Source organism: Lactuca serriola, chromosome 1 (assembly GCF_051521515.1).
Source record: "Lactuca serriola cultivar US96UC23 chromosome 1, Lser_US96UC23_V15, whole genome shotgun sequence".
Lineage (NCBI taxonomy): Eukaryota > Viridiplantae > Streptophyta > Magnoliopsida > Asterales > Asteraceae > Lactuca > Lactuca serriola.
The window spans coordinates 63,814,153-63,886,241 of record NC_136408.1 but is presented as its reverse complement, the minus strand read 5'-3'; the positions used below and the strand labels follow the sequence as shown (position 1 = coordinate 63,886,241).

Below are 72,089 nucleotides of genomic sequence, written 5' to 3'. Positions count from 1 at the left end.
CTTAGAACCATTTAGGGTGCCGGTTAACCACACACGCTCCACTAACGTCTTCGCAAAGGTACAAAGTGTAATTTCATGGAATTGCATCAATTCACTTTTGCCTAAAGTAACTAAGATTGGGAATTTGCAAAAGCATTTAGTTACTTTTGTACTTCATTATACTTATAATGGAATGTTTTTGTCCTGTCCTACCCATTCGGCTAACGACCCTCCACTAGTCAAGAGTGCGGTGGGTAAGAGTGGATACCCATTCAATCGCCATTTTATAGGCAATTTCCTTAAACACCCCTTATAGACTAGCTTCGTGAATGAGGCCTACTAACGGTAAGACTGACTTTTACTCATACATATATATTAGACTTTTAATGTTATATATAGTATAGGGTGTATTTTACACTTTTAAAATACTAGGTGGTCAAATTTAATAATTATACTTTTAATTTAATTAAATTGTAAACCAAAACTTTATGGGTTTATTAAGTCTCTTTTAATTATACACTTTAATTAATTAATAAAACCATAAGGGTGTGAGTTGAACTTTTCAAAAAAATACTAGGGTTTTAGAATTTAACATTTCTAAATTAAACTATTAATCAACTTTTAAATTCCAAAACTTGAGGGCAAGTTTTGAAACATTTCAAAACATTAGGGTTTAACTTATTTAAATTTCAAAACAAAAACTTTTAAGTTCAAATTTAAACTATAAAACCTAAAGGTATTAATTTGAAACTTTTCCAAACTTTATCAAGAATATTCTAGATCACATAATTCAAATAAGGCAATTTACAATTAATTGGTGGTTATCTAATTAGATCTAGTTCAAATTCTTCCAAGATAATGATCAAATAATTCAAATAATTTAACATTTATCAAATAAGGTAACAATCATCTAATTAGATGACCAAAATCTTTTATTTTGACAAAGATAATCATAAGGAATCAATAAAATTCGAATATTATTAATTTTAAACAATTATGGAAATTATCCTAAGTCAAAATAGGTAAAAATCCCGAAAATCCGCCTGTCTGACAGCTAAACTCGCCGAGTCCCCTTATGGACTCGCCGAGTTCACCCTACTCGACGAGTCCACATTGGAACTCGACAAGTTTGTCAGGAAGATGGCCAAAAACTCGATCTTGCAACATGAATGAATGTACTAGGCATCAATACAATAGAAACCAATCAAGGCTTTGATACCACTGATGGGTTTTATCCACAAGAACATCCTATGTGCTCATGCAAACCCTAATGCTTGGATCTAGGTTTCTCTATTGTACATGCAATTCATCCAAGACTTTAAACCCTAGATCTAGCATACAATTAATCATATTAACATAAGAATGTGTTTTAGATCTTACCTTAATTGTTATGTAGAAATAACAATCTCAAATCCTCCTTGTAATGACTTTAGAAAGCTTAGAGTCACAAGTGTCACTCCTCTAATGGTTCACAAACACCAAGAGCAAGAGGATGAAGAATAAGGAGAGAGGAGGCTGCCCAAAACGTGTGGAAACCCTAAGGAATAAGTTCACCACGTTTTTGAGTCTCAAGGGTCCTTTAAATAGTGAGGCTATTAGGGTTATCTAACAAGGAAACCCTAATTTGGATGCTTAGGCCCTAAGCAACCCATGGAGTCCCTCCTTAGAGGCCTAGGACGATTTCTAATAGGTTTCCCCATAGAATTCGTCCACCCTCTAATATGGAGTCCATTAGCCCAATATTCAACTATCACATAATTAACAGTTCTAGTCCCTTAAGTTTAATTAATGTCTTTTAGCCACAAACTTAATTCTTATTAATTATTGACTAATATTAATTAAACAATATGATTTCTCCTTTAATATATTATTCTCATAATATATCAATAAATCATAATTAATCCTTTCTCTCCATAATTCATCCTATCAAGTTGCTTTGGTGAAGGCAACCCAAAAGGACCATCCACCATCGGATCAAGTACATACCAAAATAGTTATGGACTTAGACACTAATCCAACAAATCCGCCATCACGAACTTTCACCAGTCCTTCGCTCCCAAGCGAAGCTGGTTCAACGCGAACCGTACTCTCAGATGCTTCGGACATGAACACGTGTAGAAGCATCCCTCAATTTCATAGATCCATCTCATCATGGCTATTGGATCCTGAGTCTCATCAAACTCTGGTGGCTTTGTGTTGCTAAACTCTCGATACAGCAATGAGTCACCCCCCTATGGCCTGGCAGCAGCGACGGCTGTGGTGGCCGCAGAAACATCAACATCAGTAAGAGCAGTGTACCGCTCATCAAAAGTCTCGATCAACATGGTCTTGATAGACCCAAACATCTCCGGTATCTCAGCTCGAATGGCCGTAGCCACCTCCTCATGAATCATCTTGCGGATCTCCTCGTCGCTGACACCGCTGCTCTCTGGAGTGTGGCGCATACCCACCATGATGTCTCTCTAAAACAAAACACAAAAATCAGAGACCCGCTCGAGTATCCTCGCACTCGATCACTCAACCCTACTTATTCCTAAGTACCCTAAGGATTCTTACCTCGACTGCTCACTGATCCGGTGTTTCCGGTAGTACGAGCCTTACACTACCTTATGTAACGCATCATCATTCACTCCAAGTCCTCCTCCTAGGATCCCAGATCACAATTACTCTATATTCCGCTACTCACAGGCTACTCTCATGTAGGCCACTCATAAGCTCCTCACTACAACCTACCCGCTCTCAAAGTATCTCATAGCAGTAGTAATCTACTAGGCTAAGGCATCACAATCAGGCCACTCTAGTCCTAGATATGAATACCTATCCTACTCTAGCATGCATAACATATCACATAATATCTATTAACACATAACATAAGGGTATTTTGGGAAATCACCGTTCGGGCGCTGGCTGATCGTACACATTGCTCCCTTCTGCTTTTCTCAAAGTCTTTTAATCCTTTAGAAAAATTGTTTCTTTTTATGAAAAACTTTCTCAAATCCTCAGTTTGAGTTCAGATACGCCCGAAGGTGCATCCGAATCCCTCAAACCAAGGCTCTGATACCAACTTGTAACGACGTGAAATTTAAAACAATTTTTCATTTTTCAATCAACATAAAACTCATACAATATTTTTCAAATATCATATTCGTTAAATACCATCATAAAAAAACATATCCCAAGATCACAAAATACAATCCTCTGTCAGTACGTACGGATCATGCCAACGCCTTCCCACGATCCTCGTTAGTACCTGAAACACAAAACACATAGCACATAACACTGTAAGCATAAATGCTTAGTGAGTTCCCCAAAATACCACATATAACACATATTATCCACTCGAGGCTATAACTCTGTTTGACCCTCTGGTCAATGTATCTCAGTGGGACCCTCCAGTCCCGTAACTCTGTGGACCCTCTGGTCCTAACTATGTGGACCCTTTGGTCCTAACTCTGTGGACCCTCTGGTCCTAACTCTGTGAACTCTGAATCATACATGGCACAAATCACATAGAAATCACATCATATAGATAGCATACAAATTACTCGGTCACATAACTCTAATTATCACTCTAGGTAAAGTATAGTGAGAAGACTCACCTCGAATGAAGTCGGATAAATCCTCGTGCTCGAATACCTTGACCTAGTCACCTCCTATCAACAGGATAACATCTCTAATCAAAATCTTCTCATGTTCTCATCTCGGATAATGGGTAGAAGACCATTCTACCCCTCTTTGATCTCTCTTGAATCAGCTTGACCAAAACCCCAAGGTCAACTTGTAACACCCCGATTCTCGGGTATTGTTAATATGAGTTTTTGGATTAGGCCCTACTCGACAAGTTGGTTTACCTACTCTTCGAGTAGCAGTGATAAGGATCGCGGGTTAAGTGACCTACTAGACGAGTCCATATTGGGATTCGGCGAGTAGGAGCTGGCAAGTGAAACCCTAATTCTCGGGGTTTGCACCCCTATTTAAAGGGATCTTAGCCTCCCTTGGACCTCCTTACAGTTCCAAAGAACCCTTGAGAGCCTTATTCGTGTGTGTGTGCCTTGTGTGTGTGTGTTTGAAGCTTGAAAGAGAGTTCTTGGAGGGATAAGATTTGGAGGAGAAGGAGATTGAAGCAATTGGAGTGTGGGAATCAACACTCATCTCAGATATCAACTTCAAAAGGTACCCAAACCGTCATTCTCCTTATAAATCTCCTTTATTGGGTGAGTTTTAGGGTTTTCATGGAATATCAAGTTGGTATGATGAGCTATGGGCTAGATCTGAAGTTGTAACTTCAGATCTGGACTCTCTTTGGATCCTAGAAGCATAAAGTTGCAGCTTTAGTCGTGATTGAGGTCCCCTTTGTGCATAAAGACCCATCAATAGCTTAGATTTGCCATTTTTAGCCTTTAAAGCCATGCATGCACGTAAAGTTTGCAACTTTACGTGATAAGCATTCCCTAGAAGCTTGGATCTGTGATTTGGAGCCGCTGCATGGCTCAAAATGGATCTGTATGGAAAGAGGACTGAATGGACTCGGCGAGTCGCATGAATATGGCCATTGAACTCGACGAGTTGGTTGAACAACTCGGAAAGTCCGATGAATATTGTCATGAGACTCGACGAGTTGAAGAACAACTCAGCGAGTCAGATGAGTTTTAACCAAGAATATGTTCACGGGTATATCCGTCGAGTCGCAGGGAGGGAACTCGACGGGTGGCCTTAAGGTCTTATCGGGATTTGAAGGAACTCGACGAGTCACCTCGATGACTCGACAAGTTGGATTGTGCTTCAAGTGACTCGGCGAGTAGCTGGGTGTACTCGGCGAGTTGAGGTCAACATGGACTGTTGACCTTGACTGAGGACTTTGACCTTGATCAGGGGTTGACTATTGGGTTATGGAGTACCTTATAATGTTAAAGACTTATGCATATATTGAACTATGGTTATAGGTGGTGGGGCCTGTGTCGAGTGATCCGAGAGTTGGAGTTTACCTTCCGAATCGACATCTACGAGGTGAGTTATCCTCACTATATTGATAGGGTCTATGGCACCAAGGTCGTCCCTTTACTTGTTATTGTTATGGTATGTTGCATGTGGTTATGATTTGTTAGTTCGGAATCGAGGTAGACAGTATGTTATACTTTTATGATCCGTAGGGATTGGTGTGTTAGTGACCTGCTAGGTCGGTACTCTAGTTACAGGAGAATTCTATGATTGTGATCAGTGAGATAGATATGTTTGATGTTTGTATATACCAGTATATGATAGCTATGCGCACATGGTTATTTGTTGCTGGTTGGGTTGAGGCGGTCCTGCTTTGTGCTGAAGGCCAACATACCTTATGACCGGTTCGGGGAGACTGTAGGCCCACGTGGCGGACCAGTCATGCCAAAGGCTCGGGATAGATCCAGACAGATTGTAGGCCCGGTAGGGCGGTCCAGTCAGGCTGATGGCCCAGTATGCATGTGGATTGATTGATTATTACTGTTATGGTATTGTCAGTGTGGTGTTGGCATTTTGGGGGTAGCTCACTAAGCCCTCGGGCTTACAGTTTTTAGTTTACTGTTTCAGGTACCTCAGGAGATCGTGGAAAGGCGAAGGCGTGACCGTATCGCTCCTCATCCTTATGTTATGATTTTTGGGACACTCTGATGGAAAAATGATTTGAAAACATTTTGTAAACAACGCTATGTAGTTTTATTTATGATTGAAAAAGTTTAAATTTGGTGTGAATTTTATGGATGTTACACAACTGAAGTCAACTCTAGTCAACGATCAAACTTTGACCAGACTCGTCAAGTGCACATGGGTGACTCGGCGAGTCCAAGCGTGTCCTCTGAATCCTTCTAAGGTCTCACTCGACTCGTCGAGTAAACCTTCCACTCGACGGGTTACCACTGGTCATGAATCGCGGGGCAACCCCGACTCGACTCGTCGAGTTCCCTTATGGACTCGGCGAGTTCCTTCCATGGCAACACTCAAATGACTTTCTGAGGTCAGATCTATTTCTCTAACCTGTATATATGACCTTACCATACTCAATAATCACGTAAAGGACCAATCTTTACTCTCATGCAACGTCCATAATGCTTCTTTTGGTGAAATAGCTTCTAAAATGGCAACCTAGGTTTATATCTACAATGGAACAACATAAAGCAGGATGGTTGGGACTCTCTGGACCCCCTAAGATCCAGATCTAAGAGTTATTCCACCTTGGGACCTCATAAGCTTTGAATCCAAGCTAAAGAAGGAGTAAGAAAACCCTAGACTCAAGTAGATCACCATAAACACGAGATTGAGCATAGATCTATACCTCCAGTAGCCTCTTATGATAAAATGGTAGCAGATCTGAGCTCCTTAACCCGTCTAGCTTTCCCTCCTTCCTTCTTTCTTGAAAAATCACACTAAAGATGATGAAAATGGCTTCCCCCCCTCTCTCTCTCTCTCTCCTTCTCACTATTCTCTCTGGTTCTCTGGTGCTCTCAAGGGGGAAGGTGGCCGTAAATGAGGGCCATAAGACCCTTTAAATAGGGCACAGGGCCGAGGATTTGGGGTTTTTGGCCACAACGCGGAGTCGTCGAGTCGACTCCCCGACTCATCAAGTCCCTTCATTAAATCTAGTCAAAAAATTGTGATCCTACTCGACGAGTCTAGGCGTCAACTCGTCAAGTCCCTCTTCTTGACTAAAATAAATAATTAAAATATGATACCTGGAATTTCGGATGTTACAACATATAGTATTGTGTATGTTTCTTTACGTGCTAGTATGATTATATGATATAGTTTGTATGTATATAGCGGGCAAGGCCTAGAGACAGACGGGGACTGGAAGAAACAGATCTGTAGACCGAACGGAGATCGATGCCAGGCGGGGCCTGATGTCGGGCGGGCCCTGAGGAATATGTGTTATGTGTATGGTATGTGGTAGTATGGAGAACTCACTAAGCTTCGTGCTTACGGTTTTCTGTTTTGGTTTCAGGTACCTCCAGTTGCAGAGAGAGGAGCTTGGGATGAATGTATCGCATACACCATGATGTTAGCCTGGGATGTTTACTCTGATGTATTAATTTGGAAACTCTGATAATAATGTTTTGAAATACTTTGACTCATGTTTTGATCGAATGGTTTGATTACTATGGTTTTGTTTAATGGTTTAAAACGAAATTTTGGGTCATGATTTTTGGGATGTTATAAGACTGGAAAGAATGTCTTGTCAGTTCAGATCACATCAAAAATATGTATCCTTTAGACATCAATATGATCATCGGAAAGCCTCAACTTTGTCATCTCTCAAAGGCCGTTCCTGACATAAGTTGGATATGGTATCGGAGGCTCCCTCATCTCAATTTTCGATGCATGAATGATATGGTTTCTGGTGAAATGGTTCCGGGTCTGTCACTTGTCAAAGAAAGGTTATCCTGTGATTATTGAAAAGTCCATTTCGGAACCACTAGAACTTCTTCACATTGATCTATGTGAAGCATCTGCAGTAGAAAGTTTACATCACAAAAAGTATATTCTTGTGATTGTTTATGACTACACAAGATTTACTTGGGTTTTCTTCCTTAGATTAAGTCTGAAACAACCTCTGAACTCATAAATTTCATCAAAGGAATTGAACTGCTTGTCAAACTTCCTGTTCTAAGAATCCGAAATGAAAAAGGATCCAAGTTCAAAAATGCCACCATTGAGAAGTTTCTTCTGAACAAAGGCATTGATCAAAATTTCTCTGCTCCCTACACTCCTCAACAAAATGATGTGGTTGAAAGGATAAATCGAACCCTTGTTGAAGCCGCTCGATCGATGTTGAACTTTACAAACCTTCCTCTCTATCTTTGGGCCAAAATCGTCTCTACTTCCAGCTTCACTCAAAATTGAAGCATCATCAATCGTCGTCTCAACATGACCCCATATGAAGCAATGAATGGTCGAAAGCTAAGTATCTCATTCTTACACGTTTTTGGATATAGATGCTTTATAAAAAACAATAGTGATCAACTCACCAAGTTTCAACCAAAATCCAATGAAGCCATCTTTATGGGATACTCAACTAAGTCTAAAGCTTACAAAGTTCTGAATCGTAGAATTAGTGTAATTGAAGAAAGTTTTGACATCACTTTTGATGATAATTTTATTCGGAACTCAAATCCTACTCATGTTATAACAAACATCCTAGAGTCCGATGTTCCACCTCCTAACTCTCTGAATCCTCAAATTATCTATGAAGTTGATTTCGGAAGTCTATTCAAACCATTAGAAACTGCTCTTGATTCAGAATTTTGAGCAAAACCTTCCTCTACTGACGCTCCAGATTCTCAACATGTCTCTGGTCTGACCCGAACCTTTCCTCCATTTGATTCCAATGCATTTCAACCTTTTCAGGTTGAAGGGGAGAATAGAAATCCAACCCTCGAATCAAATGTTGAAGGATTTCAAGAAGCAACAGATCAATTCGTTGAATTTGATCCCATTCCGAACAACAATGAAGACGATGCCAATTTTTTTGACTTTCCGAACGATGATGATGTTGACATATCTGGTTCAGAAGTTCAGGGGGAGCAGTGCTCATCCTCAAATTCAAACTGTTCAGGGGGAGTAAAACAACCCTATTGTTGATATTGGTGTTGGATTAGTGTCTAAGTCCATAACTATTTTGGTATGTACTTGACCCGATGGTGCATGGTCCGTTTGGGTTGCCTTCACCAAAGCAACTTGATAGGATGAATTATGGAGAGAAAGGATTAAATATTATTTATTAATATATTATGAGAATAATATATTAAAGGAGAAATCATATTGTTTAATTAATATTAGTCAATATTTAATAAGAATTAAGTTTGTGACTAAAAGAGATTAATTAAACTTAAGGGTCTGGAATTGTAATTATAAGATAATTGCAATTGGGCTATGGATTGCCTTATATTATAAGGTGGACGAATTCTATGGGGAAACCCATTAGAAATCGTCCAAGGCCTTTAAGGAAAGGATTCCAGGGGTTGCTTAGGGCTTAAGCATCCAAATTAGGGTTTCCTTGTTAGATAACCCTAATAGTCTCACTATATATAGTGCCCTTATGCCTCAAAAACGTGGACAAGCTTCTTTCTAGGGTTTTCACTTGTTTTGGGCAGCCTCCTTCTCTTCTCTTCTTCATCCTCTTGCTCTTGGTGTTTGTGAACCATTAGAGGAGTGACATTTGTGACTCTAAGCTTTCTAAAGTCATTACAAGAAGGAATTGTGATTGTTATTGCTACATAACAATCAAGGTAATATCTTAAACCCATTCTTATGTTAATATGATTACTTATATGCTAGAATTAGGGTTTATAGTCTTGGATAAATTGCATGTACAATAGAGAAACCTAGATCCAAGCATTAGGGTTTGTATGAGCACATAGGATGTTCTTATAGCCAAAACCCATCAGTGGTATCAGAGCCTTGATTGGTTTCTATTGTATTGATGCCTTGTATGTTGAAAAAATTCGAATTTTGTGGTTCTGCATGATGGACTCGGTGAGTCCCACTGTGGACTCGGCGAGTTGCCCCCTACTCGGCGAGTCCATGGGGGTACTCGGCGAGTTCGAGCGTCAGATGGAGCTATTTTCGGGATTTCTTGTTGTTTATCTTTAAGATACTTGCCTTTATCATATTAGATCAATATAAATCCGATTTTGTGATATATATGAGTATATTCTTGATCTAATTGAAGATATTTATCAATTAATAAAATATTTGTTTCCTTATGTGATAATTGATTAATTATTTTGATTAAATTGGTAAATTGTTTTGCAAGAAATCATTAAATAAATCAAATATGGATAATTATGTGATTAAATGTTACTTTAGATTATTTGTTATTTGATCCCCTAGTATTTTGAAAGGTTTCAAAACTTGCCCTCAAGTTTTGGAATTTAAATTTTGATTAAAAGTTTAATTTTGATGTATATTTAAATTCTAAACCTAAATGTTTTGAAATGTTTCAAAACTTGCCCTCAAGTTTTGGAATTTAAAAGTTGATTAAAGTTTAATTTAGGAATGTTAAATTCTAAAACCCTAGTATTGTTTTTGAAAAGTTCAAATCACACCCTTATGGTTTTATTAATTAATTAAGGTGTATAATTAAAAGAGGTTTAATAAATCCTTAAAAGTTTAGGTTTACAATTTAATTGAATTAAAAGTATAATTGTTAAATTTGACCTCCTAGTATTTAAAAAAAGTGTAAAATACACCATATACTATATATAACATTAAAAGTCTAACATTATATATATATATATATATATATATATATATATATATATATATATATATATATATATATGAGTAAAAGTCAGTCTTACCGTTAGTAGGCCTCATTCACGAAGCTGGTCTATAAGGGGTGTTTAAGGAAATTGCCTATAAAATGGCGATTGAATGGGTATCCACTCTTACCCACCGCACTCTTGACTAGTGGAGGGTTGTTAGCCGAACGGGTAGGATAGGACAAAAACCTTCCATTATAAGTATAATGAAGTACAAAAGTAACTAAACGTTTTTCAAATTCCCAATCTTAGTTACTTAGGCAAAAGTGAATTGATGCAATTCCATGAAATTACAATTTGTGCCCTTGCGAAGACGTTAGTGGAGCGTGTGTGGTTTACCGGCACACTAAATGGTTCTAAGCAATGGTAGCAAAGGGTGACTCAATGTTTGTCATAGTTCGGTGGAGCGTGTGTGGTTTATCGGCACATCGAATAGGTGACTGTAACATGTGAGGGCACCATGTAAGTTTGCATGGTTATTCACACCCGCTTTGTGATCCTCGGCATCCCAGTCACAAACTAGAGGGGCATATCGAGATTTAAACATGCCATTGAAATGTTCAATGAATCTCATAGGATCTAGGAGTTTTCATAGATTTAAAACTTAAATTTCTTTTTCGTTTTTCATGGTGGAAATTAGTGAATCGTCATTCACTTACCTTCAAATATTCTGCAACTAGATTACGGCATCCCTTTTCTAGGTTGTAGCGTATTGTGTTGGGTCCTAGCCTTAATATCTCATTTGGGTGATTTACTAAGGACTCAATCAATCAACTAACTTGAATTCGTTTCTCCCGTTTTGTAGATGTCAAAGTTTGACAACTATGGTCTTCCCAAATCCCGTGGAACAAGCATTCCGCATGAAGATGATATTCCACGATTCGATCGAGGAACAAGAGATCATGCTTCTCTTCCTCCACCTCCTCCAATTATTCTCCCTAACCCACAAATTCGAAGGCTTGAAAAGTTCAAGCTCACTCAAGCCCTTTTGGTAAGTAAACATAAAGAAGGAAAGTCGGTGTGTGCACACGTCCTAGGGATGAAGTCACACATTGATAGGTTAAGAATATTGGGATCCGTTGTCTGTGAGGAGATGGCTATTGACTAGGTTCTTCAGTCACTTCCTAACTCGTATAGTGAGTTCGTAAGAGAGTACTATATGATGAACCACGACGTGACCCTTATAGATCTCACCTATATGCTTATTGCTGCTGAATCAGCAATGGTTTGGCGCAATAGAAAAGCAAAGTTGATTGGTGAATCTGCCTTCAAGACCTGTGTGGATATAGACAATGGCAACGAAAGGCATGCTATGATCGAAAAGTTTGATCATAAGAGAAAGGCAATGTCTGAACTAGTTCCATGTCCTGTTCCAAAAGAGTCAATTTGCTTTTATTGCCAAGAGAAGGGGCATTGGAGACGAAGCTGCCCTATTTACCTAAGAGATCTAAGAGATGGGAGAGTCAAAACGTATGGCTTTGCTTTAGGTAAAATCCATTGACTAACTCTTTTAAGCTTCATTCTAGATTCTTAATACATAATGTGATAAGATTACAATTGATGTTTTGTAGGATCGAAGAAAAGAAAGAAAGCTTAAGGGAAGAAGTGAGCAGAATCTAACCGTTAAGAAATGGATTTCAATCGCATTACTTGAAGATTAGATTCTCGAGCTGCTACTTAGAGTTAGAATTAGATTGCTAAGAAAGATGTATTAGCATAGTTTTTTCAATGAATTGCATTGTAAGGACAAATTTTTCCGCAATAAAATAAATTTTTATTTTTATATTATTTATTTATCCTTGCAATGGCATATATGAAAAATTGATGTTTGAATGTTTCTAATATTAGCAATAATGGATTTCATTCTTAATTATGTTGTTTGTGGAAATGTCGAGAATTTACCAAATAGGGAGAGTTTCTCATCGCCCAAGTTTCAATTGGACAGAAACTTGGAATCATACAACTTGGTTGCATGATGAATGAGAAATTTCATATTTGGAAATTAGACTAATTCATTGACAAAGTGTCAAGTGAAGGACTAGGAGATCGAGTACACAAGGTTGTGTATTGATCAAGTCCACCACAAGAGTAACAAAGATATTCGTCATGATTTACTAAGGTTAAGTAAATATGATTATACTTATGAGATTAAGTGTAATTCTCAGTTGATTGAAAGAGTTTCAATAAATAGCAAAATGAATAAAGAAGAATCAAGTAGGCAGAAAGATAAAAGTTTCTCTATTCTAAGAAAATGGGAGAATACCTTTTATTATGTTTTATGATAGGTCTTAATGATTAAGAACCATATCTCAATTGATCCTCTAAGTGAGTCTTAGTACAATTGTATGTCTAAGAAGAGGAATCAAGAATTGAAGAAATGGTAAAATCAAGAAGTCAATCATACTTCGTTCCAAAAACAAGTGTTAGAGTTAAGATTGTGAAATTGAGTGATAAGTATTAAGAAGGTTTATAACATTCATCAAATGTGGAAAGTTGTGATGTCTTGGATAAGACAAAGACCAACTAGGACCAATTTATGAAGTGTTTTGATAAAAACTACACTAACTCTTGAATATTTGTTTGTCAAGAAATGTTTATTGACAAGAGAATCTTATATGTCAAGGAGTCAGTGGGAGTCTTAATGGTGTTGAAAGGTTTCAAGAACAAATCAAAATAAACATTATCGATCATCACTAGCACACGAGTTGAGGTTTACAACCTATCATGTTGACACTATTTTGTTTCTGTGCCATTCCAATTGAGTAAATTATGCATGTGAGTTCTATGAGTTCTCATTTGAATGCATAAAAGGCAAGGACCTTGATCAATGGAAAGTACATTGATAGGAAAGGGTGAGCTGCTTAACTACTTGGAAGACATGGTGGGCAGTTGTGTTACCATAAGGCAAGAAGTCAAGATTAAGAAAGTTCGGTCCATATGAGTTTGAATTTGTCGTAAACTTTGGTTTTGACAAATTCACATGGATAGGACCACATACACCATTAAAATCTAAGTGTCATAAGATTCCCTCCTTCATGAAAGTGACTGTGAGGAAATGATTTCACTAAGAAAGATTTTAAGAAGATAGTGATTGTGAAATTGAATTCTCGAATTCGATTATGGTTACGGTATCCCTTTCCATGATTCGAATTGTGAGATTTGGCAATTAGTCTGAATTGTTTAGACACACATATGAGCTATCTAAAGGAAAGGTGTATAAGCTTAGATAAAGGATTATCAAAGCATTAGGTATTAGAAACATGAGCTTAAAAAATTCAATAAGTATTGATTTTCTAGAAGTTAAGCTGGATTCTGAATACATGTCAAAGCTAGTGGGAGCATAAGTGTTATGTTTATAATAATAATCATGATAGTGGGAGCATAAATGTTATGATTGTATGATTATTATGGAAAGTATTGCAAGTTAGCAATATTAATTATAGAAAACAATAGTTATACTTTGCAAAGTTGCAAGAGTTGAAAAGTTGTTTTGTTATAATTAAGGGAGAGAATATTATGCTTCATTTCAAATCTAAAGGTTTAGGTTGTGGAATGTTAATAAATTTAGTCAAGGATACAAAGTGTATTTTCAAATTTCGATCATGATTATGGCATTCCTCTTCATAGTTCGAATTTTGAGAACGTAGCACATAGAATATTATGGCAGAAGATTGACAAAGTATCAAATCTTTATGTAAGACATTATGCATCGTGTCCCATACGCTTAGGGTTTAGGATCGATTGCAAATGCTATAATATTTAACCATTCTAAAATTTTCCAAATGTCTAGCGCATTTAGAGGGAAGAAGGACAAGAATCGGTTTTGACTAAGATAATTAAGCAACTATCAAAGGACAATCCAAAGTTCGCCGATGATTGGTCACTTGTGAGTAGTTGGAAGTATAGTATTGAATGGACCATATCGACATTATTATGAATAGATAAGATTCTATTAAGAATGAGTTGTCATATGGAAAATATGGAAACGTGTCCATATTGGGAATTGAATATTGAAAAATCTATGTCTAGATTAGAAACTTTTATGCAAAAGGATGTTCAAAGGAATGTACTTTGAGTGAGAGACATCGTATCTAAGGAATTGTATTGTAACAATCTCCGATAGAGGACTTTGTAATATCATTGGCAATAGTCTTTGTGACTTTTGTGCTACGACATCACGAAAGGATCATTGCATAAAATGTTAGAATCCAACATATTCTATAAGTGGCAAGAATTTGATATTCTTTCACTTATGAAAAAAGGATTTGGAGTTGTGAAATGAGTATGATTGGAAATGTGTTCATTTGATCTATTTCACAAAGTAAGAACCATAGGTAAACATTGTGTGCATGATAAGAGCATGGGACAAGTGTAATAATTCAAGTAAGAAGTTGATTATCCGAAACAACAAATAATGAGTAATTGATATGGTGATAAATAAAAGGTGTTTTATTTATACTCAAAGGTTTGAGGCCATATGGGATTAGTATTATTCTTGTGTTTCACTTTGCATGTTTTGACTTCCTGAATAATTTAATTGGTTTAGAACAGTCAAATTATTCGAACGGGCCACAGTCATTCATATGTCGGAAGTAGGTATGAATAAAGACTGTCGTGAATTGGTGTGTGGATTGTCTAAAGAGCATTAGACATAAGCAAATGTTTGCTGCAACGTTCATGAGTGCTTATGAATATGATTTGAGCATTGGATTAAACCCACGCGCACTTGGATCACTCCATGAATTGTATCACGAGTGATTGGTGAGACGATAACATCTTATATTCTTGAAACCGAGATGTGTGAGTTGTATCTTGCAAATCGGTTGCACATTGATAATATGTAAACGCACCCGTAACTTTGTGTTATAAAACATATTGTTGTGTGTGATTCGGTGAGTAAGTGCAAGCGAGCATTGAATCAAAGTTTATCCGTTCCTTTTATCCAAAGTAGGGTAAAAGCGATATCTTTGAGCCCCTCAATGATTTAGTGATGACAAACATAAATGCTCAGCTGGGCTAGGGCTAATTTGATTTGTTCAATTAGTCAGTCGTCATAAATCGGAAGTCGAGAGATAGTACAGAGAGAATGATTAGAAATCATATCATACGATATCTAGAATGGAGGAATATATGATCCCTTATCTAAAGGACACGCGTATCTGATAGAATCAGAGTTGACAGCGGCTTTAGAAAGCTACGATTGCAAATCAGGATCTGAAGTCATACGCATAATAGTTATTAGACTTATCCAAGTGGGAGACTGTTGGATTAGTGTCTAAGTCCATAATTATTTTGGTATGTACTTGACCCGATGGTGCATGGTCCTTTTGGGTTGCCTTCACCAAAGCAACTTGATAGGATGAATTATGGAGAGAAAGGATTAAATATGATTTATTAATATATTATGAGAATAATATATTAAAGGAAAAATCATATTGTTTAATTAATATTAGTCAAGAATTAATAAGAATTAAGTTTGTGACTAAAAGAGATTAATTAAACTTAAGGAACTGAAATTGTAATTATAAGATAATTGCAATTGGGCTATGGATTGCCTTATATTATAAGGTGGACGAATTCTATGGGAAAACCCATTAGAAATCGTCCCAAGGCCTTTAAGGAAATGAGTCCATGGGTTGCTTAGGGCTTAAGCATCCAAATTAGGGTTTCCTTGTTAGATAACCCTAATAGCCTCACTATATATAGTGCCCTTATGCCTCAAAAACGTGGACAAGCTTCTTTCTAGGGTTTCCACATGTTTTGGGCAGCCTCCTTCTCTTCTCTTCTTCATCCTCTTGCTCTTGGTGTTTGTGAACCATTAGATGAGTGACATTTGTGACTCTAAGCTTTCTAAAGTCATTACAAGAAGGAATTGTGATTGTTATTGCTACATAACAATCAAGGTAATATCTTAAACCCATTCTTATGTTAATATGATTACTTATATGCTAGAATTAGGGTTTATAGTCTTGGATAAATTGCATGTACAATAGAGAAACCTAGATCCAAGCATTAGGGTTTGTATGAGCACATAGGATGTTCTTATAGCCAAAACCCATCAATTGGATCATCCGATGCACAAGAACTTCCGAGATTGCATATCTGGACAAAGGATCATCCTACGAATCAAGTTATTGGAAATATTAATGCTAGAGTTCAAAGTCGCTCTGCTGCCAACATTCAAAATAAGTGTCACTTGTCGGCATTCATATCAATGGTTGAACCCAAATCCATCAAAGAAGCCTTAGAATATTCTGATTGGATTATAGCCATGCAAGAAGATCTGGTTGAATTTGATAGAAATGTGTCGAACCTTGTCCCTCCTCCTCAGGATCACCCTATTGTTGGTACAAGACGGGTCTTCCGAAACAAACTCGGGGACGTTGAAGTCATAATTAGAAACAAAGCAAGATTGGTAGCCAAAGAATTTACTCAGATCGAAGGACTCGATTATGACGAAACCTTTGCCCCTGTAGCTCATCTTGAAGTTATCCAAATCTTTTTCACTTATGTTGCTCACAAAGGCTTCAAAGTTTACCAAATGGACATCAAGATTGCCTTTCTCAATTAGGAACTTGACTCTGAAGTGTATCTTCAACAACCTCCTAGGTTTGTAAATCTTCGTATCCGAACTACTGTAACTTCAAAAGGATATTTATGGCCTCAAGCAAGCTCCACGCGCTTGGTATGAGACACTCATTGATTTTATGAAGCGTTGCAGTTTTCAAAGAAGTATTATTGATCCAACATTATTCTAGATATTGAATAGAAACCATCTCATGTTAGTCCAAATATATGTCGACGAAATCATTTTTGGATCAACGGATCCAATAATGGTTGTTGATTTTGCAAAGTTAATGGTTAGTCGATTCTAGATGAGTATGAATTGTGAATTGAGCTTCTTCCTCAGACTACAAGTTAAACATACCAACAGAGGAATCTTCATTCATCAAGATAAATACATTTCCAAACTTCTGAAGAAATATTCTATGGACACTTGTGCCTCTACAAAGGTTCCAATGGGTTTTGGACACAAGATCTTCTCGAACCCATCAGGTATTGCTATTGATCAGAAGAAGTATAGAGGAACGATTGGATCACTACTTTACCTCACTGCAAGTCATCCGGACATCATGTTCTCTACATGTCTGTGTGCTAGATTCCAGGTTAATCCGAAGATGTCTCATCTTTTGGTAGTCAAGAAAATATTCCGATATCTCAAAGGAACTAAGCACCTCGGAATTTGGTACTCTGCAAATGAAAGTTTCCTTCATCAAGCCTACTCTAACTCAAACTATGGTGGACTTCAACTTGATAGAAAAATCACTTTTGGTGGTAGTCAATTTTTGGGCGGAAGATTAGTTAGCTGATCATCTAAGAAACAAAATTGTATTGCCCTTTCAACATCTGAAGCTGAATACATTGCTGCTGCAAGCTGTACCTCGCAAGTTTTATGGAGGAAATATCAGCTTCAAGTTTCATTGAATATAACACCAAAAACAACAAACTTATAGTCTAAACTCATATTCAAACTTAATCACTAGGGTTGTGGTGACTTGGTAAGACATGTGGAAGATATGGTGGATAACCTATATACCCATGTTCAAATCTTGGCACCATTCAGCCCTTGTGGCCATGGAGGTTCGCCTACAGTGACTCCAGGGCATGAGGCAAAGCCTCATGTTTGCAGCGGGGGATTAGTCAGTGTGCAAAAGCTGGCCCAGAAATCCTCGTTAAGGAAGTTCCCTTTCCAAAAAAACTCATGTACAAACTCTTACATGTTGGAAAAAACCACATGCCAATATAAATTAAAACGAATGACATATGGTTGTTTAATTATTTTCACAGAATACAAAAGTTTTAAATAATAGTTGAAAAGATGAAATAGTTTAGCTTTGATATCCCAACTTTGAAAGATTATAATTCATTGAATATAACACCACAAACGACAAAATTATATTCTAAACTCATCTACAAACTCTACATTACACGTTGGAAAAAACACATGTCAATCCGATGTAAAACGAATAAGATAAACCTGTTTTATTAAAGATGTAACGCCCGTAGATCCGGGCTAGTCAATTTAGAGACGACAAGCATCAAAAATGACTTTTTGATGGAATATTATTTAGAAGGATTAATCTGAACTAAGTTATATTATATGTTACAAGGATTCCGTACATATAAATAACGCCGAAATCCGAGTTATAACGAAGAAGTTATGACCTATCGAAGTTTCGTGACAGAACCGACACGACACAGCGCGACGTAAAAAGTGAATTTACGATAGAGCGATATTTAGCCTTAGTAATGTAAACGAAAGTCGTAGAATACGTTAAACTGAGAGCATGCATAAAAAGAACTCCCAAATTTGACTTCGTATGAGGAAGTTATGATTTTTCGAAGTTTCAGCATTAGCAATATACAGCCCGAAATCCGAATATTAGATCGAATGGTTTTTAGCCGACACAACCTAAACGAGAATCAAAGATCTCGTTAATAGTAGTGTAACGACAAAAAGACAGACGAAAACGGAATTCAGATGAAGGATTTATGAATTTTGAACGGAGTTTTCCTATCCCGGCCTACTAAAAATAATATATTAATAATATATGAAAATTAAAGTCAAAATTAGCCGACGAAGTCTAAATAAAAGTTGTTTTTACCTATGCGTGTATATAAAAAACGTCGAAAACGGATTTCGTATGCGAAAGTTATGAATTTCTGAAGTTCGAGGCGCGAAACCCCAAAATTGTCAGAACTCACGAGGTGAATATTAGAAATTCACGAGGTGAACAGATGATGGACTTCTTCTAGGGCAAGTGGCCATGACGAACGCAATGACGTATTGAGCTCACGAGGTGAATATTAGAAACTCACGAGGTGAATATTAGAAATTCACGAGGTGAACCCAGAAAATGCACCCTATAAATAGAATTCAAGGGGCAATCGAGTTTGGTTGCTCATCTCTTACTCTCCCACTCCTGATACTCTCTCTAAGCCCTATTTTAACCCACCGAAGCCTTGGTATCATCCCGAGACCCGAAGCGAGTCCCGAAGCCCGAAGATCCCGAGAAGAAAAGAGTTTCTGAGCCGAAGCTCTGCCTGTGAGAAGTCCGGTGTGCGAAGATCTTTTAGTTTCACCGAAGAAGTACTACTCTTAGAGCCGTAGTGCTGCCCGATCATCGTCTTATCATGTGAGTGTATAGTCACTTTCATCTTATGCATAGATATGAAGTATTTTATAAAATACGTGCTATGTGTATATATATTATTGTTTATAAGTGTGAGTGTATAGTTACTTTCTTCTAACACATAAATATAAAGTATTAGCTATGAAATACGTGCTATGTGTTATATATTATTTGTCTATTTGAGATGGGCTTGGAGTTGATGTTTTTATACGGGTGTTAAATGATTTAAACTGCGTTTGTATTTATATCTACAAAAATGTTGGGTAGAGCATAGGTAGATGGAATAGTTGGTGACGATGCGACTTCGTGCCTATTAAGTAAAGCCTTGGTGACGATGCGACTTCGTGCCTATTGAGTAAAGCCTTGGTGACGATGTGACTCCGTGCCTATTGAGTAAAACCTTGGTGACGATGTGACTTCGTGCCTATTTGATGAACCTTGGTGACGATGTGACTTCGTGCCTGTTGAGTAAACCATGGCGACTATGCGACTTAGTGCCTATCGAGTAAACCTTGGTGACGATGTGACTTTGTGCCTATTGTATAAACCTTGGTGACTATGGAGTTAGCGCCTGATAGCTATGGATATAGTATCTGATAGATAAACTTTGGCAGCAATGGACTTCGTGCTAATTCCTTAGGTAAATCCTTAGGAATGAATGAATGAAGGATAGTGGATTCTTATGGTAAACCCTTGAGAAAATAAAGGAGATATGGGGATGGGTATTTGGGTTGATTGTTTGATATTGAATATAATAAATGTATTATTGTGGGTTGAAAACCCTATATGCTCACCAGGCTCCCAAGACTGACCCACTTAGTTTTCTTTGCATTACAGGTAATGGCACAAGAGTATAAATTGGTGGACTTGACGAGAGATTTTGGATTATAGATCAGTAGTTATAAATAACTGTTGTAAGGTCTATTTTATATTGTTTATGCTTTTGGTCTGTATCGGAACATAACATCCCGAGGTTTTATTATTTAATGAAAATATATTCTCTTGAGAAACGTTTGATAAATTTTATCATATTTTGTTTTGGGAACAAATTCTGCAACTCTTTTAATCAAAGGATTACTCGGATTTTATAAAACAAAGCATAAACAAATCGATCTTTTCTGGCCGTGAAATTGGGGATGTCACAAAAGAGAAATTAAATTATCTTCTACCTTTTATGCCTACAATTATTCATATCCACTAAAATTATGACAAATCACCATTCATTTTAATTTTATTTGATATATTCTTAATATAGCCTTAATAAGTTAGTTAAAAAAATATGGAATGATGATACTTGTCATAATTTTATTGGATAGGAATATTTATAGGCATAAAAAATAAGAATCAATTTAATTTCTCTTTATTAAAATAGATTTTATTTTTTATTTTTAAATAGGGTCCTACTATTTGGACCCTAGATTTCCTTATAGGACCCTGTAATTATGAGTTTTTAGTCAAAATGATGTGTTTTTCAATACCTAGGAAATTAAACTGTTTGACTCTGAAAATTTAATATTTTTCAGCTTTTTCTGTTAAAAAAAATCATTGAACGAATAAACATGCTAACAATTAATATAGGGAAAAATAAATGTTTGTAACAATGTGAATAGGGGTTAATTAAGGTCAAGATGAATAAATAACCTAACCATCTTATTTAATTTTATAACAAATTCAATATCGATATTTACAAATTCAATTTTGATCTTTACAATTATCTACGAATTTCAAACATTGAAAAATGTATCCTCTTAATAGCCAATTAACTGTCAACTAATCCAACTATAACACATATCTAATATAAAATCAAAACATACATTTTTAATGTAAACAAACAATAGCTTTTGTTTTTAAACTTAAGGTAAAATGGAAATGCTTGTAAATATATTTTCTGCCCACTGTTATTATCCATCGCAACCTAACACCTCCACTGAACACCGCCGTAACCACCTCCGGTCCGACCACCGGTGGTGTTTCTACAACATCCGGTCATAACAGAAAATGAGAGAGAGAGAGAGAGACAGGGAGAGAGGGAGAGAAATCGATAGGTGGTGGTCCGAATGTCAAAGTTTTTGAAGGAGAAAGAGATGAGGGAGGGACAGATACGGGTGAAGGAGATGAGTGGGACGTTTGGGTGTTGTCGGAAATTCATATATGTAGGGTGGATGAAGAGCGAGGTGTGGCGGAGCTGAGGGGAGACAGATTCGTTGGTGGAGAGATTAAGAAAGAAATGGGCTAGATGAGAGGGGGTGGTGGTCGTCGTTTTCACTTTTGTTGTAACTGTGATCGGAAAATATATGTTGCTGCCGGCGGTGGAGGTGGTCGCGGCTCCTGGTCAGACGAAGATGGAGGCTGCTCGTGCTCACAGATTTGTGAGGATGAGAGAATTCTTTGATGACGGCTAATAATAGTTTATGATTTTAGGGTTTACTTTCTAATTTATATGGATGGTTTAGGGTTTTAAAAATATTGGATTGGGCTTAAAAATGTTGGGCTTTTTTAAAAACGAAATTTGGATATTTTTCTTAAAAAAAAATAGGTCTTTTCTTATAAAATTTATTTAAATAAGCTTTTTTTAGTATTAAAATTTTATAAAATATTTATTTTTATGTATTTCTCATTTTTATATTTGTGCAATATTCTAATTATTTATCTTGTGTTTTTTTTATTTAGAGATGTTTAAGTTTTTTGGAATCAACTTGTCGGCTAGAGATAAAGATTTTTCTACAAAAACTTCGGCATTTTCTACCGATCAGGTTATATAATTATATCAGTTATTATGCTTTCAAATACAACATATATACTAAATCACTTGAAATTTGATTGCAGAAGTTCAAGTCTCGTGAGGAATTATTGGAGTGGACACAAAACACCGCACGTTCTTTAGGATATGTCATTGTTACTAGAAGATCAAAGGCATATGGGAACGGCTACGTGCATACAGTCATACTTATATGTGATCGTGGCAGAGAGTATAAACCTAAATAGTATACAAGTAGAGCATCTGGAAGCAAAAGGACTAATTGTAAATTTCAATTGGAAGGAAAGTATTCAAAAGAACATGATAAATGGACGCTAAGAGTAATATGTGATGAACATAATCATCCACCGGCACAACATATGGAGGGTCATCCATTTGCAAGACGGTTATTTGTCGATGAGACTCGTTTGGTGGCTAATTTAACAAGAAAGAACGTGGCGCCACGTGACATCCTGTCAACATTGAAGGTTCAAAACGAAAACAATGTGTCGACAATTAAAACAATATACAATGCACAACAAAAGATCCGGATGCACGAGCAAGCAGGAAGAACTCCAATGCAGGTTCTTATGTCCCTTTTACACACCAATGATTATGTCTATGAGTTTACTACAGGTGATTCAAATGAGTTAGAAAATTTATTCTTCGTTCATCCAACGTCTTGGAAGATATGGCGTGCATTTCCACATGTGTTGATAATAGATGCCACGTACAAAACCAACAAATATAATAAGCCGTTGGTTCAAATTGTTGGTGTGACATCAACTCAAAAGACATTCTCTATAGGCTTTGCCTTTATACATAGAGAAAAGGAGGCCAACTATACTTGGGTGTTAAATTGTCTAAATTCGACGCTTGATACGTGTATGCACCCACGTGTAATAATCACAAACAGAGAGTTGGCACTCATCAAGGCATGTGAAACAATTTTTTCAGATGCTGCCCGATTACTTTGTAGATGGCATATTGAACAAAACATTTTGAAGCATTGCAACAAAATGATCACGTTGGAAGATGATCGACGCTCTTTTAGATCATTATGGAACTTACTAATTGATTCTCCAACATTGATGGATTACACGGAAAACTACATGCGACTTCAATCAATGTTGATAAAATATCCACGTAAGCTTGTTTTTTTAGCTATATTTCTAAATCATAACCTTCATATTATTATTTATTTACGTATGTGTCAACTATATTTCTAAATCACAACCTTCAGGTGTTTTGAAATACATAGAAGATACTTGGTTGAAGTACAAAGAAATGTTTGTATCTGTTTGGATTGATCAACATCTTAATTTTGGAAACAACACAACCAATAGAGTCGAGAGTGCACATGCCAATTTAAAGAGATTTTTGGACTCTTCAAGTTCTAATCTCGATAGATTTGTGCAACGAATTAATGAAATTGTGCAGTCACAGCTTACTTCGATCAATGAAAGCTTTGAAAAAAGCTTAATTTTCCGATATAAGCATCACAATTTGTACTGCTTCGGGTTACTAAGAGGTTTTGTTTCGAACGAAGCTCTTGATATAATTGTAGGAGAGCTCCAAAGGTTAAATGCATCAAAGTTGGACTCCTCAAATTGTGGTTGCAAACTCCATACCAGTTGTGGGTTACCATGTGCTTGCATGCTTTCTGTTTACTTAAACTCAGGTTAGTATGTTCAATTACAACATATATACATTTTTAAATATTACAAAAATATTTATTTTGTATTTTAATACAGGTGAAGAAATACCCTTGGATTTAATAGATATCTTTTGGAGAAAACGCAGTATTTCTGATACGAAGCCTGAAAAAAAAAGGCGATATTTGTTGCGACGATGACGTTGAAAAGTATAAAGAAAATTTCAACAAGCAGTCAGAAGCAGGAAAAAAAATTATTTGAAAAAACTAAAAGAGATATACGATCCGCGCACAATTAATGTTGGAGAACCCACAATTCAAAATAAGACCCGCGGACGGCCGATTATGAAGAAACAACATAAAAAGAACGTCAACCCACCAAATCAAGCTCCTCCTAGATGCAACGACTCTACCACATCAGTGTTCATTGGGTTGGATTTAAATAAAGAACCTGAAATGCATAATTATTCGTACGGCATTGACTTAAATGAAGAACCACGGATGCATGATCCATTCCTAATGAAGAGTATTCCTGATGTATTTCATGATTACATCGACAAGATGCAAGATGTACTCGGTGATGGAAACAGTGGGTTTCGAGCGGTAGCTGTTAGTCTAGGGCACAGTGAAGACCAATGGCTATACATTCGACAACAATTGCTTGAAGAGTTACAAAGTCAATTTTATGCATACCAACAAGTTTTTACTGATGGGTTCAACGAGGTATACGAGTCTTTGTGTTGGTTCGAATCACTTGCATATTTGCGACATTGGATGATTATGTCTTTGACTGGTTACTTGATTGCCAACAAGTTTGGTGTGATTGTTCATTGTCTAAGCCATGAACAATCTACAACCTGCTTCCCTCTTTGGAGAGGTCCTGAAGAGTTTCAATCTCACCGAAACATTACAGTGGCACTTGTAGGCAGACATTATTTTTCGGTGTCTTTAAAAGGAAATTACCCAATGCCTCCCACCACGACATATTGGAATGCTCATAAAAGCTCGTCTGCATCTTTCCGGCAAACTATGTATTGGTCGCGTTTCGAATTATACAATCAACATAGGCCTCGTAGTTCTGAAATACCTTGGATACATATCAAGGATTAAGTATGAATGTAATTGAACTCTTTTGATATGTATTGCTTTCAAAATTTTGTTTTATTATTAGTATGTCATATTTGTTGTCTTTTGTTATAGGGTTAATACCTTAAAAACCATTATTTATACATCCTCATTTCGATTTAACCCCAAATTTATTTTTTGTTCTTCATTTGCCATTATATTTTAGAAAACGTTTCATTTTCGGACCCTTGACCGGTCATCAACAGGTAATGATGACGTGTTAGTTTTTGCATTTTTTTTGTTTGCATTTGGCCCCAACATTTACGTATAAGTTTGCGTTTAACCCTAATATTTTTTGTTCCCCATTTGCCATTATTTTTTAGACAAAATTTCGTTTTAGCCATTGGTCAGTCATGAATAGATATTTTAAAACGTAAGAGTTGAAACTACGACTTGTCATTGAGGGTGAGGCGTGTTACCTAGTAAGCCAATAACTTTTTTTTTTGTATTATCAGTGTTTGTTGTATTTAATCTACACATGTATTTTAAAATGAAGGAAAAATATCTAATGTAAGTCTTGAATCTGTAACATCTAATAAACAATATGACATGCTAATCTTTAAGCTAATCAAAATTGTTAATCCATTCGTAATTCATCTATAAACAATTGGTTATGTCTACCGACATATTTGTTAAGAAACCATATATTTCTAAAGAGTAAAAAAAATGTGCCTTCTCTTTAAGGGACGAGGCGTGTTAGATGGTAAGTTAATGATTCTTTTTTTGTATTATCAATGTTTGTTGTATTGAATTTAATGTAAACATGTAACACACCTCGTCCCTTAAAGAGAAGACACATTTTTTACTCTTTAGAAATATATGGTTTCTTAACAAATATGTCGGTAAACATAACCAATTGTTTTTAGATGAATTACGAATGAATTAACAATTTTGATTAGCTTAAAGATTAGCATGTCATATTGTTTATTAGATGTTACAGATTTAAGACTTACACTATATATTTTTCCTTCATTTTAAAATACATGTGTAGATTAAATACAACAAATACTGATAATACAAAAAAAAAGTTATTGGCTTACTAGGTAACATGCCTCACCCTCAATGACAAGTCGTAGTTTCAACTCTTACGTTTTAAAATATCTATTCGTGACTGACCAATGGCTAAAACGAAATTTTGTCTAAAAAATAATGGCAAATGGAGAACAAAAAATATTGGGGTTAAACGCAAACTTATACGTAAATGTTGGGGCCAAATGCAAACAAAAAAATGCAAAAACTGACACGTCATCATTACCTGTTGATGACCGGTCAAAGGTCCGAAAATGAAACGTTTTCTAAAATATAATGGCAAATGAGAACAAAAAATAAATTTGGGGTTAAATCGAAACGAGGATGTATAAATAATGGTTTTTAAGGTATTAACCCTTTGTTATAATATTTTTAAATAAAATAATTTTAATAAATTACATACAAATAACCTAAAAATTATATAAAAAGAAAAATTATATTTAGCCTATTTTATTTTGCAAGTTTAATAACCTAAAAAATATATAAAAAAATTATATTTTACCTATTTTATTTTGCAAGTTTAAAAAACATATTTAACCAATTTTATGTTGCAAGTTTAAAAAAGATTATTAAAATACTTTTATATAAAAAGGTATTATGATTAGTAAAATATTCATCATTATTTATTAAGTATTTAAAAATTACAAATAAAAGACATAAAATTATTATATAATGATGGTTATTAAAAGGTAATTATTAATATAGTGATTTGTTTATTTAAGGAAAAAAAGAAAGGCGATAGATGAGAAGGGTTAGATGGACCCTTTTAAATAATGCTGCACCAAACCGGTAAAGAAAACTGGATGGTTTTGATGAAATCCACGTAGAAAAAAAAAAAAAAAAAAAAGAAAAAAAAAAAAGAAAAGGCTTATCCGATTTTCCAGGTCCAAACGCTTATCCTGATTTTGAATGAGTCAAACCCCACATATTTTTATTTTTATCAGTGTTGGGTTTCCGATTCCAAAATCGATAGGTTTGGAATCTGAAACGCTATGCCGCCGCCGCCGCCTCCTTTTATCAGGTTGGCTTCTTGCTGTAATTTGGTAAAATGTTCCTGGAATGTCCGTTGGAAATCTGTTAGATCGCTTGCCTATACAACATGCTCCGACGTGGCCGACTCATCTTCGGATACCAGTCATCCGGTCAGTAAGATTAAGTTTAAGGTTATTAATGAAACCTTGAAGCAGTTAGAGAGTGAACGGAGCAGCGCTTTGTTATTTATCCGTGAATTGAAAGAGTCTGGTTTTAAACATGATTTAGAAACTTACATGTCAGTTGTTCGATTGTTGTGTCATTGGGATTGGGGGAGTATGGATGTAAGGTCAAATAATTTGCTTAATGATGTTATTGATAATACAAATTGGGAAGTTTTTAATTTTGAAATTTCTGATAAACTGTTTGACGCATTGATGGAGGAAAAATTAATAAAAGCTGTTGATGGGTTGGTTGAGGTGTATGCTAGTGTTGGAAAGTTTGAGGAGGCCATGTACACCTTGTCCGAGATGAAAAGTAGGGGTGGACTTGTGGTGTCAACAGAAACGTGTAATTTTGTATTGAACAAGTTGATCATGTGGGACAAAGAGGATATGGTAGAGTCGGTTTACAGAGAACTGAAGAGGAATGGGTTGATCCCGAATGTGTATACATATGGGATGCTGATTAGAGGACATGGTAGGAAGGGTTGTTTGAAAGAAGCTTGGGACGTGTTTCGACAAATGGAAGAGGCTGGAATCGAACCTAATGCTTTCATTTATAGTAGGTATATTCATGTGCTTTGCTGCAATGGGAAAACTGATTTAGCCTTTCAGGTTGTAAAGGATTTGAATAAGCCGCTGCTTGATGTTTTTTCATATGCTTGTGTCATTCGAGGTTTTATAAAAGAATCGAAGCTACAAGATGCAGAAGATGTGTTGCTTCATGAAATGAAGCTTAGAGAAGTTGTCCCAGATGCGCGTTGTTATGGAGCATTAATTCGAGGCTATTGTGAGAAAGGGGACATTGTTAAGGCATTGGTTCTCTGTAAGGAAATGGAATCAAGAGGTATTCAAACAATCGATCATGGGTATGTGAGGTGGATGATGCAATACTTGTGCGGTTTGGGCATGCTTGATGAAGCTCTATACGTGTTCAAGCATTTTAAGCAGCAATCAAGGGTTTTCCTTGATGGGGTCTCGTTTAGTATTGCGATTGATGCTGCATGTAAACTAGGGAAAATGGATGATGCCATGGGGTTGCTAGAACAGATGAAAGGCAACAAAATCAAGCCTATTGTTATGCACACACTAGGTTCCAAACCTACAGGTAACATCACACACACACACACACACTATATATATATATATATATATATATATATATATATATATATATATAGAGAGAGAGAGAGAGAGAGAGAGAGAGAGAACCTGGTACACAAACTTATTTATATTCCGTTGCATTGTTTGTAGTATTATATATATATATATATATATATATATATATATATATATATATATATATATATATATAATGCAAACCCTATATGATATTTATATATAATATAAGTTTGATAACTTTACAGATTAATCATTTTTAAATTTCAATTTGTTTAACTTTAACCAGATGAGATGACCAAAATGACCAAAAAGGTAAAAATGGCCATTTTGAACAAAAAACTGTTGCAGGGTTGGAGATGTTCATATTTTTCACTTTTGAGTGGTCCAGATGACCTAAGTGACCTAAATGGTGAAATTGACCATTTTGACCTTGCAGGGTTTCAAGAACCATATGTGGGTCAAGATGAAGGTGTTCCAGATGCCAGAGATGAAGCTGCAGTGGGTTATGTTGGACAGTTGCATACTACCCAACAAATTACTCTTGCACTACAGCAGTTGACTAGTCTCAGTGGTCATCATGCTGTGATTCTGAAGAAACTTAGGGAGTGTCGCAAGTGGTGAAGATGAAGATTAGGAAGGCGTTTTTTTTTTTTTTTTTTTTGACAAAGACAGTGGAGGTCTTAGATGAAGCCTAGTGACATTTTATTTTGCATGTTAAGATGCTTAAATCTTTTGTTGCATTTTATTATTCTATTTTGATTTTGATATGTTTTTTGTAGACAGTATATATGTTTGGTAAATTGATAAAGCTTAAAGATCTAACATGCAAGATATTTTTTTTTTTGTTTTTTGTATAACCTAATTAATGAATGTTTCATGGTTTGAGATAATGTATGCTATTTTGATTACTTTTTCATTTATCATGCTAGCAGCCTCTTAAGGTATACCAACTTGATAAGTTCTTAATGCTACATGGCTTGATAGCAGCAGCCTCTTGAACAAGCTTTTGCTAATGTATGTTGTAGCATGTGACAAAACAAGCAGTAAGTAACATCATGTGGGCATTTCCACTGATTCATGACATTACATTGCATTAGATTACAAAACAACACCAACAAACCAGTTTACCAGACACTGGTAAACAAGGCAAACATCATAAGAAAATACACTCCTACCATTTACGTTGGGCTAACCATTCTCATTTTACATGGAAGCAACATCAACTACCTTTGCTTAGCTTAGACTTGTGCACACTCAATCGCTTCTTCAAATCTTTTACCTTTTCTGTATATTTCTGCAACTTTGACTTGAACATTTGGACCACTTTCTCCATTTCTTCATGCACCAATTTATGTATATTAAATAATGTATCAAATCTGTTAAATAAATATCGTCTTTCTTAATAACATCTTATTTAGTCCAAAGATAATATGATTTTTTTAACCTAAAAAATCCTAAGAATTTTTAATAATACGACTAACTTATGGTAAACAACATATATACAACTATTAGTATTTTTACTGGTATACTACCTTATAAAAGAAGTCACCATTATCATTTGTTCCAAAATAAATATTTATCTTGAATTATCCTAAATTCAATTTTCTAATATATGAAACTCATTTATTATTTTAATTTTAATGCTAACTATTCAACATTCAATCTAATATATTATATTTATTAATTTAAGTATGTATTTTTTTTGTGAACACCAGTCACTCCAAAGTTGAAGTCTGTGGGATTCCACTCAGAGTTAACTCCACTTTGGAGTGTTTCCTACGGTCATATTGGTCACCACTAGTCCGACTTGTTGGTATATTGTTAGATATAAACTATCTTCATTTTATTGCTTCAACACTTGAAATATGGATATACTATATTTAGAACATCTTCAATGGGTGCTTTTTTATAGTGTATTTCTTTAGAGTGATCATTTATTACCATTGAAGTAACGAGCTTATTGGTTTTTTTTATTGACCATTCAATATATATATTAAGTGGTCAATATAGTTTCATGTTTAATAACCTTACACACTCGAATCAGGAAACGGTAGGTCGAAGGAGACTGGGTATGATGTAAGACTACAACTATTCTGGTAGTATTCACCTTTTTGCGTTGGATTCAGTTGGCAGACAGGTTGGGACCAAGGGGGTCCCCGGTTGTTCTTTAGGAAAGCAATCATGTGGCAGCAAGAGGAGTAAGAGTGACTTTAGTGATTTGGGGTATGCGTGTGGAATTGCTTGTTATTCGTTAGCCGCAGTTGACCGGTGATTTTGTCCTTATGGAAGCCTCAAGGTATTGCGGGTAGAAAGTATTCTATTTAGGCTGGTTTTCTTATGGAATCAGTTTGATGATGATTCGATGTGGGCAGTCTGTCAGGGAGACAGTCCATCTCGAAACTTCAAATTTCAGATGGAGCAGACGTGATCAGGTTGTCTGGTACGTCGAGGGTGGTGATGCATGATTTCGGGGATGAAATCTAATTTAAGTGGGGGAGAGTTGTAACACTCGGTTTTGAAAGTGATCGATTGTGTCTTTGGAGGTTAAAGGGAAAAGCGTAATCCGACGATTCGGTCTTTTATGGGTCTCGGGTTTTATTCAGAAGGTTTTTAGGCTTGGGGTGTAGCTTGGAGCATAAGGCTTCATGCCACCTTTTCGTGGATATAAAGTTCGTCGGAAACGAACTTAGAACGAAGAAATTATAGTACTTCGAAGTTATTGGCAAAATTGGTCGTTGAATGGAAAAGTTTGCATGCAAGGTGGCAGCCATGTGAGTACGCCCAGCGTAGGGGTGTAAATTAGACGCGGGTGTTGGAGTCCTACGCCAAGCGTACGAGACCCTAATCCTCATTGGTCAGTCTCCATGTCATCTTTAGACAACCACCACGAAACCCTAATCCTCCTATGAGTGTTCTTGGAGCTTTGGAGGCCATTAGAGAGCATTATGGTGTTGTGAATCCATTTTCCAAGCAAGTGAAGAGCAAAGCAAGGTGGTGGTTCATAGGAGAAGCTGTAGATCCGAGATTGTTGCTTCATTTCAGATCATCTTGAGGTATAAAGTCTTAAATTTTCCCCTTAAATGATTAGATCTATTATGATGAGTTTTTGGACCCTTTTGGTCCCAAGGATGGAGCTTTATGGTTGAAATTCGATTCTTAGACTTATAGTTGCCACTCTCAGTGTTAAATGAATACCTAAGGCAAAAAGTTGCCATCTTGGAGGTCGTTATGGGTTCATGCATGAGTTAAGACCATTTCCATGGAAGTAGTTTATCATTTTTGGAGTTTGAGCTTATGTGGGTCACGAAAAGCCATCAAGTAAGCAACTTTATGGTTTTAGACGTTGAAAAGGATTTAGATCTGTAATTGTAGCTTCTGAAGTAGTGTATTAAGCACTTAATGGAAAAGTGGCTTAACAGAGGAGTACGTTGGGCGTACATGTAGGTACGCGCAACGTACATGTAACACCCGTAGATCCGGGCTAGTCAATTTAGAGGCAATAAGTGTCGAAAACGACTTTTCGGCAAAATAGTATTTATAATAAATAGTCTTAACCAATTTGTAGAATATGTCTCAAGGTTTCCATACATATAAAGAACGCCGAAATCCGAGTTATAACGAGGAAGTTATGGCCCGTCGAAGTTTTACGGCAAAACCGGCACGACATCGGGAAGCGTAAATAGTAAATTTATGATGGAACGACTTTTAGCCTTAGCAATCTAAACAAAAGTTGTAGTATATGTTAAACCGAGAACATACAAAAAAAGAACGCCCAAATCTGACTTCTTATGAGGAAGTTATGATTTTTCTAAGATTCGGCTTAGCAGTGCACGACCCGAAACTCGAAGTTTAGTTCGAGCGGTTTTTGGCTTACATGACCTAAATGAGAGTTGAAGATCCCATTGATAGGAACTCAACGGTAAAAAAGATAGACGAAAACGGAGTCCGTATGAAGGAGTTACAAATTCTTCGCGGTCATTTAACAGTCTAAACGCCTCCTACTGTTAAATTTGAGAACGGTCGAGAATTAGTCGACGGAGTCTTAATGAAAGTTGTGTTGGAATAGTGTCTAAGGCTGCAACTATATTAGACAAGTATTTGACCCGATTGTGCATGGTCCTTTTGGGTTGCCTTCACCATAGCAACTTGATAGGATGATTAAGAGAGAGTAAATATTATTAATATATTATGAGAATAATATAATGAATAATATATTTGTTATTTGATTAATATAAGTCATAGAATTAATTAGAATTAATTTGGTGACTTAAAGAGATTAATTAAATAAAGGGGTATAAACTGTCAATTGTTTGATAGTTAAGCTTTAGACTGTAAATCCATTGGGATATGCTTTGGATGAATTCTAAGAGTGTTAGGATAGCCAAAATCGTCCAAAGGCTTATCTATGGAATGGATTTGGATAGCCTTAAGAGAAGATTATCCAATTAGGGTTTAGGTTGTAACCCTTAAGGAGTCTACAAGTATAAATAGACCCCATGGCATAGGGAATTCGACATCTCTCATAAAGTAAGAGAACCCTGGCCGAATTCTTCCCCTCTCCTCTCTCCTAAATCATTCTTCTTGCTATTGGTGTTTGTAAGCCATTAGAGGAGTGACATTTGTGACTCTAGAAGCTCCAAGACCTCAAGATCAACAAGGAACTCAAAGGTATGATTCTAGATCTGTTTCAATGTTGTTATTTAACCTAATTAGTCATTAGAAGACTTGGATTCAAAGCATGTTTATTAGAAAGCCTAGATCCAAGCATTAGGGTTTTGCATCCACACATAGGAAAGTTCTTATGGCCAAAACCCATCAGTGGTATCAGAGCCTAGCTTGGTTTTCTTTAAATTGTTGCTTGATTAACTGAAACAAACCTGCAAAATTCGATTTTTAGGTTTCTGAGTCACTGACTCGGCGAGTCCCAAGGTGGACTCGGCGAGTCCCAAGGTGGACTCGACGAGTAGGCCTGACTCGGCGAGTCCCCTTGTGCACTCGGCGAGTCCAGGCGTCAGGAATGGCCAGATTCGGGATTTTTTCATAATTATCTTATGGAAACTTACCTTAATCATAATAGATCAATCTAAATCCGATTTTTTGATATATATGACTATTATCTTGATCTAGTTAAAGGTATTTATCAACTAATAAAATATTTGATTTCCTTATATGATAATTAATTAATTATTTTAATTATTTTGGTAATTATCTTGAATAAAATCAAATATAGATAATTAGGATATTAATTGTTAATTGGAATTATTTGTTATTTGATCCTCCATGTTTTAAATGTTTAAAACCTACCCTCAAGTTTTGAAATTTAGATTTGTGATTAAAAGTTTTAATTTAGACAACTTAAATTTCAAACCCTAGATTTTAAAAGTTTTAAAATACAACCCTATACTAATATGATATTGCTAGAATAATATATATGTATAACTAAATGCTAGTCTTACCGTTAGTAGGCCTCATTCACGAAGCCGATCTATAAGGTGGGTATAAGGTTGCGGCCTATAAAATGGCGCTTAATGAGTGTACACTCACACCCACCGCTTGCTTGATTGGTGGAGGGTCGTTAGCCGAACGGGTAGGATAGGGCAACCTCATCCTCTCATTAAAAGTATAATAATAAATATAAAGTAACTACACATATTTTTAAAATTTCCCAATCCTAGTTACTTTAGGAAAAGTGAATTGATGCAATCCCATGAAATTACACTTTGCACCTTGCTAAGATGTTAGTGGAGCGTGTGTGGTTTACCGGCACACTAATTGGTTCTAAGCGAAGGTGGCAAAGGGTGATTCATTGTTTATCATAGTTCGATGGAGCGTGTGTGGTTTACCGGCACATCGAATAGGTGATCGTTACAATGAAGGCACCATGTGAATTTGCATGGTAATTCACACCCGCTTTGTGATCCTCGGCATCCCAGTCACAAACGAGAGGGGCATATCGAGATTTAAACATGCCATTGAATAGTTTCAATGAATCTCATCCGAACCTAGGAATTCTCAAAAACACTTAGGACTAATAGTTTAAGTTTTGTGATGGAGAATTAGTGAATCGTCATTCACTTACCTTCAACTTATTTGCATGTTAGATTACGGCATCCCTTTTCTAGTATGTAAATGTTATTGTTGGATCCTAGCCCTAATTTTTCTTATTGGGTGATAATTAGGGATTCTTATTCTAATCTATCTTTGTCCTTTTCTAATTGTAGATGTCGAACGCAAACAACGCTGCTGCTAGTTCTTTCACGTTGATGAGCCTTTGCCAAAAGGTCACCTTCGATGGAACGAACTTTAGCGAATGGATAAGATACATTCGCACCATTGCTCGCTATGAGGATAAGGAGTATGTCCTCGATGAGAAGCTCGAGAAAATCAACCCCGAAGTTGCTACTCCCGCCGAAATCACCGCCTTTGAAACTCATGAGCGAGATGCAACGAAGGTACATTGCATCATGATCGCCACCATGAACTCCAAATTCCAAAAGTCCTACGAGGACATGTACCCGTACGAGATGCACCAAGACTTATTGGAGAGATACCATCAAAACGCAAGACAAGAGCGTTATGAGATTTTCACCAACATGATTTCCGCGAAGATGGGTCATGGAGAATCTCTTACCGTGCACCTGCAAAAGATGCAAAGGTATGTCGACCGCCTTAGCAAGTTAAATGTTGACTTCGGTGAGGACTTGGCGATCGACCTGGTGCTTCACTCTTTGCCTCCGATGTACAACCAATTTAGGATGACCTACCACATGAACAAAGAAGAGGTCACCCTAAGCAAACTCCAAGGTCTCTTGAGAGTCGCTGAGAGCAACTTCAAGGACAAGTCTGTTGCCCCTACTCCCAATCCGTCCGCTGCTCCTGTCTTGGCTATTGGTCAAGGGAAGGGAAAGAAGAGGAAAGCTTCATCGAAGAACTATCGCAAGGTGAAAGCCCGAGATGGTGCCTCTTCTAGTGGGACCAAAGTTGATCCCGCTAAGCCCTGCTCTAACCCAAAGGAGGCAGAGTGCCACCACTGCCACAAGATAGGACATTGGAAGAGAAGTTGCCCGGATTACCTGCAAGCGATCAAAGAGGGAAAGATCAAGCCATCTTTCGCAGGTATATACACAATCAAATCTAACGATTCTAATCATGCTATTTCTTGGGTTCTTGATACCGGTTGTGGTTATCACATTTGTTCTAATGTGCAGGGACTAAGAAGAAGTAGGGATGTGGAGCAAGGAAGGATCAATCTAATCATGGGGAACAGAAGATCGTCGCCTGTGACCAAGATTGGAGTGTATTCTTTAGTGCTTAGGAATAGTTTGGTTTTAGATTTGAACAATTGTTGCTATTCGCCAGAAATGGCTAGAAACATCATTTCATTTCATGGTTTATATAGACAAGGATTTAGATTTTCTTTTAATAATGAGAATGGTTCTATTTTGGCTTATCTAAATGGTGTCTTTTACTTTGAAGCTATACCATGTAATGGAATATATGAAACCGTTATGATTGTTGATAACTTAGGAAATGATGTTTTGAACATTGATTCTTCCAATAGTATGGATAAAGCATCCTTATGGCATTGTCGTCTTGGACATGTCAACAAGAAATGCATAGCCCAACTCCAAAAGGATGGAGTGTTGGAGTCATTCGACCTTAGGGAAGATGACACATGCGAGTCTTGTTTGCTTGGAAAGATGACTAAGTCACCCTTCACGAGTACATGTGAAAGGGGCGAGGGTCTATTGGAACTAATACATACCGATGTATGTGGACCATTTAGATCAACCACGAAGGATGGGAACCACAAAGGCTTATCTATGGAATGGATTTGGATAGCCTTAAGAGAAGATTATCCAATTAGGGTTTAGGTTGTAACCCTTAAGGAGTCTACAAGTATAAATAGACCCCATGGCATAGGGAATTCGACATCTCTCATAAAGTAAGAGAACCCTGGCCGAATTCCTCCCCTCTCCTCTCTCCTAAATCATTCTTCTTGCTATTGGTGTTTGTAAGCCATTAGAGGAGTGACATTTATGACTCTAGAAGCTCCAAGACCTCAAGATCAACAAGGAACTCAAAGGTATGATTCTAGATCTGTTTCAATGTTGTTATTTAACCTAATTAGTCATTAGAAGACTTGGATTCAAAGCATGTTTATTAGAAAGCCTAGATCCAAGCATTAGGGTTTTGCATGCGCACATAGGAAAGTTCTTATGGCCAAAACCCATCAAGTTGTAGATCTTGATTTTACCTATGTTTTGAAAAAAAGAACGTCGAAAACGGAGCTCGTATGCAACAGTTATGATTTTTCTAAGTTTGAAGGCTGATACGCGATAGGGGGTGACGTGGCACCACCAGAATTGGACACGTTGCACCACCAGAAGGTTGCCACATGCCCCAACTCGGCGAGTAGGTCCTCCTAATCGACGAGTCCATCAGGAATTCAGCCTATAAATAGAGGTGTCGGGTTCCTCCATTTCCCACACCTTTCCCACTTCTTTCTCTCTCTAAACTCTCTCTCTCTAAGCCTCCCTAACCCCCCAAAGCCTAGGGTAACTCCTAGCACGAGGCGGAAGCCCCGGAGCACCCGACAGCTCCGAGAAAAGAGCCTTTCGGCTCAGGAACGCTACTCCAGCGAAGCCCGATTTTGCGAAAAACTCGTTGTAAGTAAGCTACGCCTACACTATTTTTAATATAGCTTCTAATTAATTATAGTAACATTATTAGGACCTTAAAATAATTATTTGGGCTATTATTATGAGTTATATTGAGTGTTATTTAACGCTTATATAATAATAATAGCTAGACTATTAATTAGTCACGGTTAACGTCAACCTAAACCCTAGTCATATTGATACTAGGTTTTGTCGAGGAAAATTGTGTTAAGAGTAACGAAGTGTTGTCCAAGCGCCGAGTCACCGTCTTCTCAGGTGAGTGCATAGTTACCTTCATCTTACATATAGATATGAAGTATTTAATATAAATTACGTGCTATGTGTGCATATTGTTTGAATACTTGTTGTCTATGCTGGGTGAGAGATTTTTATACATGTTTTAAATGTTTTAAACTGTATACGTATTTTTATATCTACAAAATATGTTGGGTAAAACATGGGTAGATGAAGGACGAGGGGTGAAAGCTGAAATAGAGAAATATTAGTGGTATGGACCTAGTGCCCTATAGGTGAACATTGGCAGCAATGGACCTAGTACCCTATAGATGAGCATCGGCAGCTGCGCCACAACCTGTAGATGTTGTTGATCTACGATAAACATCCTAGCAGCTGCGCTCTAAGGATAATATCAGCAACTGCGCCTAATAGAGAACATTATAACCTTGACAGTAGCGTCTAAAGGACAATACCGGCAGAAGTGTCTCATATAGAATGTCACAACTATAGCAGGTGCGCCTAAGTGATAGAACTAGTAGTTGTGCTTGACAGCTGTGTCATTGACAACGATGGACTTGTACCTATTCCTTAGGAAAATCCTTAGGAATGAATGAACGAGAAATAGCTGATTCTTAGGGTAGATCCTTAAGATTAAAGAAGATAATGGGGATGGGTAATTGGGTTAACTGTTTGATGATTAAACATAATAATTATATTATTGTGGGTTGAAAACCCTATGTACTCACCAGGTTTCCCAACCTGACCCACTCAGTTTACTTGTATCACAGGTGACGATGTGAAGTTACATTACACTGAGAGATTAAGGAAATGTAGATCACTAGTGTAAATGAATGTAAGTTCTGTTTATGCTTATGTTTATGTATTGACGATGACATCCCAAATGTTTTAAAATGAATAAAAATACATTTCTTCGGAAATGATTTGATAACGAAATTATCATGTTTTTCTGGGAACAAATTCCGCAATGTTTTTATTGAAAGAGATACTCTGATTTTTATAAAGCATAAATCAAAAAATCGGTCTTTTCTCACCGTAAAAATGGGGATGTCACAGTACACCACCTTCAGCCATTACGCTTAGCGTGCAAGGGAGTACGCCCTGTGTGCTTATCAGTTATGGCCTTAGAGTGTTTTGGGCCTCGGGTTGGCCAGGTAGTGGACTTTGGGACTTTGGGCCTTTGGGCCTTAGTGGACCATCAGAAGTCAGATGTTATAGGCCATGAATATGTTTGGGCTTAAGTTAAGGCCCATTAGAGGGGTTGGGCCTAATTTAGCAAATTGGGCCATTAGTAGGCCACTAGTGGGCTTGGAAAGCCTACCTAGTGTTGGACTTTTGTTTTAGGTTTGGGCCTAAGTTTGGATTGTACTGGGCCAGGGATAGAATGTTCATTTTACCACATGCATGGATTAAGGATTATGGTATGGGTCCCAATTGCTATTGGGTATATTTATTGGTAGTGGCAGCTCGGGAAGCTGGCGGGGTAGCAACTAAGGAATTCATGTGGGAAGCTTCTATAGTGTGAAGTGAGTCTTCTCACCATACTAATGGGTCTAAGGCACCAAGGCCGACCCATCTTATGATAGTTGGTATACTTGTTGTGTAGAGATGTTTGGCATATTTATGCAGTGATACGTGGTAGTGATAGCCTTTGTGGTTAACGGTAGAGATATCCTTTAGGGCTAACGGTAGAGATAGCCTTTTTGGCTAATGGTAGAGATACCCTTTGAGGCTAACAGTAGAGATAGCCCTTGCGGCTAATGGTAGAGATAGCCTTCGTGGCTAATGGTAGAGATAGTTTTATAGCCAATTGATACGTGATATGTGGTAGAGGTAGCTTTTATTGCTAATGGATATGCGATATGTGGTAGAGGTAGCTTTTATAGCTAATTGATATGTATTATGTGGTAGAGGTAGCTTTTATAGCTAATTGATATGTGGTATGCGGTAGAGATAGCTTTTATAGCTAATATGATATGTGTTATGTGGATTATGTGTGGGGTATGCTCTGGGGGACTCACTAAGATTTGCGCTTACGGTTTACAGTTTTGGTTTCAGGTCTCATCGGCATGGAAAAGGAAGAGCTCAGATTGATCGCAGTGCACATACCTATGATTTCTGCAATGATTGATTTTGGGATAAACTCTGAAGAATGATTTACTTAACTATGATTTGGAATGTTGAATAAAATGGTTTTAATGTTTTAGTTATATTAAAAATGAAATTTTTACCCTTAATATTTGGGCCGTTACATTGAGGTTGCTTTCTGCCTTAGAAACGTTTGAATGAGAAACTGACTTAAGGGACTTGACGAGTCAAAGAGCTAACTCGGCGAGTCGGCTAGGGTTTTCCCCGATGAGTCTGGATATGGGTAACTCAACGAGTCGACGAGACGAATTGACAAGTTAAGTTGGGTTTTCACTACATTCTGAGGAACATGAGGGACTCGACGATTCACATAGGTACACTCGGCGATTTGGGTCAACATGGGCAGTTGACTCGAGTGTTGACTTTCTGTTGACTTTAGGGTATGGTCAAGACAGGGTTTATGGGGGCCATGGATGGGTAAACTGGTCTTTTACCCATCTTAAGAATTAGAAGGAGTTTAGCGTGAGTTATATACTTATATGACGTTGAGATATTTGAGAGTTAATTAGAGATACTTGTTATGTGTAGGCGTAGATTAGACCGTTCGAGGGGTATCCAGTTTTCTTTGCTTACTTACGAGGTGAGTCTTCTCAGTATACTTACCATGAGTGGTATCTATGTGTGATCAGAGGGTCTTTTGTGTTTATTTGAGTTACATCATGTTATGCATTTTGTCTGTGTGATATATATGCTATATTTTGTGTTTTACTGAGATAGGACCGGAGGGTCCAAACCAAGTTGTGGGACCGGAGGGTTTCCACCAAGACATGACCGTAAGGTCCAACCCAAGTTGTGAGACCGGAGGGTCCTCACTGAGACACATAACCGGAGTCCACACCGAGACACACGAGACCAGAGGGTCCATGCCGAGTTATAGCCATGAGAGGCTTATTATTTGTGTATGTGGTATTTTGGGCAACTCACTAATCTTTGTGCTTACCGTGTTGTGTGAAATGTGTTTTAGGTACTTCTCAAGACCACGGGAAGACGCCGACATGATTGTACACACCTATTCGGGACTTTGTTGAGGATTCTGGGATTTGACTTTTATTTTTGGATTATGTTGACATTTGAGACACTTGTGGTTTGATGAAATATAATATATGAGTTTTATGTGTTTTAAAAATGAAAATTTTGGTTTGAAAATTTACGTTGTTACAAGTTGGTATCATAGCCTTGGTTTGAGGGATTCAGATGCACCTTTCGGGTATGTTTGGAATCAAACTGAGAATTTGAGAAAAAAAATTCAAAAGAAATGATTTTTCTAAAATCGAGTAAGAGTTTCTAAGAGAAGAACAAGAACGAGAATTGTGTACAATCAGCCAGAGCTCGAACGGTGGTTTCCCAAAATACCCTTAGTTGTTTACTTTATGAGATATTTATGAGGTATCATAAATGCATGCTAGAGAACAGGCTAGGTATTTCATATACTAGGGCTAGAGTTGCCTGATTATGATGCCTTAGCCTAGGAGAACAGGCTAGGTATTTGATCGGTATTATCTGTTATTTTGCCTGAGTATGTGCTGAGTTCTGAGTCGATAATACTGATCAATAGCTTTTCCTAGTCTAGGAAGAGATACCTAGATGAGCATATGCATGGCCTACTGAGAGAGTAGCCTGATATTGTGAGAGATGGAGTACTTGTGAATTAGAATCCTAGGAGGAGGACTTGGGATGACTACAGATTGGTGTGGAAGCTAGTATTGCGCCCGTACTACTGAAAGCACCGGATCTGTATGCCACCCAAGTAAGAATCCTTAAGGTACTAAGGAGCACGTAGGGGAGGGGATCGAGTGTGAGTATGTTCGAGCGAGTTTCTGATGATTTTTGTGTTGCGTTTCAGAGACATCATGGTGGGTACGCGCCACAACCCCGAGAGCAGTGGGGCCAGTGATAAGGAGATCTGCAGGATCATCCATGAGGAGGTGGTCGCAACCATTCGAGAGGCGATACCGAAGATGTTTGAGTCTATTAAGACCACTCTGATTGAGACATTTGATGAGCGATACGTTGCTGTTACTGAGGCTGCTGTTGTTGTAGCCACAACGGCTGTTGCTGCTGCCAAGCCACGGGGAGGTGACTCGTTGTTTCGGGCGCGTATTTTGGGCTATTGTTTGGATCGTTATTATACCCCAGAATGACTAAGTCAAACCTTAATCATTCCTACCCTTAGGTGAGTGGGTTCTTAATGGGTTAATTGTTCTTACTTAACCCTAATCGTTATTTTATGTGGAACTCTAATCCTCATTTCATGTGATGTAGTTACCGTTGCAAGTGACTATTGATGGTTGTCAAGGCCAACTAATCCTAATTATTACACACTAAAATAGTGTATAGTGGTAAAGGGATCGAATCCACGGAGATTGGTTCAATTTATAACTCTATGAAAAATCTCTTTGTAAAAATACTTGTAAAATAACAATAAAAATAAAATGGGGGGTTTTGTTGTTTTGAAATACTTGAAACAAACTAGAATTAACTATGATGTAAATAGATAATTTCAATAAAAATAAGAGTTTGATGTAAAATCAATAGGGGAAAGATGGTTGACTTAAAGTTTCCTCACTTTGACTTTTGATGAACATATCATTAGAATCCAATGGTGCAATACTTTGATTTAAATCCTTAATTTGGTTATAGTAATCCAAGGAGCTTGAGATTACCTAGACTTTTCTTAAATGTTGAAATGGCTAGAGAAGCTCATAAAAATTTCCTTAGTCAAAGTCACTAATTCCAAATAGCATGTAATTAGTGAAAGTCAACTAGCATTAAGAACCAAAAAGTCACCAAATCCAAGAGGATTCAATTGCTTTCACTACCATGTTGGAGGAAATGTTTTTATGATTGTGTGAAGCAAAAACAACACAAAAATCACTTGTTGCTTGCTAATTTGAAGATCATTTACTTAATCAAGAAATTAGCCAACTAATCACCACAAACACATTTAAACTCATGAATAAAAACATACTAGTAGTGATAATATGATAAAACACAAAACATTTCCATAAAGATTTAAGAACAAGTTCATGGATTCTTCAACATCCAACAAAAGTTCAAAGGATTCAACAAAAAGTCAACCAAGATTAGTTTAGCCAAGCATAACTAAACTCAAAGAAACAAAGTTAGTTAAGATTGTACCAAACTGTAACATCCCAAAATTATGGACCAAAAATTTCATTTTTAATTAAGTGATTTGCAAAACGTTTGTAACAAAATATCATTCGACCATATCATTTAATAAAACATGTTTCGTGTTTGTAAACCAGAACGTAAATCATAATAATATCAGAGTACAAAATCCCAGAATGTCTCATAGCGCGAAAAAACAAGAGCGTGTGTGTGATATGCCGCTACCGCGCCAGCTCCTTCCCCTTGGCTGAAGAGGTACCTGAAACAACAACTAAAAACCTTAAGCACGAAGCTTAGTGAGTTCCCCCATTGCACCACATACCAAAATAACCACATAACATACAAATATTGTCAGGCATATCTGGGTGCCCGACCTACCCTTTCGGTCCTCTTGACCGGATACTGACTAGCATATATGGGTGCTGGTCTCCCCTTCGGTCCTTTCGACCGGATACTGACTAGCATATCTGGGTGCTGGTCTCCCCTTCGGTCCTTTCGACCGGATACTGACTAGCATATATGGGTGCTGGTCTCCCCTTCGGTCCTTTCGACCAGATAATGGGGACTATTTCACCCCTACCACTACCACATAACACGTATCACATAATCTATTTAGCATGGCTGGGCATGACTACCCCTTCGGCCCTATCGACCGGTAACCTGGGGACTATCTCCCTTACTATTGCTAGCACATAGCATCATATCGTACAAACACATAAACATAACACAAGTAGTGGCAACCCTAGATGAATATCACAGAGACAATCATCTAATCATACAATTCCTACTAGTGGGTCGGCATTGTGGCCTTAGACCCACCGCTTCTAGAAGGTAACTCACCTCGAAGTAGCTGCTGAAAGTCTACTTGCTGAGCGCCTGACTGCTGAACCAGAACTCCCTGGCTACAATTTCCATAAACACTAAGTCAAATACTGATAACTAATCTTAGGGTAAAATGACTATTTTACCCCACCCCCCCCCCCCACCCACCCCGGTCAAAGTCAACATCCTGGTCAAAGTCAACTTCCTGGTTGACCGGACTCGCCGAGTTGGCTCGCCAACTTGCTGAGTCCCTTTCATCTGTTCTAGTTCTATACTCGTTTCTACTCGTCGAGCTTAGCGAAGACTCGACGCGTTCTTCTTAGATGCATACATACTAAGTCCAGGTTCATCTGACTCGACAAGTTGAAGAACAACTCGTCGCGTCTAAGGCAATCTTCATCGGACTCGCCGAGTTGCTCATCCAACTCGGCAATTCCACGGCTATCTTCATAGGACTCGCCGAGTCCATCGTTCTACTCACCGAGTTCCTTCAGTCTTTTTTCCATACAGACCTGATTTGAGACATGCAGCGGCTCCAAACCACAAATCTAGGCTTCTAGGACATGCTTGTCTCGTAAAGTTGCAAACTTTACGTGCATGCATAGCTTTAGGATCTTCAAATGTCCAAACCAAGCTCTTAATGGGGTTTTAAGCTCAAGAGGGACCTTAATCACAAATATGACTAAAACTTAACACTTCTAGAAGGTAATGAGAGTCCAGATCTGAAGTATAACCCAACCATAAGGTTTCTCTTCAAGGATTTGGGGTTTTAGGGCTTAAAGGCAACAATTTAGGGACAAACAAGATCTAATAGATCAATAATCAAGATGGAAACTTTATTACCAGAATGGATGACCACAGATGAATGTGTTCTGAATCTAAGTCCCTTTCCTTGACCTCTTCAACCTCTCCCTTCTTCTACTTGCTCCAAAGTGCACCAAAAGTCCCTTCACAAGGCAACAATCACTCAAACTTACCAATGGAGGCTAGGGTTTTCGATAAGGAATGCTCTGAGGGTGATGGAGGCTAAGATGGGGGTATAAGGACGTTTAAATAGGGTGCAAACCCTAAGGATTAGGGTCTCCTCCTGATTTTCCTACTCGCCGAGTCCAGGTGTGGACTCGCCGAGTAGATCACTTAAAGCCCACATCCATCTCGACATCTACTCGGCGAGTTAGGGCTACAACTCGCCGAGTAGCTCTTCCAAAAAGAACATTTAATCAAAATAAATACGTACCAGGAACGGGGCGTTACAATTCTCCCCCACTTATCTTAGACTTCGTCCTCAAAGTCTGCTATCTCCAGAAACAACTCTGGGTAGTGCTCCCTCATCTCCTTCTCCGCCTCCCATGTCCACTCTGAACCCCTCCGGTGCTGCCACTACACCTTTACCAACTGAACCACTTTGTTCCTCAAGGTATTCGCCTTTCGATCTAAGATCACAACTGGTCTCTCGATGTAATTCAGGTTGCTATCAACCTGAATATCCTCCAAGGGTACAACTGCTGACTTGTTCACTAAACACTTTCTCAACTGAGAAACATGAAAAATGTTGTGGATCTGGCTAAGCTCTGCTGGAAGATCCAATCGATAGGCAGCCCGACCCACCAGAGCCAAAACCCTAAAAGGACCAATGAACCTGGGGCCCAACTTACCCCTCTTCCGGAACCTAATGACACCCTTCCAGGGGGATACCTTCAGGAGGACCATGTCACCCACCTGAAACTCCAAGTCTGAACGCCTTCTATTGGCGTAACTCTTCTGCCGACTCTACGCAGTCTGTAGTCTACTACGAACCTGCTGGATCAACTCTGTCGTCTTGAGCACCACTTCGGTGCTCCCAATGACACGCTGACCAACCTCGCCCCAACAAATCGGTGTCCTGCACTTTCTCCCATAGAGCATATCGAAAGGAGGGCGGTTAATACTCGCATGGTAACTGTTGTTATACGAAAATTCTGCTAACGGAAGATACGTATCCCAACTGCCGCCAAAATCTAGCACGCATGCCCGCAACATATCCTCAAGAGTCTGGATGGTCCGCTCACTCTGACCATCCGTCTGCGGGTGGAAGGCAGTGCTAAGATGCAGACGGGTGCCCAACTCATCATGAAACTTCTTCCAAAACCTGGAAGTAAAACGCACATCTCTGTCTGAAATCACTGACACTGGCACCCCGTGCCGCGCCACTATCTCCCTGATATAGATGTCGGCCAACTTCTCGGCCGAGATGCTCTCCTGAATTGGAATAAAATGGGCGCTCTTGGTCAATCGATCCACGATGACCCATATAGAATCCACTCCTCGCGCGGTCCTAGGAAGCTTCGTGATAAAATCTATCGTAATATCCTCCCACTTCCACAACAGGATTTCCAACGGCTGCATCTTGCCGTGCGGTCTCTGATGCTCGGCCTTGACCTTCCTGCAGGTCAAGCACCACTCGACGAACCAAGCCACATCCCACTAGTTTTGGTTATCTGTTAGTAGATGGATGCCTTAGGGACTATGCACACGCATCATCAGCATTGAGGATTTTGCGTTTTCTATAAAACTCTGATTTTAAATAAATGTAATTTGGAATAATCAGTTTTCTTAATAATGGATTTATAAAGGTTTTACCTTAATAAAAATGAAAATTTTTTGTTGTGAAAATGGGACGTTACAAGTTGGTATCAGAGCCCTGGTTTGATTGAATTGGAGGAACACTTGTGTGAATCTAGTCTCAAACTAGGATCCATGATTTTTTTTTGTAAAATGTTTTTGAAAAAAAATAATTTATAATAAAAGGATTAGGCTAAGGACATGGGTCGGTCTCGTTTCATGTTCTTGTTTGATTGTTGGCTATGGATCAGGAACGTGGGCCTTAACTTAACTTTGGCTTTTTTAGGAGGATGCGGTGTGTACAGTCAGGCAGAGCTCGAACAGGATAGTGGTCCCCAAAATACCCATACTTGTTATGTTTGCTGAGTTTTGGTTTTCACTGATATATGAATTGTTAGAAATGCATGCTAGTGAATAAGGTTCTTTTAGAAACTGTTGGATAGTGATTCATGATTTCTGTGATGCCTTCTGATTTAGGGAGTTGCTTACTTGATATACGCTTTTGATTGTGTATTTTTGCGTGTATGTTGATTAGTTGTATATGGTCGGGATTGAATAGCCTTGGAATGATCGACTTGGCTTTACTTCATGTTCCTTGTCTGGTTGTGGACTTAGGGCATAGTCGATTATTCGACAGTCTATCTGAACTTGTATTGTATACAACAAGCATGCACAAAAGCAACCAGTGGTGCAGGAGCGAGGGTAATCCTAGGAAGAGTGCTTGGGAAGTGAGTTGTAGCTTGCAGGAGAAGTGGGTGTTGTAACACCTAGGAGTGGCTTAGTGTAGTGACTTAGCACCTTGGAATGAATTCTGAATCAACTACGTATATGTGTAGAAGGTAGTATGGTCCCGTACTACTGATAGTACAGGATCCGTATGAGATTCAGGAGGATTTTTGAGGCTACTAAGGGACTAATAGGAGTAGGGTCGGGTGTGTTGAGTTGTGTTGTGAGGTCTAATATTTTCTTAGTATATATTCAGTATGGTGGCTAGTGGAGGTTTAGGAGCGAGAGCGGGCAGCATTAAGAGAGTAGGTCTGAGTGAGGAGGAGATTCGTGGGATCATTGCCACATAAGTGGTCAAGGCGACCAGGGAGGTAACTCCGGAGTTGCTTGGGATGGTCTAGACCGCCACGATTGAGTTTTTTGATGATCGTTATGCTACACTTTCTGAGGTTGTTGTTGCTGTCATTAGGGCTCAAAGAGAAAGAGCTTTTCGGTAACGGGACTTCGATAATATGAAGCCCCCAGAGTTTGATGGGGTCTCGGACATGATTGTGGAGATGAGATGGTTGTCTGATTTAGAGGATTATTTCTTCACGTGTTCTTGTCCGGACGACGAGAGTGTTAAGTGCGCCCTGAACCTCCTCAGGTTGAAGGCAAAGGATTAGTGGAGACTGGTGACTAGTTCTTATACCTATGAGCAGAGGGCCATGATGACTTGGGAACAGTTCTCGGAGATGTTCCATTCAAGGTATGTTTCCCTGGTAGAGAGGGAGAGACTGGCCCAAGAGTACCTGTGTAACGCCTGTGTTTCCGGGCTTGCCATTTTTAGCAATGTAATAGTCTAGGTTAACCTTTGTAACCCGTTTTGAAATAATAAGATTGTATTATTTGAGTATTATGTGTTCTGTGCTTAATTGCTTAATTATGTGGTTTGATTAATTAAGAATAAAAATAAGCGTCAAAATTTAAGTGTAAAATAAACTTAATATCTTTGGTTAATGTTGTAGTAATTGAAACGAGGTTTCCGAATATATATAGAACGCCCAAATCTGACTTCGTATGAGGAAGTTATGATTTATCGAAGTTTCGGCTTAGTGGTATGCAACTTGTTTTACTCGATTTGAGATCGAGGGGTTTTTAGCCGAAACAATCTAAATGAGAATCGAAGATCTCATTGTTGGTATCGAAGCGATAAAAAGTTAGGCGAGAACGGACGTCAAACGAAGAAGTTATGAATTTATAACGAAGTTTTTATGTCGCGGCCTATTAAAAATAAATAATAAAAATAAAGTCAAAATTAGCCGACGAAGTCTAAACGAAAGTTGTAGAGCGTAGTCTCACCTTTCCGGGGATATAAGGAACGTCGAAAACGGAGTTCATATGAAGAAGATATGAATTTCCGAAGTTTATTAAATATTTTGTAATTAAATTTAATTGGAAATTCGGAAGCATTATCCGAAGGCGAGTCATCGATCTGATCCGAGATACGCCCCGCGTACTCCGAAGAGTGTCGACACTTCGGGTGACGCATGCAGTGACGACTTCGGAGGCCAGTACGCCTCGCGTACGCCTGTACGCCCCGCGTACTCCGAGGCTCCAACCTCCTATAAATAGGATGCAAAGGCAGCCGAGTCTTTTGCCAATTTCTTCTCTTCTCTCTCCCGTTTTGCATCGTTTTGCGTGCCAGAAATACCCCGAAGCCCCGGTATTATTCTCTAGCCCCGAGGCAAGTCCCGAGATCCCGAAGATCCCGAGAAGTGCGGTTCCCGAGCCGAAGCTCTGCCCGCGAGAAGTTCGATTTTTATGGAGATCTTCCAGATCTGCTGTGGATTACTACTTCTGCAAGTCGTAGTGCTGTCCGATCATCTTCTGATCAAGTGAGTGTATACTACCTTTCATAAACACGATAATAATACAAGTGCGGTTTGAGTGTATTAAGTAAATTGTGGTGTATATGTGTGAGGGTGCAGTTACTTTCTTCTAACAAGTAACTATGAAGTATTTTATGCGATATACTTGCTATGTGTATATTTTGTGATTGTATGCGTGAATGGATATTCACTTTATTCCATTTCATAGATCTGAACTGCTTTCTATGAAATACGTGTTATGTGGTATGCCTCATCTGTTATATGGAATATATATTGAATGAAAATGATATACATGTTTTAAACTATGTATGAAAATATATTCTTATCTACTAATATGTTGGGTAGAACATGGGTAGATAGTTGGTGTGTAATAAACACATGAGAGGCCTCGATGTTGTTGTTGTTGTTGATCTAGTTATTCAGCGGAGTATGGATAACGACCACGGACTCTTTCCAGACAGTCCAGTGGAACGCTAGCAGGTTCATAACCTGTAGGTGTTGTGAACGATGTGTTCACAGGTGTACTCTATCCCCCTCATGGTTGCCTTTAGGATATCTATTATTGAGGAAATCCCTTCGCAGTGATGTACGTCCCGATGAAAATCCTAGATTAGGTCCCTTGAGATAGTTGTTGTTTTAGGGACGTAAAGTGAGGATAACGAGAATGGGTAATCGGGATAGTGATTGGTTGGTGAAATTAAATATAACTTATTTATTGTGGGTTGAAAACCCTATATGCTCACCGGGCTCCCAAGCCTGACCCACTCAGTTTTATTTGTATTACAGGAAGTGGCACAAGGGCGTAAGATGGATGCATCATCTTGTTGTTTTGTTTACAAGTCTGTATATGTATATATTTGTTGAATGACTTGTAATGTTTATCGTTTATGCTTTATGGTCTGTATCAGAACATGACATCCCGAGTTTTGATTATATAATGAAATGCATCTCTTGATGAAATGCTTTGATAAATATTATTTTATCATGTTTTGTTTTGGGAACAAATTCCACAACTCTTTCAAATCAAAATGATTTACTCTGAAATTATTTAAAAGCATAAATGAAAATCGGTCTTTTCTGGCCGAGATTTTGGGGATGTTACAACCTGGATCTGAGACAGACGACCGAGTCGGTGATGGAGATCACCAAGATGTTCACTGTGAGGGCTTTGTTTAGTTCTGAGTTCGCTGCTTCAGAGCATACTCAGATAACTCGGTATTAGAGCATGCTCAAGACGGGTATTTGACAGTTTGTGTCCATCCAATGCTATGGTTCTCTTGCTAAGCTTCAGGATGCCGCGAGGAGGCAATAGATTGAGGTAGAGACCCAGGCAAGGAAGCAATGTCAGACTCCAAATCAGTCCCGACTTGCAGCGAAGCGGTTCAAGTCCGTCGGCTAAAGTTCAAGATCAGTTGGAGGGAGTTGCGGATCTTTTGTATGTCACAAGTGTGGCGAGGAGAGCCATTTCGATAGAGATTTCAGGCGGAGTGTGCGAGTTTGTTTCCATTGCAGTCAGGAAGGCCACATAAGAGCTCGTTGTCCTTTTCTCAGTGAGGTGGTGGATCCTACACCTTTAGCTTGGTAGTTACCCCGATGGTTGTCATGGGATCGCCGGGGTCCCGAGGACCGGGATTTGAGTTGGCAGTTCTTTTATTTAGTAATTATGGTAGTATTGGTATTCATCTGTAACATCCGTCTATGTTTCAAGTTCAGTTGTAATCTTGGATGATCAATTAAATGGAATTATCTTATTTAGCTTTATTTAAATTGATCTCTTGTTATGTATGAGTTAATCACCATTGCCCGTGATTGTATATGTACTAGAATGTATGAATGTTTTGTGGATTCAGATCCTTCTATGTATACGGATATCGGTAGTTGGGATTAAGTGGTGGAGTTCAAGTTGTTATGGGTATCTAAGGATTTGGAAGTTGTTAGACTCGAGCATATCTCAAGTGGGGGAGAGTGGAACCTCGTAGCAGCAGACTTTGTGTCAAGGTTCGATTCTCATTCAGATTTCTCTAAGTCCCATACTTCTGTGCAACTGCTAAATCTTCTGGTTTCACAACAAGATCATCGTCAAATGTTGGATTTTCCCTTCGATTCATATTAGTTTTTGTTGTGATAGCACCTGTAGGGTGTGCTTGTGCTTGGACCCTAGGGTGTTAAAAGCGCAGATTGAGGGTTTACTTATCCGTTATCGTCTGGTCGAGGGTGAGCCCGAGTGTTGATAGCTGATAGCTTATATGGGATGTCGTAGCCAAGTAAGAGTGTAGTCTAGTTCATTATGTGATCAATTAATTTTCATTGCGGTATTGCCCTTTTGTGTAGGATTGCATGCCAACATTGGCCCGAGAAGCTCTAGAACCGATTAATTACGCGGATTTTCGTACATCTTGGTTGTTGTTTTTTTTGGGGGGGGGGTGCATCATGTAGTAGGAACGAGAGCTGATTTCGAGGACAAAATCTAATTTAAGTGGGGGAGAATGGTAACACCCCGTTTAAAATATAAATAAATAAATAAACCCTAAAACCCCGAGATGTATTTTATATTTTCATTTTATTTTAGCCCTAAATCTGTAATAATTAATCGGTGTTAGCCATAAGGAGTTAAATGATATAATTTATGGAATTTGGGGTCTATTTTGTAACAATTGGACTTGAAATGTAAAGAATTTCGTGGAGCAGGGGTTGTTTGGTAATTAGTGGATCTAATTTGAAAATGAAAAGAGAATGAGGGGCCGAAAGTTTCAAAAATGGAATGCAGTTTGAAGAAGGAGGTAGGACTAAAACCCATCACCTCCCTTTCCCTTTCATCTCATTCACACCCAAAACCCTAAACCTAGAATAGTTCTCCAGCCGCCACCCTTATCACCCTCATATTCAGCCACCGCCATCTCCCTGCCGCCGTCGTGAACCACCAAGCCGATACTGTCGTTGCCGTTGCCGACGAAGATGTGAATCGCAAGGCCGACGTTTAGCTGTGGGTGTTGGAATATCGAAGCTCATGGTTGTCGTCTCTCTCTCTCTCTCTACGGTAAAGACGCCCCCACCCTTTTCGTTTCTTCTGCTTCTTTGTCACGTCACGTCGTTGCCGCTCCGAGCGGTGCCCCCTTTTGCTGTTGTGTCTCCGACTACTATATGCCACCATAAGGGTGGATGTGTTCGTACTTTGCGAATGTGGGTGCATGTGTTGTTGATGAGGCATGTTGGAATGGCGTGTATGAGTGTTTTGTTGGCTGGAAATGAAAAAAGAACCACCATGGCAGCCAACCATGGTGAGGTGGTTGTGTGTGTAATATGGTGTGTGCATTTTTTTGCATGATTGTTGCTGTGGGAGTTGTTTGCTTGGATTCAAACTCGACACCGCCATGGATGGGTGGCTGCCACCATGGACAGCTGCCGATCACCACTACCCGAGGTGGCATTGGGTGGTGTCCGACTTATTAAACATTAAATTACCTAAACATCTGACTTTAGTCTGGGTGGCACGAGTTTGGGGTTAGAAACCCTAATTAGGGTTTAGAAAACTTAATGTCAAGAAAACGCTAGTTTTGGAGTTTTGTCGGGACCCACTGATGTGCACGAAAGTACCCACTAATTTTAATATTTATAACCTAACAAACTTAAACTAAGTATGCACTTATAGGCAGTGTACCTAGTCAGATTATAGTATAGCTTGGGTAAGTCGGGTGTCGATCATAGGGAACGGTGGTGAATTAATTTAAAATATTTGATTATAGGTTACATGACTCACGAAAGGAATAAAGAAATGGTTATTGAATCTCAAACGAACAATTAATTAACAAATCTCGATAAACTAACAGGAAAGCAAATCTCTTCAGGTACTTTGGTTTAGATAAATTACACCTTAAAAGCATAGACAATTGCATACACAAATTCATTTATTCATGTTCACCGATTCCTAAAATGATTAGATTCGCGTTCACTATAACTAATCCTTTAGCAAACAAGTTAATTCAAGTAGTGATCAATTGATTAAACTAACATGTTTCCTAGTGTTCAGTTCGTATCAAGCAAGACTTGTAATAATAGTTAATCGAATTGGTCGTTTAATTAACCTCTTGTTGATGGTCATCAAACAAGGCTCACACGTTAACTTATTTATTCCCAAGTTAATCCTAGTTTCGCATTCGTTATTCCTAGACTTATAATCTTGATGGTCATCAAAGTCATAAGACACAAGTAATCAAGCAGATGTTCATACAACTTAATTTACTTGACAATTAACAACAAATAATTATCATTAACACATAAGGATCTTTTAACAAGATTGGCAAGATAAATTAAACATAAACAAACAATTTAATATAGCAATTGGTCAAATAATTAAGGTTTCATTCAATCATAAACAAAAGTAAAAGGTTTTTACACCTAAATCAGAAACTAAACACATAATAGTATCATAATGGAATGCTAAACATGGTCACGTTAACAACCTTCTAGACCCTCAAAACGGCCTTTCGGCCGCCTTCTAGACCCTCAAAACGGCTTAACAGAAGTTAATTATCAACTAAATTAGGTTAGAAGTCGAATCCCCCTTTGGTTAGCTGATAATTGCTTTTTATAGCCCTTGGAACCGACTTACGTACGCTAGGCGTAAGTCGGATTACGCTGGGCGTACTCAGAAACTTATCGCGAAGAGGTTATCCGGATGCAACAGTTACGCGGGGCGTAACCCTTGTTTTGCCATTACACTAAGCGTTCTAGTCAATTACGCTGGGCGTAATCGGCGCCTCCAACATTCTTTCTTTCTTTTAACCTCTAAGCCCTAATTCCGCTCCAGTCTTTTCTTTTGTGATCTATCCACAACGAATAGCTGCAAATCATAATTCAAAGCATTATAAGTACTTTTTAGTTCTAAAGAGAATAATAAATGCTAAAATATTAAGATATAATGTATAAAAATGTATATAAAAATACACATATCAAAATACCCCACACTTAGCCTTTGCTTGCCCCCAAGCAAATTTACTTTTATTTTACCAATATTGCACTCAACAATCCATTTTAAACTCAGCTATTATGTCAAGACCGCAACGCATGCATTTGTGTCTAAAATTTTCCTAAAGTACCCCCATACTTTAAATACTCATAATTTTCATAAACACTCGTCCATTCACCCCGAACTATGCTCATTTTATGCATCCCTCCGAATCCATCCTCAAAAAACCTCTTAACCTCAAGGTATTTTTGGTTGAGCAACCCAAGCATACATAATCTAGACAACTACAATTTATGATACCATATTGGAGCTCTTTTAGAATTCTTCACTTCTTTGACATTTGATCTTTAATTTCTTTGAATTCACCACCTTGTTGTTTGATTTTTTTGGTATCTTCAACTTTTTGAATTTCTTCAAAATTTTTGATCTTTTGATCTTCACTTTAACTGCCCTAAAAATTCTTCAAACTTTTTCTTGTAACTCTCTCTCTCTCTCTCTCTCTCTCTCTCTCTCTCTCTCTTTTTACATGTACCTCACTTTTTTTCACTCTAATCCCTACATGCTTAAGCAGGGGCGCTCAACTTCAACCTTTATTGGTTAAAGATAACAATTTTCCTGGATACATTTCTGGTACACGATGCTAAACATATTGCATCCCTCGGGCTAAGCGAGGTCGTGTTTTTGTCCTATGATTTCACTAAAATAAGGGAGGCCACAAATGCACTATAACGTGTATTGGCTCAAGTAAACATTTGAGTTCTCATCGGATCATCTCATACAATATTTAGCAAAATTTTAAATTATCACTAGATTTTTCTAAATTAAACTATTATTTCAAGTTTTTAAAATTTTAAATTTCCCTAAATCTAACAATTTCCAAACTATTATTTCATTTTTTTTTAATTTTAATTTACTTTTACCAACCCCCTACCCCACACTTATTTCATACAATGTCCTCATTGTATGCATAAAATTAATTAAGCACATAAAAAGGGAGAAAAAGGAACAGACTCCCCTGGGTAGTTGTGGCGAGATCGAATGGGGCTGCTACAAGTTGCTCCAAATATTGGTGAAAGACTGAAAACTGTAACTGTTGCTTCTAAATTTGCCGATAAATACAATCAAGAATGTCGACTTCGAGAATGTGGTGCAAAAGATTGCAAACAATTGCAATGTACAGTAACCATGACGTGGGAAAGTGTCGACCACGTCGTCTCTTCAAGAATGACAGCTGCTTCTCGCGATGAAAACTCCCCCACAACATAGGAAAGTGTCAACCATGTCGTGGCAGTCGGGATGATACTTCTCCCTCGTGTCGAAATAAAACTCTATGGTGTGGGAACAGCTCATCCATACCATAAGAGTTAAAAATAAAATGTCATTCTTCTAAATAATCGCTCACGAAATCAATATGCACCCCACACTTATGACAAATCATGGGTCTTGACTATAATCTTCGAACTCTCACACGACTCTCTCTAGCAACAGTCGGACCTAGCTGTTGAACTTACTGCCAGCTTTCTAAGGGTGAAAATTCTGCAAAGATTTAAACAACCAAAAAGCATCAACATGGAAAACAAAACTAAAACACCCTAAATTAAAATTAATTACATACCAAATAAAAATACTAATACTAAGCAACGCAAAAATAACACAAAAATAAAAATAAAAATAAAAATAAAAATAAAAATAAAAAGGATAAACTAAGTCACTCGTCATCCTCGGCAATGGCACCAAAAACTTGATGTGCACGAAAGTACCCACTAATTTTAATATTTATAGCCTAACAAACTTAAACTAACTATGCACTTATAGGCAGTGTACCTAGTCAGATTATAGTATAGCTTGGGTAAGTCGGGTGTCGATCACAGGGAACGGTGGTGAATTAATTTAAAATATTTTATTATAGGTTACAGGACTCACGAAAGGAATAAAGAAATGGTTATTGAATCTCAAACGAACAATTAATTAACAAATCTCGATAAACTAACAGGAAAGCAAATCTCTTCAGGTACTTTGGTTTAGATAAATTACACCTTAAAAGCATAGACAATTGCATACACAAATTCATTTATTCATGTTCACCGATTCCTAAAATGATTAGATTCGCGTTCACTATAACTAATCCTTTAGCAAACAAGTTAATTCAAGTAGTGATCAATTGATTAAACTAACATGTTTCCTAGTGTTCAGTTCGTATCAAGCAAGACTTGTAATAATAGTTAATCGAATTGGTCGTTTAATTAACCTCTTGTTGATGGTCATCAAACAAGGCTCACACGTTAACTTATTTATTCCCAAGTTAATCCTAGTTTCGCATTCGTTATTCCTAGACTTATAATCTTGATGGTCATCAAAGTCATAAGACACAAGTAATCAAGCAGATGTTCATACAACTTAATTTACTTGACAATTAACAACAAATAATTATCATTAACACATAAGGATCTTTTAACAAGATTGACAAGATAAATTAAACATAAACAAACAATTCAATATAACAATTGGTCAAATACTTAAGGTTTCATTCAATCATAAACAAAAGTAAAAGGTTTTTACACCTAAATCAGAAACTAAACACATAATAGTATCATAATGGAATGCTAAACATGGTCACGTTAACAACCTTTATGATTATCGACATGTATCCGCTCTCCAATCCTTCCGATCTCTGCTCCCGTTAGCTTAACGGCCTCCCAGCCGCCTTCTAGACCCTCAAAACGGCTTAACAGAAGTTAATTATCGACTAAATTAGGTTAGAAGTCGAATCCCCCCTCTGGTTAGCTGATAATCGCTTTTTATAGCCCTTGGAACCGACTTACATACGCTGGGCGTACTCAGAAACTTTTCGCAAAGAGGTTATCCGGATGCACAGTTACGCGGGGCGTAATCATAAAGTATGCGGGGCGTAACCCTTGTTTTGCCATTACGCTAAGTGTGCTAGTCAATTACGCTGGGCGTAATCGGCTCCTCCAACATTCTTTCTTTCTTTTAGCCTCTAAGCCCTAATTCCGCTCCAGTCTTTTCTTTTGTGAATAATCGACAACGAATAGCTGCAAATCATAATTCAAAGCATTATAAGTACTTTTTAGTTCTAAAGAGAATAATAAAGGCTAAAATATTAAGATGTAATGTATAAAAATATATATAAAAATACACATATCACCCACGTTAAAACTGCTAATTGAACTTTAAAATTATACTCGGTAATGCCCTACGATTAACTTAATGCAATATTGGACTTAATGAATTAAGTCCCTAATGGGTTTAGTGTGGAACACTAACCGTAGTTATGATTTTATGTGGAAAACCCTAGAATCGAGAAACCCTATTTTGGACAATGATCGAGCGCATATTTTGGGTTGTTGCTTGGATCGTTATTATACCCGAGAATCACTAAGTCAAACCTTAATTAGTCATACCCTTAGGTGATTAGGTTCTTATTGGGTTAAGTGTTCTTACTTAACCCTAATCGTCATTTTGTGTGGCACCCTAATCCTCATTTCATGTGAGTTAGTTACTGTTGCAAGTGACTATGACATGTGATCGGGTATTGACTCATGTATCTTCCTGTAGGTGATTGGAAATGAGTCAAAGCTGGTAAAGTTCTTCGTTACTACGGTGGTTATCTACTCCCATATCGAGGTGAGTTTTGCCTCACTGTACCCGTGGGTCGAAGGCACCAATGCTGGCCCACTAGTTTTGGTTATCTGTTAGTAAAGGGATGACTTAGGGACTGTATATAGTCATGTAGGATAGACTGAGGACTCTTGATCTAATCTCTTTTACATGTTTCTTGTTTGGTTGTGGTTACATATTAAGATCACAGAGTATACACGACCATGCATTCCTTGGATTGTTGATATTTAGTATGCTGCTATGCTGTAGTGATCTGTTAGGTTTGTGTTCTGGTATCGAGTATGCTGCTATGCTATAGTGATCTATTAGATCCGTGTCCTGGTATTGAGTTTGTTGCTATGCTATAGTGATATGTTAGATCTGTGTTCTGGTATCGAGTATGTTGTTATACTATACTGATCTATTAGATGTGTCTCCTGGTACTGAGTATGTTGCTTTGCTGTATAATCTGTAGAACTGTATGGTATATGCGCTTGTTGGTTATCATCTATGGAGTGCCCTTAGGGACTGTCTGTGATCATGTAGGATAGCCTGAGAACTATTGGTCTAGGCTCTCTTGCCCGTTCCTTGTTTGGTTGTGGTTCCAGAGCAGGATCATCTGTTCGGGTGGCTATCTCACCTCTAGTTACTCATGGTTACGCATTCTTTGGAGGTTATCTGGTAGCAGGATTGTATGTTGTGATAGGACTAGTACGCGATAGTGAGTTGTATGATTGTTGTTTGTCTGGATTATGTGCCTACTTGATCCTGATTGTTTATATGTTGACATGTTGTGTTTGGTTTGGGTTGAAGCAGTCCTGCTTTGTATTGTAGGCCAAGATACCCGGTGCGGGCTGGTTGCAGGTCGTAGGCTCGAAGGCTCGAGAGGAGCGGTTGGGTTGAGGCGGTAGGCCAACAAACCCTGGTATTTTAGACCAGATAAATTGAAGGCTTGCGAGGCGGTCTAGTCAGGACGAAGGCCCGAAGAGTGGCCGTTGTGCATGCTTGTATGATTATTCGTATGGGGTATTTTGGGGGAAACTCACTAAGCTTTATACTTATCCGGTTGTTTATTGTTTCAGGTATCATCGGTGTCTATGAGAAGGCAAATGCGGGACTGTACACATGCATCAGCAACATTGAGTATTTCATGTTTTCTATAAAACTCTGATTTTTAATATATGTAATTTGGAATAATCGATTTTCTTAATAATGGATTTATAAACTGGAAGGTTTTACCTTAATAAAAATGAAAAATTTTGGTTGTGAAAATGGGACGTTAGATGCTTCCACTAAAAAAAGAAAATTACACAGTTAAGATCAATAACATTTGACACAAACATTAATATTATAACTTACTACCTGAAAAGTTACGTCTTTGAAACCACCACTGTTGCATTGTTTCACAAAAAAAGTCAATCAACATTACTATCGATACCTTATGTGCATGTCTAAATAATGCATTTATAGACTTCACACTGTTGGACGACATAAGATTGTACCGACTGCCTCTAAAATGTGCCATAGACCAAGTTTCAGGATTTATACTTTGTAAGTATTCCCATACTGGTTCTTTTTGTGTTTCTCGTTATGTCCATGACAGCATTAAAAGCATCAATTGTCTAGGCTCTACAAGCCTCCCAAAAAATTACTTTAACTGTCTTACTCCGCCCGTATCTAGCTAATATGTTGAAATACAAATGGACACCACATATTTCGTGATGAGTGTGAGGAAAAATGTTGGCAACAGATGGATACCTATCATATATAATTGTAAGATCCTCCATATTGCCTATGCAATCACATAGTTTTTGAAAAAACCCATGTCCAAGGATCTGTACACTCACTTTTGCATATACAATATGCAACCAGTAATATTTTGTTTTGTCCGTCCTTAGTAACTGCAAGTAACATGGTACCTTTGAACTCACTCCTTATGTGGGCTTCATCTACTACAAATGTCGTCCTACAACAATTGACAAAAGAGCATACCTGCAATACATTGTATATCTATTCAATATACTAATTATAGTTAACTACATCACTATATATATATATATATATATATATATATATATATATATATATATATATATATATATATATATATATATATAGTAATACTAACTGAGCAACCAAGTGCGACATACACGAACTCAAACCGATCATTAGTATCTGTTTGAATATGTGTCACTATACTGAGATTATGTTTGACCAAATTGTGGAAATAAGCCGGAAGTTAGGTAAAAGAATCCTCTATGGTACCCCTTAACAACAACAATGCATATTGCTTCGCACACCAAGCCTGATGGTATGAGATACTGATTTTCAATTGTGCATTCATATCGTTAACAATATCTTCTCCCACGGTATACTCTACTATAATCTTCAGACAAATCATCAACAAGATATTCACCCATAACATGTTTGTTTGCTTGTCGATTTTTAGGTTGCAATATTGTTGAAGAACATGTGTGTACGTCAAAAAATTTAGTCACTTGGAAAAGTCCACTATAATTTTTGATTCCTTTTGCTCCTAGTAACCAAGAACAATTTTTCCCAACACACACAACCTCATACCTTGATTTGGCTGTTCTACTTATCTTCGTCTGAAAACCTTCTTGAAGACATTTTTTCCCAATCGTCCGTTTTAGAAGGTCTTTGTTATTAAATATACGGAGACATTCAATCTTTTGATTATAGTCTACCATCTGTGATGGGATGTTTTCATTAACATCAATTGGACATGCTAGTAGAGGGGGCATACCGTAAAAAAGGTTATCGGGAATCTTAGCTTTACGTTCATCACCCAACTCATCTCCATCAGAATTGCTTTCTAAGTCGGATATATTTGAATCTAAATCAATAACATCAACAAAATCCACGTAACCATGTAGATTTTTATCTTTCTGAATCATAAGTTTTTTCTTTTTACTATCATCTAATCCACCCATATTGATAACCTTAACTACTTGTTAGGGAACGTTAACATAACAACCACCCTCGTCATTAAGATGTGTACCAATATCATCATCACCAACGTACTTGTAATTTTCAGGATCCACATAGTAAATAAGTGAATACCTAAGATTTACATTTTTAGAAACACTATGAAACTGAAGTATACAAAGAGTCATGAAAGTACCTATTGGGTTGTTGCTCCCTTTATCGTTGGATAAGTTATCAACCAACTCATTTCCTTTCTCGCCACCCTCCGTAACTGCATCACCTTCATCAGCCACCACAAACACTTTCACAACCCTTCCCCTAACTGATTTGATTATGTTGATCAACATTCTAATATCAATCAATGTCTTCAACTATGACTATATAATGATTTAATTCAACATGATGGAAGCAAAGACTAATTTTATATCTATCTAACAAACTGGTTTCATTTTTACCAAAGATATAAAATCACTATAACTAATATACTCAGAAAATATCAAAGCGAATTCAGAAATTCCTCCCTCTAGACATACATATTCCAAATTTGTCTCTACAAATTCTCACCTCCCGCCAGTTACAACGCAAACCAAATATTCACTCATTTTATTACAGAGGTTTCAAACAAAAATGTCAAAGAAATAATTGTTAAATTGATAATTTTTTGCAAGAATTTATATATAATATAGTTGTTTCGTAGTCAAATCTATCATTTTCGTAGTCAAAATAAAAAAATAAAAAAATAAAAATATTTCACTGCAAAATCGCAGATGAAGACCAAAGTAAATCGCAAATTGAGTTCATATGCGAACGTGTGTGAGGGGAGGGGTTATTTATACCCGAAAAACTCGAAAAAATTCATCCACAAACGTACAATTCAAATGCATGCCCATGCTTTAAGCGTTCGTACATTCGCAGGTGATAAGACAAAATCTAAACCGACCCTAATCCATCTGTGATTTTAGTGGTTATTTTTGTAATCTTGGATTTTTTTTTGGCTATTTTCTGCCAAGAGATTAAGAAAAATGGATAAATTTATAATTTTCTCTATTAAAAAAATTATGAATAAATCAAGCACAACAAATTATTTAATGACCAAATATAAGTATTTTTAAAAAATTCGTGGAGACGTTAGTCTTTCAAAAGTCATTATCCCTCGAATCCTTGAATTGTAAACTGGAAGGATGTAAATTGCTTTATAATTCATTTTTTGGGAGCAAAGTGAAATATTTTACCCTTCGCATTTCTTCTTTCAACTGGACTCGCACACCGAAAGAACAGAAGTAGAAAGAGCGAAGAAAACGATCTAGCAAGCCATCGGATCTCCTCCCGTCGTAGCAACCAACTTCTAGGTGTGTTTTCGATCCTGCAGATCCACATCTTCCGACACCATTACTGACTCGATTGCATTGATTAAATTCATCGATCTATACTTTTTTTAACTGCAGGGTTTCTCAAATCTTTGCACTGTAATTAGTCGCCATTGAACTTCGATACTCTCCAAAATGGTAATTAAGATCACTAGACTGTTGAATTTCATACATTAAAGTCGAATATGTGATTAGTAGGAATTTTAGCATCATATCTGATCTCTCGAGTTGCTTGTAAATTTAGGGTTTCTGGTCTAGATTTGGTTGCTAATTTATCTGTTTTGTTATAGGTTGTTCTAGCAGCCTCCATCATCAGTAAATCTGGCAAAGGTGAGTGGTTTGGTTCACTTTATATTTCCTTTATGTTTGAATCGTGCAACAGATTCGAATGTGATTGTTATCTTTAGTTTTTCTGAATGTGAAAATAGAATGTCATCCAACCGAGAATGTTCGATGGACTTAATGTTTTCGCTCTTAGATAATCTAAGTTGGTGTAAATGTGTAGAACTTATGAACACATCAGGAGATCTAAGTGAACTTATGAATAGAACAAAGAAAAAAACTACAACCAATACACAAACTCAGCTGTTTTGTGCTTGAAGATGTTTTCAAACTCCTATTCTTTTCACATAACAGATTTAGTTCATGGGTTGACCTGTTAGCAGCTGAATTTGACTTGCTAATCTAGTACCATTTTATTTCATGTGGCTTAGATCAGTGAAGATACTACCCCTTTTGTAATTCTTATGATTTGGTACTTTCATCTTCGTTTGTATATGACACTCATCATTGTTCAAATCAAGGTTCATCCATTCTCAATGTAGCCTGAGCCTCTAGAGTCTAGGGTAGAGCCAAAGATGGCATTTACTAGCAACTTAAAAACTGAATAAATACGTTTTGAACATAAAAACAACTGATGAAAAGGCTTCTTTATATAAGAAAAGGCTTATTTTTCATAGTGTGTAAAGTCCCAAACCAGTAAAATTTGCATTTTTTTTTCTTGTTTTTTAGCCTGCAATGTTGTATGCTATTTTTAGGCATTCAGAATGATACTTTAAGTGGATGCTATTAGCTAACAATCTTAGAAATTTTCACAGCACTTGTTTCGAGGCAGTTTGTTGACATGTCTCGCATTAGAATCGAGGGGCTTCTTGCAGCTTTCCCTAAGTTAGTTGGAAGTGGGAAACAGCATACCTATGTTGAAACAGAGAATGTGCGCTATGTGTATCAGCCAATTGAGAGCTTATATCTGCTACTTGTGACAAACAAACAAAGCAATATTCTTGAGGATCTTGATACACTGAGACTTCTTTCCAAAGTTGTATCCTTTTTCCTACATTAGAAAATCCCATCATGTTTCTTTTTCAGTTCCTGCATTATGCTGTTTTTATCATAACAATGCAAATGTGTTTCTCTTTCTATTGATTGCATTGACTTAACAATGGAATAGATCCCTGAGTTTTCAGCCTCTCTAGATGAAGAAGGCATTTGCAAGTATGCTTTTGAGCTGATTTTTGCTTTTGATGAAGTCATTTCCCTTGGGCACAAGGAAAATGTAACTGTTGCCCAAGTGAAACAATACATCGAGATGGAAAGTCATGAAGAAAGACTACACAAATTGGTATTACAGAGCAAAATCAATGAAACCAAAGATGTAATGAAACGTAAAGCCAATGAAATCGACAAAAGCAAGGCAAGTTTCTTAACTTTCAATTTCATTCTTATCCTCCAATCACCATACTTTCTAACAAATCTTTTTACAGATTGAAAGGGGCAAAATGGACAAAGGAGGGTATTCATCTTTACAATCAATGGGTTCCATGGGTTCAATAGGAAGAATGGATAGTGGGTTTGGTAATGATACTGGCATATCAAGTGGCAACAACTTTGGAAGTGGCTCTGGATTTGGATTAAGCTCTGATATTGACTCCTTTTCAACCAAATCTAAAGGTTATTGTCTTTTTTAAAATTTAACTTTTAATGATATGATCTTATCAAAAAAAGAATCTTTATAACTAACATACGTGAATCTTTTCAGGTAAAGCAAGTGCAGCTGTTAGTGCACCAAGTAAAGGAATGGGAATGAAGTTAGGTAAAAATCAAAGGGCAAATCAATTCTTGGAATCATTGAAAGCTGAAGGTGAAGTGATTGTGGAAGATGTCCGCCCGAGTGGTAATCCGGGCAGCAGATCAGCTGCCCCACCACCTACTGATCCCATCACTCTGACAACCGAAGAAAAGCTGAGTGTGACATTGAAGAGAGATGGAGGTGTCAGTGACTTTGATGTTCAAGGAACTTTGTCTCTTCAAGTACTTAACCAAGATGATGCCTTTATCCAAGTTCAGGTAAACTTAAATCATTATGTTGCCCAAATTTTTTGCTTATAGAATTCTTCTTCACTTAATGTAAAATTACAATTACAGGTTGCAAGTAGAGATAACCCTGAAATAAAATTCAAAACACATCCAAACATCAACAAAGAGCTTTTCTCAAATGAAAACATTTTGGGATTAAAAGATCCTAATCGTCCATTTCCTGCTGGACAATCTGGTGATGGACTTGGTCTTCTCAAATGGAGATTGCAGAGTAAAGATGAGTCTGATGTGCCATTGACAAGTAAGCAGAGCACAGCATCTACTGAATGAATCCTTTTTAGATTTTTTTTTTAAATATTTTTAATGTTGCAACATGAATTTTTATTTTTTTCAGTTAACTGTTGGCCTTCTGTTTCTGGGAATGAAACGTATGTTAATATCGAGTATGAGGCTTCTTCAATGTTTGATTTACAAAATGTTGTTATTTCGGTTCCTCTTCCTGCTCTCAGAGAGGCACCAAATGTAAAGCAGATTGATGGTGAATGGAGGTGAGAGAATTCAATAAGTTACACTTTTGATCCCTGTGTTTTTTGGATGATAAGGACCATTTTCATTATTCCAAAAAAGATTTGTTTTTGGACCTGATCCAGAAACACCATGTAAACACAGGGACTGGAAATGTAATTTAAATATTATGATGATGAACTTATTTATTATATATATTTTTGGTACTTTAGGTTTGACTCAAGAAATTCGATGTTGGAGTGGTCTATAGTTCTGATTGATGACTCAAACCGAAGGTTTGTTTGATAAAAATTTCATCTTTTCAGTTTTTTTTTTTTAATTATATAATTATTTATTTATCCAGAATATAATGTTAAATGTTGTTGATGTGTGTTGTGTGTGTAGTGGGTCAATGGAGTTTGTTGTACCTCCAGCTGATTCCTCGGCCTTTTTCCCCATATCTGTGCGTTTCTCTGCAACAACAACTTTCAGTGACATGAAGGTATATATATATATATATATATATATATATATATATATATATATATATATATATATATATATATATATATATATATGGTTTTTCATTTTATTTCTTTATTTTACTCACACCAGAAATTACAAATGAAAAATTGAAAATAAAAAATTATTGCAGGTTGTTAATATTGTGCCACTGAAAGGTCAAGGTCAAGGTGGGTCTGGTCCCAAGTTTACTCAGAGGACACAATTGGTGACAGAGAGCTACCAAGTTGTTTGATTATGGAAGGATGTTGTTTTTGGTTGGACTCGTATTAATGTGTGTTATAATAGTGTGTGTGTGTGTGTAAGGATTTTTTAATTTTCATGGTCTATATTTTCAAAGGAAACTGAGTGAGGAGAAATGAAAATATTATTAATCGGAGTAGTTTGCAACTTTCATGCATGGTTCTATCATTTTCTAGACTCAAACCTATTTGTAATAACAAACAAACCGAGTTTACACCCATACCCATACTTTAAATTCAACTTTCTAGTTTTACCATTTTTCAGAGGTGGTTTTCTTTTTCTTTGGTTTACTATATTTTTATGGTTTCACCTTAAATATGTATTTTTGTTTCCCATTTTTATCCCATAATTTTTTATGCAACTTGTTAATTTTTACTTGTTTTAACATATACTTACGTTTATCAGCTGAGTTTGGAAATAACAATCCATTAAAAACATTTGATATTGCAATTCCTAATACAAGAGTAAAAGTAAGAATAATCAATCATATGATCTTGGACTTGTTTTCAAGTCTTCCATTATGATTCCCCTAGACCTCTTAAGGAATTAGCAAGTAAATACAAATACGTATACTAGTAACAACATCAATGTATTCTTTTGGTTTCATGCTAGTAACAACTCTTATGCTTTTGTTGCTTCAAGGGGATTGCAACATATATGGTCTAATTATGCTTGTGCCTTGACTTCTCTTCGTAACAATCTTTCAGATATTGACATTAGCCATTTTACTATTAAGGACACACCCCCCTAAATCCGAAAATACACCGCCGAGTGTCATTTTTAGTAAAATTGTCCAAGATATGGAAGTGCACCTCGACATGACGGCTCGACAGAAAGCAGTTTTTCAGTGTTTACGTGCGCCACATGCTCAAGATTTTCTTTTAGCTATAGATGAGCTTGGCCAACATGTCTCTTGTGAAGTATCGTATTATCCTCAGATATTGACTCATGATCATAATATTTCCAATTGACGAGATATGTCCGGTTTGCTGCAAGACATGTTTGGACTTTTTTGGAAAACATGCAGTTGGCTGTAAAGAACTCACGGGATTCAAATACAAGCATGATATGATTAGAGATGTTTTGTTTGACATATTTAGGCGTGCCGCAGTTTCCGCAAAAAAAGAGGCTCCTGTGAATTTGTTGACTAACCCGACAGAAGGAAGGTGACCTTAGACCGGCCTACGTTCTGATTTTTAGATAGGTTGGAGGGAAACACACATGTGTGGACCTTACATGGATATCTTCTCTCGTGGGCTTGAAGAATGGGGGTTTCACAGCAGGACAGACTACTTTAAACGCTGCTAAAGGCAATGTCACCAAACATGAGAAATCGTGCATGAAAAATCAACATGTGTTCGTACCATTTGCATTTGATACGTTTGGTTCCTTACGCCGGATGTGATGAAACTTCTTAATAGAGTTTAACAGATCATGTATAACAATGCTATATCCCCTACATTTATAGATGCAGTCTTCAAAAGAATTGACTTTATCATACAAAAAAACTTAGCAACACAGTTTGTTGCCCGTTTGTCATCTCACTTATTGTACGATGATAACTAAGTTCTATTATATATAGGTATACAAGGAACACCGTATTTTTTTTTTTTTGGTTTCTCCCAATCAAATTAACTAGTCGAATAAAGCTTGTGAGGTAAAATTGAAAAAAAAAAAAGAAGATAAAACCATCAAAAATTGTAACACTTAGATTTTATTTATTTATTTATTTTTTTAAGCGTACCGTAAAGAAACAATATGAGGTAATGAAAGTGATTACACATTTATTTTATAACTCATGTTACTAACACAATCCGATCCGACGAAAAAATTTTACTTTGTCAAAATATATTTATTGTATTTTTTGTTTATAAAATTTTGTAAATAAATCACTTGCTTTGGAGTTTTTAGATACCCAACTAAGCTTTTTGAGTTTTTGAAAGATTGTCAAGATCAAGATCTTATCTAAGATCGTTTTTAGGTTTGCAAGATCGGGATCGAGATCCTAAGATCCCACAAAATAAAATATAATTTTAATTTATAATATTTAATCATGAAAAATATTTCAAACATTTAATTTTTCGTTCAAAAGTTATAAAAACTTCAAAATATTAGTCATAAGTCACAATAAAAAATAATAAATGGTAGATTTGTAAATGGTAAAAGACATAAAATGGTAAAAAAAAATTCATTTGCAAAAAAAAAAAGGAAGGTAGGATCGGATCGGATTTCGATCCTACCTACGATCTTACGATCCTACCCAAATACGACCCTTTTACGATCCGGATCGTTTTTAACACCTAGGATCGTAGGATGACGATTTTGACAACCATGAGTTTTTCTTTAATAAATTCCTAATTCATATTTTATATTAATCTAATAATGTATTTCGTAGTTATTCATATATTTAAATATTGAAAAACATTGACAAAATAAAATTTTTATAAATAAAAATTAATGTTGCTGTATGTTCTAAGAATTACTAAGTACAAGTAGTAATTTCAAAATAAACTACATCCATAATTTAAATTTAGTTTTATGATATGGATATAATAGTAGAAAAAAATAATGATTTAAATTGATTGTAAAATATTAAAAAAATCTAAACAAATATAATATTTTAATAGCTTTTATATATATATATATATATATATATATATATATATATATATATATATATATATATATATATATATATATATATATATATATAACACCAAAAAAAAATCTTAGTTGTTTCATCGACGATATCCTTAAGGCTAGTGGGTATGAGTCGGTGTTAGAACACCAAAAAATTATCATCTCATATTCCATATCACACTATTAATACCATAAGTAGAAGTATAACACGTCGAGAGAGAGAGAGAGAGAGAGAGAGAGAGAGAGAGAGAGAGAGAGAGAGAGAGAGAGAGAGAGAGAGAGAGTAGGGATGACAATGGGTACGGGTATACCGGGTTTCGTGTTCCCCATCTCATACTCGACCTCATCCCCATCGGGGATTAAAAATTTATCTCCATCTCCATCCCATCCCCAATGGGTAATCGGAGATTTTTCTCCGTTACAAAGTTTTGAACTTTTATGAAAAATAACTCATAATTATATATTAACCAACAAAACAAAAACTAACATAACTAATATAAAACACTATAATCACTGAATGTCTTCAAACACAAATAATAACATTCAAGGTTACAAATAAAATCATTTTTTGCAAAAAAAGATATAAAAATTCTTCCTAAAATTATACGTTTGATTGTTAAAAAACTTATGCATTATTAAAAATAAAAACATAAGTAATAGTGTAATACTATATATATATATATATATATATATATATATATATATATATATATATATATATATATATATATATATCTTCCTATTCTAATAAATGAATAAGTTTATTCTCCTATTGACAAGTGTCATAATATTAGAAGTCATCATTAATATTATATGTCCATTATCATGCCACTTGTCAACCTATTAATTATACATTTTAAATTTCAAATTTTAAATTTCTCACTCTAATTACATTAAATTAATAATTGATTCTCAACTTTAAATTTTAAATTTTAAATTTTTTTCAATTTAATTATATTAAATTAATAATATTAGATTAAAATATAAAATAAAATCAATACAGATTATAAGGTGATATAACTTCACGTATTTGTTTAAATCAACGATTATAATTTTATATAACTAAAAAAATTATCTCTTAGGTGTGACATCCCCAGAATCTCGGCCAGAAAAGACCGATTTTCATTTATGCTTTTAAATATTTTCAGAGTAAATCCCTTTGATTTGAAAGAGTTGCGGAATTTGTTCCCAAAAACAAAACATGATAAAACTTTGTTTACCGAAACATTTCATAAAAGAAATGTATTTTCATTATAATCAAAACTCGGGGTGTCATGTTCCGATACAGACCAATAAGCATAAACGAATACATTACAAGTCATATAACAAATATAAACATATGCAGACTTGTAAACAAAACAACTTGATGGTTCATCCATCTCATGCCCTTCCGCCACTACCTGTAATACAATTTAAAACTGAGTGGGTCAGGCTTGGGAGCCTGGTGAGCATATAGGGTTTTCAACCCACAATAAATATCATATTTAATTTTCACCAACCAACAATAACCCAATTACCCATTCCCGTTATTCTCACTTTAATGTCCCTAAAACAACTAACATAAGGGACCTAGTCTAAGAATATTTCATCGGGGCGACAACACATGCTTCGGGGGTACCTCAGCAATATAAGTCAAATAAGGCAACCATGAGGGGGATGGAGTACAGCGAATGAACACCCAAGTTCATTAACACCTACAGGTGGCGAACCTGCTAATGTTTCCACAAGACTGTCTAGAATAGCCAGTGGTCGTCATCTAAACTCCGCTAGATGACTCAATCAAACAACAACGAGGCCTCTCATCTGTTTATTACACACCAACTGTCTACCCATGTTCTACCCAACATATTAGTAGATAAAAATATACATTTGTATACATAGTTTAAAGAAAACCTGTATAGCATGCTTTAATCAACACATATATCACATAACAGATGAGGCACACACACACACATAACACATATCTCATAAAGAAATAAGCAGATCTATAAGATAGAAGAGAGTGAATACTCATTCACACATAACACAACCAAATATATACACATAGCACGTATTTTATATAAAATACTTCATATTATTGTATTTGGAAGAAAATAACTACACACTCACTTGATCAGAAGATGATCGGACAACACTACGGCTTATAAAAGTAGTATTCCTCAGCAGATCTGGAAGATCTTCACAAAAATCGAACTTCTCGCGGGCAGAGCTTCGACTCGGGAACCGCACTTCTCGGGATCTTCGGGATCTCGGGACTTGCCTCGGGGCTTGAGTATGATACCGGGGCTTCGGGGTATTTCTGGCACGCAAAACGATGCAAAAGACTAGAGAGAAGAGAAGAAATGAACAACAAATAAGGCTGTCTTCGGATCCTTTATATAGAGGCTGGAAGCCTCAATTACGCGGGGCGTACAGTAGTACGCAGCGCGTACTGCTCCAATGTTCGTAAGCGCATGCGTCATCCGAAGCCACTTGCTGCGATGTCGACACCCTCGGAGTACGCGGGGCGTACTCGAGTACACGGCGCGTACCTCGGATCAGATCAATGACTCATTCGGATAATGCTTCCGAATTTTGAATTAAATATAAATACCAAATGATTAATAAACTTCGGAAATTCATAACTACTTCATACGAACTCCGTTTTCGACGTTCTTTATATCCACGCGAAGGCGAGACCACACTCTACGACTTTCGTTTAGACTCCGTCGGCTAATTTTGACTTTATTTTTATTAATTATTTTTAATAGGCCGGGACAGAAACTTTCGTTATAAATTCATAACTTCTTCGTTTGACGTCCGTTCTCGCCTAACTTTTTATCGCTTCGATACCAACAACGAGACCTTCGATCCTCGTTTAGATTGCTTCGGCTAACAACCGCTCGATCTCAAATCGAGTAAAACAGGCTGTATACTGCTAAGTCGGAACTTCGATAAATCATAACTTCCTCATACGAAGTCAGATTTGGGCGTTCTATATATATTCGGAAACCTCGTTTTAACTACTACAACATTATTCAAAGATATTAAGTTTATTTTACACTTAAATTTTGACGCTTATTTTTATTCTTAATTATTCAAACCACATAATTAAGCAATTAAGCACAAAACACATAATACTCAAATAATAAAATCTCATTATTTCAAAACGGGTTACAAAGGTTAACCTAGACTATTACATTGCTAAAAGTGGCAAGCCCGGAAACACAGGCGTTACATTAGGTAATAATTTATTTAAAATAATTGATTAATAATTTTAATTTTTTATTATGAAAATTTAATTATTTTTATAATCGTGGTTCTCACGGGTTATAAACTAGTATATATATGTATATATATATATATATATATATATATATATATATATATATATATATATATTCCTAATAAAAGACTCTTTAAAGAGCCATATGTCTTCTTTCTACACCTCCTTCATGCCACGTGTCATGTTTTAGTTCACCTTATGTTTTACATTCCCGCTCATTTTGAGTCTACCTTAAGATCAATCAAATCCCACAAAATTTGCATACATTCCAATTTTAAAATTCAATGGGCTTCATATATACATCAAATCTCCTAATATAACGGATTATTTGCAGTTCCCTATTCATCGAAGATAGGGTTATCACATCAGAAAACCCTCATCCCATTTCAAGATTTGAATATTTTTGTGCCTATCGATGGAATTCGCTCACCATATCTAAACAAACCCTAAATCTTCGCCAACAGCCTCTCCCCTGCTCCACCATGATCAACACGACTGCTACACTTTCATAACTGCTATTTCACCATCACAACCATCCATCAAGGCCACCACCGAACAATCATCACAACCTACTCAAGAACAAAAAACAAGCGATGCTAAAAGGAGGGAAGCGAAATCGATGGCAATCTCTCTCTCTCTCTCTCTCTCTCTCTCTCTCTCTCTCCCCCCTCTCTCTCTCTCTTTCTCTTTCTCATTTAGTTCAAAATCTTGAACCAGGTTCGATTTTTAGCCCTAAATAGATTTGTGTTATTTGAACTAGGTTCAATTTGTACGGAAACCGTCGTTTTTTATAAATAGGTTCGTGGTCTTCATTTTTTTCCTGGTTTTCAATCAATTTCATGTAATAACGAGTTTTTTTGTGTAATTCCTTTTAGGGTTTTGAATATGTAAGGGTATTGATGTTTTTTTTGGTGGATAAAAGAAAGCAGAGGTTTTTCCTACAATGTTGGTTCCTAGGTTTTGTTTTTTGTATTCTGATTTCTGATCAGAAAATGTTTCCTTCAAGAACAAATTTCATAGCTTTCAATGAACCATCTGGATGTTTTTGTAAGTGTTGGTTCTCAGATCTGTTATCATTCGATTTGAGTATCTTGCTTTAGTTATTTTCTTTTTTAATTGTAAGTAAAAGATGTTTCATGTACCATTAACAAGAAAACATTTA

The 72,089-nt window shown here is 37.0% G+C and overlaps 3 protein-coding genes across 3 annotated transcripts; all 3 read left to right on the top strand.

The window, feature by feature from the left end:
- Positions 1-22,582: 22,582 nt before the first annotated feature.
- On the top strand, positions 22,583-24,057 carry LOC145056338 (protein FAR1-RELATED SEQUENCE 5-like). Its single transcript, XM_079004194.1, has 3 exons — positions 22,583-23,348; positions 23,446-23,883; positions 23,957-24,057. The coding sequence occupies exons 1-3, from the start codon at positions 22,583-22,585 to the stop codon at positions 24,055-24,057; spliced, it is 1,305 nt and encodes a 434-aa protein (XP_078860320.1).
- Positions 24,058-26,932: 2,875 nt separating this feature from the next.
- Positions 26,933-29,168, top strand: LOC145089821 (putative pentatricopeptide repeat-containing protein At1g13800). Its single transcript, XM_079028216.1, has 2 exons — positions 26,933-28,311; positions 28,762-29,168. The coding sequence occupies exons 1-2, from the start codon at positions 27,003-27,005 to the stop codon at positions 28,944-28,946; spliced, it is 1,494 nt and encodes a 497-aa protein (XP_078884342.1). The 5' UTR covers positions 26,933-27,002; the 3' UTR covers positions 28,947-29,168.
- A 32,110-nt stretch (positions 29,169-61,278) lies between these two features.
- LOC145089814 (coatomer subunit delta-like) lies at positions 61,279-65,161 on the top strand. Its single transcript, XM_079028211.1, has 12 exons — positions 61,279-61,419; positions 61,516-61,575; positions 61,728-61,767; positions 62,535-62,758; positions 62,888-63,130; positions 63,201-63,387; positions 63,476-63,783; positions 63,862-64,054; positions 64,148-64,301; positions 64,491-64,553; positions 64,663-64,759; positions 64,913-65,161. The coding sequence occupies exons 2-12, from the start codon at positions 61,573-61,575 to the stop codon at positions 65,012-65,014; spliced, it is 1,614 nt and encodes a 537-aa protein (XP_078884337.1). The 5' UTR covers positions 61,279-61,419; positions 61,516-61,572; the 3' UTR covers positions 65,015-65,161.
- The last annotated feature ends 6,928 nt before the right edge of the window (positions 65,162-72,089 follow it).

Coding starts and splice junctions, on each gene's coding strand:
- LOC145056338 (XM_079004194.1), top strand. CDS start 22,583: ATGGAGGGTCATCCATTTGCAAGACGGTTATTTGTCGATGAGACTCGT. Junction 23,349..23,445: donor AATGTTGATAAAATATCCAC/GTAAGCTTGTTT, acceptor CACAACCTTCAG/GTGTTTTGAAATACATAGAA. Junction 23,884..23,956: donor TTCTGTTTACTTAAACTCAG/GTTAGTATGTTC, acceptor ATTTTAATACAG/GTGAAGAAATACCCTTGGAT.
- LOC145089821 (XM_079028216.1), top strand. CDS start 27,003: ATGCCGCCGCCGCCGCCTCCTTTTATCAGGTTGGCTTCTTGCTGTAAT. Junction 28,312..28,761: donor ACTAGGTTCCAAACCTACAG/GTAACATCACAC, acceptor TTGACCTTGCAG/GGTTTCAAGAACCATATGTG.
- LOC145089814 (XM_079028211.1), top strand. Junction 64,055..64,147: donor GTCTGATGTGCCATTGACAA/GTAAGCAGAGCA, acceptor TATTTTTTTCAG/TTAACTGTTGGCCTTCTGTT. Junction 64,760..64,912: donor CAACTTTCAGTGACATGAAG/GTATATATATAT, acceptor AAATTATTGCAG/GTTGTTAATATTGTGCCACT.